The 72,089-nt window shown below is 37.6% G+C and overlaps 2 protein-coding genes and 1 pseudogene across 2 annotated transcripts; all 3 read left to right on the top strand.

Annotated features, from left to right (window-relative positions):
• The first annotated feature begins 43,502 nt into the window (after positions 1-43,502).
• On the top strand, positions 43,503-46,263 carry LOC145058065 (receptor-like protein EIX2; annotated as a pseudogene).
• Positions 46,264-48,474: 2,211 nt separating this feature from the next.
• Positions 48,475-49,971, top strand: LOC145059825 (uncharacterized). The gene is made up of 6 exons (XM_079007603.1): positions 48,475-48,478; positions 48,577-48,587; positions 48,865-48,981; positions 49,103-49,169; positions 49,253-49,316; positions 49,746-49,971. Exons 1-6 carry the CDS (start codon positions 48,475-48,477, stop codon positions 49,969-49,971), a joined length of 489 nt encoding a protein of 162 aa, XP_078863729.1.
• Positions 49,972-51,212: 1,241 nt separating this feature from the next.
• On the top strand, positions 51,213-53,117 carry LOC145059824 (receptor-like protein EIX2). Its single transcript, XM_079007602.1, has one exon. It carries the CDS (start codon positions 51,213-51,215, stop codon positions 53,115-53,117), a length of 1,905 nt encoding a protein of 634 aa, XP_078863728.1.
• The last annotated feature ends 18,972 nt before the right edge of the window (positions 53,118-72,089 follow it).

The following is a 72,089-nucleotide window of genomic DNA, read 5'->3' as shown; positions in this document are numbered from 1 at the left end:
TTAACCCAAGGATCTCATGGAAATGAAGAGACATGGGTATTAGGGTTTACATGGAAGTAACCCTAATACACCACACTATATAAATGAGGCTTTGGTTCTTGAAATTACACTAGTTGACATTTGTTGAGGTGAGGGCCGATTTCAAGATAGTAGTGACTATTCTCTCAAAGTTCCAAGTTTGTGGTGATTTGTGATTTCCATTTGAGGCATCCACATTATTGGTGCTAGGCTCTAAAACTCCAAGCAATCAACTACTACTACAAGGTAAGTATTTCTACTAGCTTTATTTGATTCATGTTCCCCATGCCATGCTAGTTAGGATATGAACCTTGGAAAAATAATTATTTGCATGTATCTTAGACAAACATAGATCCAAGGTTTATTAGGGTTGCATGTACACTTAGGAAGTGTTAGAATGCTCAAAACCCATCAGGAAGTAGATATGAAAGAAGACTGTCATGAATTTGTTTGTAGATTGTCTAAAAGGTTTTAGGCATGACAAAGGTTTGCTGCAAAGTTCATGAGTGCTTATGAAGTATGATTTGAGCATTGGAATAAACCCGCGCTTGCTGATATCACTTCATGGAATTTCTCACGAGTGATCGCAAGACGATAATATCATATAATCTTTAAACCTAGAGATATGGTTATTATTTGTTGGTTGGTTGTGCATTGATAATGGGTAAACGCATCAGTAACTTGATGTTATAGAACGTATTGTTGTGTATGAGTTAGCCAGTGAATAATAAAAGCATATGAGTCGAAGTTTATCTTTTCGTTTTATTCCAAGAGGATGAAAACGATATCTGGCCACTTGATGATTTGGTTTGAGTTATGTGCTGGGCTCGGTCAGGACAAAGTTGATGTGTTCAACTAGGTTCCATGTCAAACAAATTGGAGATCGAGGAACAATGTGCTGAATAATAAGTATGACTATGTTCCATGTGATTGTCAGCATGATATCTAGAACAGAGGATTATACAATCCGTTATCTAAAGGATAGGATTTTGATCAGAGTTGACAACAACGTATAAGAGATACGATTGCATATCGGATCCTAAAGTCTTATGTGAGATATAGTTATCAGACTTATCCAAGTGGGAGACTGTTGGATTAGTGTCTAAGCCCGAAACTATATTTGGTATGAACTTGACCAGGTTGTGCATGGTCCTTTTGGGTTGCCTACACCAAAGCAACTTTACCAAGTAATTTATGGAGAGAGAGAGGAAATTATGATTTATTAATATATTAAAAGGAAAAATCATATTATTTAATTAGTATTAGTCATAAATTAATTAGGAATTAATTTGGTGGCCAAAATAGATTAATTAAATATAGGGGCTTAAACTGTCAAATGGGTGATAGTTGGTTTTTGGGCTGGGAAACCTGATGGATTAAAGGGTGAACGAAATTATGACGAAAGTCCATATAAGACGAAGTGAATGAGTTTGAACGTCTTCATGTATGGACATTTGTCCCTGAGCCTTAACAAAAAACTAACATCAGTACTTGTTCAGTTTTCAAAAGCAAGATGGATAAAGATGAGATTGTTGTAAGAAACAAGGCTAGACTGGTGGCACGGAGATTTTGTTAGCTAGAAGGTTTGGACTATGATGAAACTTTTGCTCCCATTGCTCAACTTGAGGCAATTAGACTGTTTCGTGCTTTTTCTTCAATCAAGAACTTCAAGGTCTATTAGATGGATGTAAAAATTGCTTTCTTACATGGGTGTAACAACATGATTTTCAAAACAAATTTTCATTTTTCAACAACCAAATTTATATAAAAATCTTCTCAAAAGTATTCAACCATAGTTATCAAAACATAACATATCCCAAGATCACAAAAACAAATCCCTCCTTTAGTGTGTACGAGTCACACCGGCACCTTCCCACGGTCCTCGCTAGTACCTGAAACACATAACACAACGACTATAAGCATAATTGCTTAGTGAGTTCCTCAAAATACCATATACAACAGATACGCCACTCGAGGGTACAGTACGACCCTCCGGTCGATGTGTCTCAGCGGGACCCTCCAGTCCCATAGCTCGTTGGGCCCTCCAGCCCGGTCTGAATCGTTGGACCCTCTGGTTCGGTCTGTATCATTGGAGCTTACAGTCCGGTCTATACAATCATATAACATGCAAATATCACATAGCACATAGATTCACATAATCTCATACATAACACATAAGACCCTCCGGTCCACATAAATACCCCTCTAGGTAACGTATAGTGAGAAGACTCACCACGTGTAGCTCGCTAACTCGTAAATCTCAGAAATCTCGGACTCCGTGGGATAAGATCTAGCCTCTGCCTAATCAAATGTAATAACACTCAACATCAGCACATTTCCCTAGGCTAGACCATTCCCTCTAATCACTCCCAGGAAGGTAAAAGACCATTTTACCCCTTACTTGGCTCAGTTACACTAAAATTGACCAACCCTAAAAGTCAACAAAAGTCACCCCCGGGTTACGCTGTGCGTACCAAACGTGTACGTTAGGCATACCCAGAGTCTTCACAGAAACGGGGTGCACAGCTGCATACGCTGCGCATACTGGGATTACGCCCAGCGTAATGCCCAATTTCATTATCCATCTCATTCAGGTCTTAATCAGTTAAGACTTGCATCCAAACTTCATATTTGACTCCTTTAATGTGACTTAATCCATAAAGTTGAAACCTTTAAGCCTTTGCATGGGTGTAAAGGTCACTTTGTGCTCAAAACACCTTTCCTCTTTCCATAATGAGACTATAACTCATGCATGACACAAGATCCATGTCCAAGACTACATTTTTATGACTCCTCAACACATTATACACTAGAAAAGGTCAGATCTAAGCTTATGGAGACTCTTTGCACACAAAGTCTCCAACTTTGAACCAAAAACCCTAAAATTGTCCAAAAAGCAAAACTTATGAAGAACAAGGAAAGATTTGAGCTTTTTACCTCAGAAAGGATCTCCAAACACTGTAGAACTCGGATCTACACTTGTTTTTCAACTTCTAGCTCCAACAATGGCTCCTTCTTCTCCTTCTTCACCTTGAAATGATAACTTCAAGCTCAAAAACACACACACAAGCTAAAGCACGAATCTCAGCTCTCAAAGGACTCACTCAAGGGGATATGGTGGCTAGGGCAAGGGACTACATGTTCCTTTTATAGTGCAAAAGCCAGGAATTAGGGTTTGCATCTGGGCTCGCTACGCCTAACGTAACCCTAGGTACGCCCAGCGTACCCGGGCGAGTCCGCGTCCAATTTAAGTGCGTGAGTACGCGCAGCGTACACTTCAGTACGCCCAGCATACTCACTAATCCAGCATACAACTTTGAGGGACTAATATGCCAACTCTCCAAAATAAAAGGGGTCATAAGCTTACCTGGATTTTGGGCTGTTACAATTCTCCCCCACTAAAACCAGACTTCGCCCTTGAAGTCTCATGCTGCAAACAACTTCGAATGCTGCTCCCGCATCTCTGACTCTGGGTCCCAGGTCAGCTCAGACCCTCTCTGATGTTACCACTGGACCTGAACCAGGGGCACTTCCTTGTTCCATAGAACCTTGATCCTCCAATCCAAGCTTGCGATCCGCTTCTCAGCATAATTTAGACTTGCGCCCACCTGGATATCCTCTAAGGGTACCACTGCCGACTCATCGACAATACACTTCCTCAGCTGCGACACGTGGAAGGTATCATGAATCTGGTCCAACTCCGCAGGTAGCTCCAAGCGATATGCTACCTTCCCCACCCTCACGATCACTCTGAACGACCCAATATACTGGGGTCCCAGCTTGCCCCTCTTCCTGAATCGGATCACTCCTTTCCAAGGAGATACCTTCAGGAGCACAAAATCACCGACCTGGAACTCGAGTTCGGATCGTCGCCTATCTGCATAACTTTTCTGGCGACTCTGAGTGGTCGTCAACCTCTGTCTAACCTGTTGTATCTGCTCTGTCGTCTGAAGCACTATCTATATACTACCCATCACATGTTGTCCTACCTCGCCCCAGCAAATGGGGGTACGACACATCCTTCCATACAACAGCTCAAAAGGTGGCATACCAATGCGCGAGTGATCGCTGTTGTTATAGGAAAACTCAGCCAAGGGCAAATACGTGTCCCAACTCCTGTCATAGGAAAACAACATCCCACCCTTGTAGGAATTCAAGTCCTGGCATGGGAAGTGCTTCGCTATGAAGGACCTCGGAGAAGCTGCGTATATTCTGGGAATAAGGAATGTAAGAAACAGGAGTAAAAGACTGATAGGACTCAGTCAGGATACATACTTGGATAAGGTACTAAAACGTTTTAGGAAGGTAAATTCCAAGAAAGGGGAATTGCCAGTCCAAAGCAATACCAAGCTGAGTAAGTATCAGAGCCCAAGTACAAAGACATAGATAGCAGAGGTAAGTCGACTACCTTACGCTTCCGCAGTTGGCTCAATCATGTACGCTATGTCTTGTACTCGCCCTGATGTGGCCTTCACTTTAACCATGGTGAGCAGATATCAGGGAAACCCTGGTAGAGCTCATTGGACTGCAGTTAAGAATATTCATAAGTACCTTCGGAGGACCAAGGAATGGTTTCTAGTCCTCGGTGGGAGTGATGACTTAAGGGTACGAGGATACAGTGACACTAGTTTTCAGACTGATCGGGATAATTACCGATCGCAGCCTGGCTAGGTCTTTAGCCTTAACGGAGGAGCAATGAGTTGGAAAAGTTCCAAGCAAGAGACGATAGCTTATTCAACGTGTGAATCAGAATACATTACGGAAAGTGAAGCATCAAAGGAGGCAATATGGTTGAATAACTTTAGTGGAGACCTTGGAGTTTTTTCATCCATAAAGGAGCCTATGGAGATTTTCTGTGATAATGAAGGTGCGGTTGCCTTGACCAAGGAACCAAGGGATCACGGCAGATCCAGACATATCGACATAAAATATCACTTCATTAGACATCGGGTAGAAGCTGGACCCCTCGTGGTGTAGAGGGTATCGTCAGAAGATAACCCAGCAGATCCCCTTACAAAGGGACTTAGTAGGGTTAAGCACTTGCGGCATGCGAGGAGCATAGGGTGAAGGACGATATAAATTTAAATTAGATAAATAGGAAACGTGTAATAGATAATTTGTACTTGACATTTGATGAATAAATAAAGGTGTATTGTTTATGAGTAAAGCTACTATCTTGTGCTGATTATTTACCTATTGTTTCAATTTTGCATGTTTTGACTTCCTGAATAATAAGATTATTCAATCAGTCCACAGTCGCTCATATGTTGGAAGTGTTGGATATAGTGTCTAAGTCCATAACTATATTTGGTATGTACTTGACCCGACTCGGCATGGTCCATTTGGGTTGCACTTCACCCGAACAATTTATGGATAATATTTGAGAATAGTACAAGTTATGATTTATTAATATATTATAAGTTCTAATATATTAATATAAGATCATATTATTTAATTAGTATTGATCTATAATTAATCTAGGATTAATTTAGAGATTAAAGATATTACTAATTAAATAAGGGCTTCTATATTTATATAGTGTGGGCTAATGCTTATTTGGAATGGGCTAGGCTTGCATGGAAAAGTCCATGGATACTCCATGGAGCTTTAACCCATGGATCTCATGGAAATGAAGAGACATGGGTATTAGGGTTTACATGGAAGTAACCCTAATACACCACACTATATAAATGAGGCTTTGGTTCTTGAAATTACACTAGTTGACACTTGTTGAGGTGAGGGCCGATTTCAAGATAGTAGTGACTATTCTCTCAAAGTTCCAAGTTTGTGGTGATTTGTGATTTCCATTTGAGGCATCCACACTATTGGTGCTAGGCTCTAAAACTCCAAGCAATGAACTACTACTACAAGGTAAGTATTTCTACTCGCTTTATTTGATTCATGTTCCCCATGCCATGCTAGTTAGGATATGAACCTTGGAAAAATAATTATTTGCATGTATCTTAGACAAACATAGATCCAAGGTTTATTAGGGTTGCATGTACACTTAGGAAGTGTTAGAATGCTCAAAACCCATCAGTGGTATCAGAGCCTATGCTTGTTTGTTTGATACTTGATGCAATATATTGGAAAAAGTCGAAAAACTTGCTATCTGCCTGATGAACTCACCGAGTCCATGGGGGGACTCGCCGAGTTCATGTGTATCTTCAACCTACTCGCCGAGTAGGTTCATGCACTCGGCGAGTAGGAGCGACAGAGTGCAGATTTTCGACTTTAGTTGCTGGAAATGGACTAGAAACATCACCCTAAACTGTTTTGGTACTTGAAAACTCGTTTTAGATGGTGTAATGTCTTTGCTAATCCATTTACAACAACTTGTTATCAAAATTACAAAGTTTTATGTGTAATTTTTGATTCATGAAAGTGTTCATATTCATGTTCTTGATCTTATGATGTTTAGATGATCATAGGAATTATTTGTAACCTATGTGGTAGATTAATTCATGATCATTATGTGTTTTAATGGAGTCCATAACTTGTCCTCAAGTTATGGAAAACCAAGAGTCACACTTGAATTAAAACCATTAAAAGAACACAAGAGTTAGAAAAATGAAGAGTCTTCATTTTATTACCCTATTAAACTCATAAGTTACAAGAAATGAAAAGTTTTGAAAGTTTACAAAACTTGCCCTCAAGTTTTGGAACAAGTAAAGTCATATTAACAACTTTAGTTCCAACCCTTAGAATTTTAAAACTTAAAATTCAACCCTTATACTTATAGTATTATGATTTAATATATATATATATATATATATATATATATATAATATATATATATATATATATATATATATATATATGAAAAGTTTTGAAAGTTTACAAAACTTGCCCTCAAGTTTTGGAACAAGTAAAGTCATATTAACAACTTTAGTTCCAACCCTTAGAATTTTAAAACTTAAAATTCAACCCTTATACTTATAGTATTATGATTTAATAATTATATATATATATATATGTATAAGAACAAAGTCGTCTTACCACTAGTACGCCTCATTCACGAAGCCGGTCTATAAGGTGGGTATAAGGTTGTTGCCTATAAAATGGCAACTTAATGGGTGTCCACTCTCACCCACCGCTTGCTTGACTGGTGGAGGGTCGTTAGCCGAACGGGTAAGACAAGGACTTATAAATTCTCATTAAAAGTATGATGAATATTATAAAGTAACTAAATGTTTTATTAAATTCCCAATCTTAGTCACTTTAGGAAAAATGTGAATAAGGTGCTAATCCATGAAATTACACTTTACGCTTTGTCTAAGTCGTTAGTGGAGCGTGTGTGGTTAACTGGCACACTAACTTGGACTTAACAAGGTAGGTAAAGGGTGACTTAATATTTATCATAGTATCGATGGAGCGTGTGTGGTTAACCAACACATCGATTGAGGGGTAATTTGTTAAGGGTACCAAGTAATTTGCATGGTTACTTCACACCTCGTTTTGTGATCCTCGGCATCCCAGTCACAAAACTTGGAGGGCACACTCGAGATTGAAACATGCCTTTGAAAAGTTCATTGAATCTCAAAAGAATCTAGGAGTTTCTTAGAACCAAATTAAATATTTTAATATTTCAACTTTGGTGGAAATTTGTGAATCGTCATTCACCTACCTTTCAAATATGTTATTACTTAGATTACGACATACCTCTTCTAAGTATAATATATTGTGATTGGGTCCTAGCCTTAATACTACATTTGGGTGTTTTATTAAGGACTATCTCTATATCTAAACTAATTCTTTCTTTCTTCTCTTACAAGATGTCTGCAAACAACGCTGCTTCTGGCTCTAATCCTAATGGCTCCTTTTCTCTTATGAACTTGTGTGGGAAAGTCACTTTTGATGGATTCAACTTTAATGAATGGATCAGAAACATCCGAATGATTACCCGCTACGTGGACAAAGAATATGTCCTCGATAAGGAGCTTAAGGAGATTGATGAGACAGTTGCTACTCCTCAAGAGATCGCTGAATTTAGGGCACATGAAAGGGATGCCACGAAAGTGGCATGCATCATGATGGCCACTATGACTGCTGATCTCCAAAAGTCCTATGAAGATTTCTACCCCTTTGAGATGCACCAAGACTTGATGGAAAGATACCATCAAAGTGCTCGTCAAGAGAGGTATGAAATCATCTCCTCCATGATAACAACTCGCATGAAGGATGGTGAACCCATCACGGGCCACATGCAGAAAATGCAAAGATTTGTGGACCGTTTGCTGAAGCTAAATGTGAACTTCCCTGAGGAGCTTGCAATAGATATCATTTTGCACTCCTTACCTTCATGTTATGATCAATTCCGAACAAGGAAGAGGTCACACTCAGCAAACTTCAAGGACTCTTAAAGACCACGGAAAGTGGTCTTAAGGGTAAGGCGATTGTTACTCCTACTCCTACCAACTCCACCCCTGTCTTGGCAATCGGGAAAGGACGAGGGAAGAAGAGAAAGAGTTATTCGAAGGGTACCAAGGTTAGGACCCTTGATGGCTCTTCTTCAAGTGGAACGAAGAAAGGTTTCATCACTCCTTCTTCTGACCCAAAAGAGGTTGAATGCATCTATTGCCATGAAAAGGCACATTGGAAGAGGAACTGCCCAAAGTACCAACAAGATGTGAAGGATGGGAAAGTTAAACCCAACCATGCAGGTATTTACACTATCATTTCTAATAACTCACCCCATTCTAAATCTTGGGTCCTTGATACCGGTTGTGGTATTCATATCTGTTCTGATTTACAAGGAGTAAGAAGAAGTGAGAATGTGGAGCAAGGAAGGATAAACTTAATCATGGGGAATAGGAAAGTTACACCTGTCACCAAGATTGTAGTTTATACTTTGTCGCTAAGTAGTGTGTTAAATTTAGATTTGAATAAATGTTGTTATTCGCCAGAAATGGCAAGAAATATCATTTCCTTTCATGCATTGTATAAACAAGGGTTTACCTTTTCATTTAATAATGAAGTTGGTTCTATTGATGCTTTCTTTAATAATGTTTTTATTTTAAAGCATTACCTTGTGATGGCGTGTATGAAACAATATCTATGGTTGATTACTTAGGAAATAATGTATTGTGTATTGATTCTATTAATAATAATAACTTGGATAAAGAATCACTATGGCATTGTCGTCTTGGACATATAAGCAAGAAACGCATAGGCCAACTCCAAAAGGAGGGAGTCTTGGAGTCGTCTGACCTAAAGTCGGATGATAGTTGCGAATCATGCTTACTTGGAAAAATGACAAATTCACCCTTGACAGGGTCTTGTGAGAGGGGTGAAGGTTTGTTGGACCTTGTACACACAGATGTGTGTGGACCATTCAAACATGCCATATGTAACATCCAAAATTTCAAAACAATTAAAACTTTTCAAAATCACCCATTTTATTAACATTGTTACAAAAAGGTTTTCAATACATTATTAAACAGAGTAATTTCCCAGGTTCATATCATAAAACACCAACGCGAGGAACGGTACGATCACGCCTTTGCCTCGCCACAGACTCTTGAGAACCTGAAACATAAAACCACAACTGTAAGCCCGAAAGCTTAGTGAGATACCCCCAGAATACCAACCACATATACGCCTTTCCAGGCCCTGACCTTCCGGTCCATGTGTCTCAGGGGACTTCCGTCCCTGCTGGGTAAACCTTCCGGTCCTACCCACGCCGACCTTCCGGTCCATCACACAACATAATCGCCTTCCGGCCCATAACATATTGCCTTACGGCCCATAAGCATAAAATGCATATATAACATAACAAATAATCATATAGCAGTTCAAAGACAACAATCGATCAACAGATCACATATCATAGCATTACTCTAAACAAGATACCGATCTAGCCGGTCACTAGCATAACATTACCCTACGAATCAGTCAACATACTAAATGCATACATACGCCTTTGCAGGCCATGACCTTCCGGTCCACATAGCAATGCCTTCCGGCCCATAACATGCAATGACAACTACCCGGATTTCCATCCTATAAAAGGGTCGGCCTTGATGCCGTAAACCCTAGCGATATAGTGAGGATAACTCACCTCGAAACTGCCGACTGAACAGATAGCTCAAGCTGCTCCGATCACTGATACGATCTCCTCTCTGGACAGTCACCAATGCACTGAACTCAAACAATAAACAACAATTACCAAAATACCCCTGGAACCACTGGTCAATCCTTGGTCAAAGACAAGGTCAAAGTCAACCCCTGACTGACCCTACTCGCCGAGTCAACCCTATGACTCGCCGAGTCCCCATACTCAGAACTTCACTTAACCCGCGACCTAACTCGCCGAGTCACCCCAAGACTCGCCGAGTTCAACGACTCTGAGTCCACTCGCCCTTGACTCACCGATTCCTTAAGATTCCCTTTCTACACGTCAAGTATCCCCTTTTTACTCGACGAGTTCCTCCTGGAAGAATTGCGGGGCCACCCCGACTCAACTCGCCGAGTCTGAAGAACAACTCGACGAGTCCCAGTTAATCTTCAAGCTACTCGGCGAGTCTGTTCATCGACTAGGCGAGTCCATGCCATGCAACCGCTCAACTGCATCCTGGGATAGTTATGGTTCCGAAATACACAAGCATGGGACCTTCTGGACCTCTAAAGGTCCTAATACAAGGTTATATTCGTTCGGGTAACAAGGTAATAATCCATCTAATCACCAAATGGGTTCCATAAACCCTAGATCCATGCACACATCAATATAACAGAAATGATTCGAAATGTTACCTGAATAACGCACTCTCTGTGTCCCCAAACCTCAGAACTCGAATCCCTTGCAGTTCCTTTAGTCGAGACTCTTCTCCTCCTTGCACCACAATCTCTTCAAGTCACCAATGGCCTTCAATCTTGCCCTAGATGCCCACAGCCGCTTAGGGTTCTTCTCAATCGACTAAAAGACGAACAATGACGGCATATAATGCGTTATATACGACCCAAACCTGAACGGTTAGGGTTTTCGCTAAACAGCGTAGACTCGCCGAGTCCATATCTGGACTCGTCGAGTCCAGTCGCGAACCCGCGACCCGGTCTGCGATCCTACTCGGCGAGTCTAGGCTCCAACTCGCCGAGTCCCCTCTTAAAACACCCCAAAATCATAATTATATCAATATTTCGAATTCCGGGCTGTTACAACTCTCCCCCACTAGAACTAGACTTCGCCCTCGAAGTCTCACTCTGAAAATAGCCCCGGATGCTGCTCCCATCTCTCACTTTCCAGATCACAGTTCATTTCCGATCCCCTCCGGTACTGCCACTGGCTTCTCGGCATAATTCCGGTTCGCATCCTCCTGAATGTCTTCTAATGGAACCGCTGCCGACTCATCGGCTATACACTTTCTCAATTGCGACACATGAAGAATGTCGTGGATTTGTCTCAAATCCGTGGGCAACTCCAAACGGTAGGCCACCCGGCCTACCCCCGCAATCACATGAAAAGGCCCAATATACCGGGGCCCCAACTTGCCCTCTTCCTGAATCGAATCACTCCTCTCCAAGGAGAGGCCTTCAGGAGTACGAGGTCGCCGACCTGAAATTCAAGCTTGGACCGGCGTCTGTCCGCATAACTTTCCTGTCGGCTCTGGGCGGTCAATAACCTCTGTCTCATCCGCTGAATCTGCTCTGTCGACTGAAGCCCGGTCTCTGTACTGCACATCACTCTCTGTAACCGAAAATTACTCAAGATGCAACTCTGCTCTAAATCTCAACAATCACTCGACCCATAAGGGTTAGGAAACCAGAAGCCACCGAATCCCCGATCCAAGGCCCACCTTGTCCATACCGGACCGACTGAGAGATCCATTCTCACTCTCAGAGCAACTCTCACAAGTTCTCCTCTTGCCATCACATACACATGCTGAACTAGCCCCAACACCCGCAGGTTGGAAGGCCCGATACACTGATGATATCCTCGAACATCTTCCAAGATGAACCACTACATCCACCCTACACTCTGATCAGAATCACACTGAGAATTCAAGATTCTCTCTTCCCCTGCATCCCTTCTGAGTCTCGTCAGTCATCCCAACCCGGATAGGTTCCTACTTCACTGCCGCGAACACGATGCTCAAAACCATACTCGAAATACTCTAACCATAACTCTGCTCTGCAGCTTTCACTTTCGTGAACTTGCACCCCCTTCGGAGTTACACACCTTTCTCTTTTCCTTCCAAGGGACCCTCTTGGCCATAATGCCACTCCCACCGGTGCCACGGTGCTTGCCCCAAGCGACACCACCCTTTTTGCGTAACCGCTATTCACATACTCTGGTTCTCATTGCAGGGGCTCTCAATCCCATGCACTCTCTCCACTCATCAAAATCACTGCCTCAGCTAAACAAGATCACTATCCCGGGGCCAGACCTTCCAATGCAATCACACTGCAACATACACAATCCGCAATCTCAAACTGATCCAACAATACTAACAGAGTCTCCAGCATGACTGGCCCGACTCTCATAACACATACTAGCCACTCGAGGCTATATCTCTGTGGGTCCGTACACCCAAACTCTGCGAACCCTCAGGTTCTAACTCTGGGAACCTTCCGGTTCCAGCTCTAGAAGCATGCACAACATAATCCCGTGGGATTAATGCAGTACAACCCATCACGTACCTCAAACATACCAATACTCTGATCGCATAACCCCGGTTACTTACTCAAGCTTGATCCCGGCCTTCTCTCAGGCCTCCACAATCAAATGCCCTAGGTCTGTATCCCGCCCCGCGTACTCGACAATCGCTCTTGTCAGCCTATACTCTGAGCTGACAGAACACTGCTGAATCCCAACAGCTAAGCACCCTCACATACTCATCGATCTCCCGGAGAATTCTCCAATTCTCCCCCACTTAAAACACTGACTCACAGCCACCGATCGCCATTAACGACCTTCCAGAACAACCCCGCACAGAGAGAACACTTACACACTGACTGCTTCCCTCAAGCATAAGCAACCCTCAGCAAAACACATCTCCTCCCTGATCAATCCGCTCAAAAGAATCTGGTCTTTCAATTATCCGCTCCACGACTGCAGATGCTACCCGACATTCAACCCAGTGCCGCATCTCCACTATCAACCCTCACGAACGATAACCAATGGAATTCCCAAGCAATAACCCATAACCAAACCCACAACCTGCAAAAGGATGAATATCGCATCGAAAACCGCACAAGGATGCCGGCACCAAAACACCAACTGTAACCATACCAAACCATCAGGGAACAACGAATGCCAAAGCGAAAACCTGAAACACCAATCCATAACCATGCCAAACCCGCGAAACAACGAATACGGCATCGGACTCAACCCATGCTCACTGGAATCACTTCATGGAATTTTATCTCGAGTGATCATGAGACGGTAATATCATATAAGTCTTCAAACCTATAGATAAGATGTGTTACTTACAAGTTGATTATGCATTGATTGTACGAAAATGCATTGGTAACTCGATGTTATAAAACATGCCTTTGTGTATAATTCAATGAGTGGTAGAACAAGCATATGAGTCGAAGTTTATCTGTTCCTTCTAGGATTAGAAGCTGATATTTGGGCCCCTAGATGATTGTGTTTTGACCTATGTATCGGGCCCGATCAGAACTAAATTGATGTGTTCAGTTAAGTTCTATGACAAACAAATCAGAAATCGGGAAACAAATGTTGGACAATAAGTAAGACCATGTTCCATGTATTTGTCCGAATGATATCTTAAACAGAGGATTATATGATCACTTATCTAAATGGCGCATTCTAGTTCAACAGAGTTTAAAGAGCTACGATTGCTAATCGGTTCCTGAAGTCATACTTGCAACTATAGTTATTAGACTTATCCAAGTGGGAGACTGTTGGATATAGTGTCTAAGTCCATAACTATATTTGGTATGTACTTGACCCGACCCGGCATGGTCCATTTGGGTTGCACTTCACCCGAACAATTTATGGATAATATTTGAGAATAGTACAAATTATGATTTATTAATATATTATAAGTTCTAATATATTAATATAAGATCATATTATTTAATTAGTATTGATCTATAATTAATCTAGGATTAATTTAGAGATCAAAGATATTACTAATTAAATAAGGGCTTCTATATTTATATAGTGTGGGCTAATGCTTATTTGGAATGGGCTAGGCTTGCATGGAAAAGTCCATGGATACTCCATGGAGCTTTAACCCATGGATCTCATGGAAATGAAGAGACATGGGTATTAGGGTTTACATGGAAGTAACCCTAATACACCACACTATATAAATGAGGCTTTGGTTCTTGAAATTACACTAGTTGACACTTGTTGAGGTGAGGGCCGATTTCAAGATAGTAGTGACTATTCTCTCAAAGTTCCAAGTTTGTGGTGATTTGTGATTTCCATTTGAGGCATCCACATTATTGGTGCTAGGCTCTAAAACTCCAAGCAATCAACTACTACTACAAGGTAAGTATTTCTACTAGCTTTATTTGATTCATGTTCCCCATGCCATGCTAGTTAGGATATGAACCTTGGAAAAATAATTATTTGCATGTATCTTAGAAAAACATAGATCCAAGGTTTATTAGGGTTGCATGTACACTTAGGAAGTGTTAGAATGCTCAAAACCCATCAGGAAGTAGATATGAAAGAAGACTGTCATGAATTTGTTTGTAGATTGTCTAAAAGGTTTTAGGCATGTCAAAGGTTTGCTGCAAAGTTCATGAGTGCTTATGAAGTATGATTTGAGCATTGGAATAAACCCGCGCTTGCTGGTATCACTTCATGGAATTTCTCACGAGTGATCGCAAGACGATAATATCATATAATCTTTAAACCTAGAGATATGGTTATTATTTGTTGGTTGGTTGTGCATTGATAATGGGTAAACGCATCAGTAACTTGATGTTATAGAACGTATTGTTGTGTATGAGTTAGCCAATGAATAATAAAAGCATATGAGTCGAAGTTTATCTTTTCGTTTTATTCCAAGAGGATGAAAACGATATCTGGCCACTTGATGATTTGGTTTGAGTTATGTGCTGGGCTCGGTCAGGACAAAGTTGATGTGTTCAACTAGGTTCCATGTCAAACAAATTGGAGATCGAGGAACAATGTGCTGAATAATAAGTATGACTATGTTCCATGTGATTGTCAGCATGATATCTAGAACAGAGGATTATACGATCCGTTATCTAAAGGATAGGATTTTGATCAGAGTTGACAACAACGTATAAGAGATACGATTGCTAATCGGATCCTGAAGTCTTATGTGAGATATAGTTATCAGACTTATCCAAGTGGGAGACTGTTGGATTAGTGTCTAAGCCCGAACCTATATTTGGTATGAACTTGACAAGGTTGTGCATGGTCCTTTTGGGTTGCCTTCACCAAAGCAACTTTACCAGGTAATTTATGTAGAGAGAGAGGAAATTATGATTTATTAATATATTAAAAGGAAAATCATATTATTTAATTAGTATTAGTCATAAATTAATTAGGAATTAATTTGGTGGCCAAAATAGATTAATTAAATATAGGGGCTTAAACTGTCAAATGGGTGATAGTTGGTTTTTGGGCTGGGAAACCTGATGGATTAAAGGGTGAACGAAATTATGACGAAAGTCCATATAAGACGAAGTGAATGAGTTTGAACGTCATCACGTACGGACATTTGTCCCTGAGCCTTAACAAAAAACTAACATCAGTACTTGTTCAGTTTTCAAAAGCAAGATGGATAAAGATGAGATTGTTGTAAGAAACAAGGCTAGACTGGTGGCACGGAGATTTTGTTAGCTAGAAGGTTTGGACTATGATGAAACTTTTGCTCCCATTGCTCAACTTGAGGCAATTAGATTGTTTCGTGCTTTTTCTTCAATCAAGAACTTCAAGGTCTATTAGATGGATGTAAAAATTGCTTTCTTACATGGGTGTAACAACATGATTTTCAAAACAAATTTTCATTTTTCAACAACCAAATTTATATAAAAATATTCTCAAAAGTATTCAACCATAGTTATCAAAACATAACATATCCCAAGATCACAAAAACAAATCCCTCCTATAGTGTGTACGAGTCACACCGGCACCTTCCCACGGTCCTCGCTAGTACCTGAAACACATAACACAACGACTATAAGCATAATTTCTTAGTGAGTTCCTCAAAATACCATATACAACACATACGCCACTCGAGGGTACAGTACAACCCTCCGGTCAATGTGTCTCAGGTCCCATAGCTCATTGGGCCCTCCAGCCCGGTCTGAATCGTTGGACCCTCTGGTTCGGTCTGTATCATTGGAGCTTACAGTCCGGTCTATACAATCATATAACATGCAAATATCACATAGCACATAGATTCACATAATCTCATACATAACACATAAGACCCTCCGGTCCACATAAATACCACTCTAGGTAACGTATAGTGAGAAGACTCACCACGTGTAGCTCGCTAACTCGTAAATCTCAGAAATCTCGGACTCCGTGGGATAAGATCTAGCCTCTGCCTAATCATATGTAATAACACTCAACATCAGCACATTTCCCTAGGCTAGACCATTCCCTCTAATCACTCCCAGGAAGGTAAAAGACCATTTTACCCCTTACTTGGCTCAGTTACACTAAAATTGACCAACCCTAAAAGTCAACAAAAGTCACCCCCGGGTTACGCTGCGCGTACCAAACGTGTACGTTAGGCATACCCAGAGTCTTCACAGAAACGGGGTGCACAGCTGCATACGCTGCGCATACTAGGATTACGCCCAGCGTAATGCCCAATTTCATTATCCATATCATTCAGGTCTTAATCAGTTAAGACTTACATCCAAACTTCATATTTGACTCCTTTAATGTGACTTAATCCATAAAGTTGAAACCTTTAAGCCTTTGCATGGGTGTAAAGGTCACTTTGTGCTCAAAACACCTTTCCTCTTTCCATAATGAGACTATAACTCATGCATGACACAAGATCCATGTCCAAGACTAGATTTTTATGACTCCTCAACACATTATACACTAGAAAAGGTCAGATCTAAGCTTATGAAGACTCTTTGCACATAAAGTCTCCAACTTTGAACCAAAAACCCTTAAATTGTCCAAAAAGCAAAACTTATGAAGAACAAGGAAAGATTTGAGCTTTTTACCTCAGAAAGGATCTCCAACCACTGTAGAACTCGGATCTACACTTGTTTTTCAACTTCTAGCTCCAACAATGGCTCCTTCTTCTCCTTCTTCACCTTGAAATGATAACTTCAAGCTCAAAAACACACACACAAGCTAAAGCACGAATCTCAGCTCTCAAAGGACTCACTCAAGGGGATATGGTGGCTAGGGCAAGGGACTACATGTTCCTTTTATAGTGCAAAAGCCAGGAATTAGGGTTTGCATCTGGGCTCGCTACGCCTAACGTAACCCTAGGTACGCCCAGCGTACCCGGGCGAGTCCGCGTCCAATTTAAGTGCGTGAGTACGCGCAGCGTACACTTCAGTACGCCCAGCATACTCACTAATCCAGCATACAACTTTGAGGGACTAATATGCCAACTCTCCAAAATAAAAGGGGTCCTAAGCTTACCTGGATTTTGGGCTGTTACAATTCTCCCCCACTAAAACCAGACTTCGCCCTTGAAGTCTCATGCTGGGAACAACTTCGAATGCTGCTCCCGCATCTCTGACTCTGGCTCCCAGGTCACTCAGACCCTCTCTGATGTTACCACTGGACCTGAACCAGGGGCACTTCCTTGTTCCTCAGAACCTTGATCCTCCAATCCAAGCTTGCGATCGGCTTCTCAGCATAATTTAGACTTGCGCCCACCTGGATATCCTCTAAGGGAACCACTGCCGACTCATCGACAATACACTTCCTCAGCTGCGACACGTGGAAGGTATCATGAATCTGGTCCAACTCCGCAGGTAGCTCCAAGCGATATGCTACCTTGCCCACCCTCACGATCACTCTAAACGGCCCAATATACTGGGGTCCCAGCTTGCCCCTCTTCCTGAATCGGATCACTCCTTTCCAAGGAGATACCTTCAGGAGCACAAAATCACCGACCTGGAACTCGAGTTTGGATCGTCGCCTATCTGCATAACTTTTCTGGCGACTCTGAGTGGTCATCAACCTCTGTCTAACCTGTTGTATATGCTCTGTTGTCTGAAGCACTATCTCTATACTACCCATCACATGCTGTCCTACCTCGCCCCAGCAAATGGGGGTACGACACATCCTTCCATACAACAGCTCAAAAGGTGGCATACGAATACGCGAGTGATCGCTGTTGTTATAGGAAAACTCAGCCAAGGGCAAGTACGTGTCCCAACTCCTGTCAAAATCCAGTACACATGCCCGAAGCATGTCCTCGAGTGTCTGAATCATCCGCTCGCTCTGCCCGTCGATCTGTCGGTGGTATGCGGTACTAAAATACAGTCTCGTATCCAATTCCTCATGAAATTTCTTCCAAAATCTGGAAGTGAAACGCACATCTCGATCTGAGACAATTGAGATCGGTACTCCATGCTGCGATACCACCTCCTTCACGTACAATTCTGCCAGCCTCTCCGTAGAAGAGCTCTCACTGATGGCAAGGAATTGAGCGCTCTTCGTCAACCTGTCCACAATCACCCAAATTGCATCGACACCCGCAGCAGTCCTCGGCAATTTGGTGATAAAATCCATGGTAATTTGTTCCCACTTCCACTCGGGAATCTCTAACGGCTGTAACTTACCATGCGGGCGCTGGTGCTCGGCCTTAACCTTGCGATAGGTCAAGCACCTCTCTAGGAACCATGAAACATCCCTTTTCATACATGGCCACCAATACTCCTTCTTCAGGTCCAAATACATCTTAGTGGCCCCGGGGTGGATCGAGAACTTCGATCTATACGCCTCCTCCATCAAGACGGTACGCGTTTCGCCCACAAACGGTACCCAAACCCGACCCTGGAAGGTCATAAGTCCTCAACTATCGGTAACAAACTTTGATACCTGCCCGATCACTCGCTCTCTCTTGTGGTTCTCCGGTCTCAGGGCCTCTGCCTGGGCCCCTCGAATGGTGTCCCATACCGGAGTCATCACTGTCAATCTCATGCAAACATCTTGTATCGGGGCACCCTCTGCCCTTCGGCTCAGGGCATTGGCTACAACATTAGCCTTACCTGGGTGGTACAAGATCTCACAGTCGTAATCCTTCACCACATCCAGCCATCTCCTCTGGCACATGTTCAGATTGGGCTGATCCATCAAATACTTCAAGCTTTTGTGGTCCGTGAATATCGTACACCGAACCCCATACAAATAGTGCCGCCAGATTTTGAGGGCGAACACTACTACCCCCAATTCCCGATCGTGAGTGGGATACCTCGAATCATGACGCTTTAGTTGTCTCGATGCATATGCTATCACATGCCCCCTCTACATAAGCACTACTCCCAACCCTGATATTGATGCATCATAACACACCACGAAATCCTCCATTCCCTCCGGAAGGGACAACACTGGGGATTCGCATAATCTCTGGCGAAGTGTCTCGAACGAGGTCTACTGCTCTGGACCCCAAGAAAAAGTAACACCCTTCCGGGTCAACTTGGTGACTGGCACGACGATCTTGTAGAAATCCCTGATAAATCTCCGATAATACCCTGCTAGCCCTAAGAAACTCTTGATCTCTGTAGGTGACCTCAGCACCTCCCAGCTCATCACAGCCTCAATCTTGGCCGAATCGACCAATATCCCCTGCTGGTTAACGAGATGCCCTAGGAAGTGGACCTCCCGTAACCAAAAATCACACTTGGAGAATTTGGATAAAGCCTCTCCGATCCCAGAACTCCGAGGATTTCCCTCAAATGCTCCTCATCCTGCGCTCTGGATTTCGAATATACCAAGATATCATCGATGAAAACAATCACCGATCGATCCAACATCGGCCTGCACACCCGATTCATGAGATCCATGAACGCTACTGGTGCGTTGGTGAGCCCGAATGGCATCACCACGAACTCGTAATGCTCGTAACGAGTTCTGAACGCTGTCTTCTGGATGTCCTCATCCCAGACCCTCATCTGGTGATATCCCGACCTCAAGTCTATCTAGGAGAACCAAGACACCCCTGCAACTGATCAAACAGATCGTCAATCCTTGGTAACGGATAACGGTTCTTGACCGTCAACTTGTTCAACTCCCGGTAATTGATACACATCCAGTGTGAACCATCCTTCTTCCTGACAAAAAGGATTGGCGCTCCCCAAGGTGAGCTACTTGGTCTAATAAACCCCTTTCCCAACAGCTCCTTAAGCTGCGAGGATAACTCCTGCATCTCGGACGGCGCAAGGCAATAGGGTGCCTTGGCAATAGGTGTCACCCTTGGCACCAAGTCGATACGAAACTCCACCTGCCTCTCGGGAGGCACGCCCGACAACTCCTCAGGGAAAATGTATGGGAACTCCCGCACAATTGGGACCTCATCAATCGAACTTGGCCTCCCTGCGGCCACTCGCGTGTCCATCACATAGGCCACGAATCCTCTACAGCCCTGCTGTAAACTCTGTCTCGCCTTAGCAGCTGAACAAAATGTTGACTCAGGATGGGTACCCTCTCCGTACACCATAAGTACTCCCCCACTAGGGTCTTGTATTGTCACCAACTGACGCTCGCAGTCTATAATAGCTCCAAATTGGCTCAACCAATCCATGCCCACTATAACACACACATCCCCCATCGCAATCGTAACCAGATCTATCGGGAACTCCACACCAAAGATCTCAAGGATACATCCTCGAATCGCATCCGTGGCATACACTTCTCACTCATTAGCTATAGAAACTCGCAGAGGTCGACTCAAGGCCTCTCGACAAATACTAATATGGTGACTGAAGGCTAATGACACAAAAGATCGACTCGCTCCCGAGTCAAATAGCACTAAGGCAGGTACAAAATTCACAAGAAAAGTACCTACGCATAACATAATATAAGCATAATATCTCAGACTTAAATAAATAGAGAGAAGAATACATATCGGCCACAACGTCGGGTGCTGCGTGGACCTCCTCCGCTGTCAACTGAAAGGCCCTCCCACGAGCCTTTGGCGCCTCAGCCTTCACTGGACGAACCTCAGTAGTCCTGGTCGCCGGCACAGATCCCTGTTGAAGCTGAGGGCACTCGGCCTTCCGATGGTCGGTCTGGTTGCAATGGAAGCAAACCGAAAATCCCTTGGGACAATCCCTCGTGATATGCCCCTCCTTCCAGCACTTGTAGCATACTCCTACCCGGCACGACCCCTCGTGACTCTTGCCGCACTTCCCACAAGTCCGACCCTTCACGCCCTAGATCTCGAATCAGCGGGCTTAGCTTACTTGGTTGCCGGATGAGACTAAGCCTTCCGCCGATCCATCCTCTGGGACTCGGCCTCCACCCTGGCCGGAGTCTCCAACTCGATCTCCCTTTTCTGGGCATTTTCCTGGAACTCAGCAAATGTACGGTAAGTCAAGTTCACCACGAACTCTCGAATATCTCTCCTCAGAACACTCAGATATCGGCTCATGCGAGCCTGCTCAGTAGACACTTGCTCAAGGCAAAACATCGCCCTCTCCTAAAACTTCCTGGTAATGACTGTAACATAATCAGTACCCTGCTTGAGGGTCAAGAACTCCTGAATCAATCCTTCCCTCTCCACCGGGGGAACATACTCATCTCTGAACATGGCGGTGAACCTCTCCCAGGTCACCTCAGAAATCTCTGCCAGAGTGAAGCTCGCCGTCACGAACTTCCACAAATCCTTCGCTCCCAAGCAGAGCTGGTTCAGAGTGAACCGCACCCTCAAGTGTTCTGGACAAGAACACGTATAGAAACATCCCTCGATTTCAGAGATCCATCTCATCACAGCAATCGGGTCTTGCGTCCCATCGAACTCTGGTGGCTTCGTGTTGCTGAACTCCCGAAACAACAACGAGTCACCTCCCTGAGGTCTGGCAGCAGCCACATCAGCAGTAGCTGCAGCAACTGCAGCCTCAGTCACCGCTACATACCGCTCATCAAAGGTCTCAATCAGTGTGGTCTTGATGTCCTCAAACATCTCTGGAATCTCAGCCCGGATGGCACTAGCCACCTCCTCATGAATCAAACAACGGATCTCCTTGTCACTGACCCCACTACTCTCAGGTGTGTGTCGTGTCCCAACCATGATGCCTCTGAAATACAAAATAAATATATCAGAGACTCGATCGAGCATACTCGCACTCGATAACAGAACCCTACTCGTCCTCCAATACCCAAAGGATTCTTACTTGGGCTGCATACTGATCCGGTGTCTTTAGTAGTACGGGCCCTATACTACTGACCACACCGTATTAGCATTCACCTCAAGTCCTCCTCCTTGGATCCCGGATTGCTAGTACTCTACTCTCACTATGCATTGGCTACCCTCCGATAGACCACTCATGAGCTCCTAACTGCTACCTACTCGCTCTCAAGGCATCTCATAGTAGCAGAAATCTCCTAGGCGAAGGCATCACAAATCAGGCCACTCTAGTCCTAATATGAATACCTAGCCTACTCTAGCATGCATAACATAACATAGCATATCTCATAACACATAATGTAAGGGTATTTTGGGGATTCACCGTTCGGGCGCTGGTTGACCGTACACACTGCTCTAATCTGTTTGTTTCAAAACTCTTTGCTCTTTTAGAAAATTTAGTTTTTATTGTTGAAAATTTCTCAAATCCTCAGTTTGAGTTCAGATACGCCCAAAGGTGCATCCGAGTCCCTCAAACCAATGCTCTGATACCAACTTGTAACAACGTGATTTTCAAAACAAATTTTCATTTTTCATCAACCAAATTTATATAAAAATATTCTCAAAAGTATTCAACCATAGTTATCAAAACATAACATATCCCAGGATCACAAAAACAAATCCCTCCTTTAGTGTGTACGAGTCACACCGGCACCTTCTCACGGTCCTCGCAAGTACCTGAAACACATAACACAACGACTGTAAGCATAATTGCTTAGTGAGTTCCCCAAAATACCATATACAACACATACGCCACTAGAGGGTACAGTACGACCCTCCGGTCGATGTGTCTCAACGGGACCCTCCAGTCCCATAGCTCGTTGGGCCCTCCGGCCCGGTCTGAATCGTTCGACCCTCTAGTCCGGTCTATATCATTGGACCTTCCGGTCCGGTCTATACAATCATATAACATGCAAATATCACATAGCACATAGATTCATATAATCTCATAGATAACACATAAGACCCTCCGGTCCACATAAATACCACTCTAGGTAACGTATAGTGAGAAGACTCACCTCGTGTAGCTCGGTAACTCGTAAATCTCAGAAATCTCGGACTCCGTAGGATAAGATCTAGCCTCTGCCTAATCATATGAAATAACACTCAACATCAACACATTTCCCTATGCTAGACCATTCCCTTTAATCACACCCAGGAAGGTAAAAGACCATTTTACCCCTTACTTGGCTCAATTACACTAAAATTGACCAAACCCTAAAAGTCAACAAAAGTCAACCCCCTGGGTTACGCTGCGCGTACCAAACGTGTACGTTCGGCCTACCCGAAGCCTTCATAGAAACGGGGTGCGCAGCTGCTTACACCGCACATACTGGGATTACCCCCAACTTAATGCCCAGTTTGCTTATCCATCTTATGCAGGTCTTAATCAGTTAAGACTTGCATCCAAACTTCAGATCCGACTCCTCTAATGTGACTTAATCCATAAAGTTGAAACCTTTAAGCCTTTGCATGGCTGTAAAGGTCACTTTGTGCTTAAAACACCTTTCCTCTTTCCATAATGAGACTATAACTTATGCATAATACAAGATCCACGTCCAAGACTAGATTTTTATGACTCCTCAACACATTATACACTAGAAAAGGTCAGGTCTAAGCTGATGGAGACTCTTTGCACATAAAGTCTCCAACTTTGAACCAAAAACCTTAAAAATGGTCCAAAAAGAAAAACTTATGAAGAACACGGAAAGCTTTGAGCTTTTTACCTCAGAAAGGATCTCCAACCACTATAGAACTCGGATCTACACTTGTTCTTCAACTTCTAGCTCCAACAATGGCTCCTTCTTCTCCTTCTTTACCTTGAAAAGATAACTTCAAGCTCAAAAACACACACACAAGCTAAAGCACGTATCTCCGCTCTCAAAGGACTCACTCAAGGGGATATGGTGGGTAGGGCAAAGGACTACATGTTCGTTTTATAGCGAAAAAGCCAGGAATTAGGGTTTGCATCTGGGCTCGCTACGCCCAATGTAACCCCTGGGTACGCCCAGCGTACCCGGGCGAGTCCGCATCCAATTTAAGCTTGTGAGTACGCGCGGCGTACACTTCAGTGCGCCCAACGTACTCACTAATCCACCATACTGTTGGATAAGGTGTCTAAGTCCATAACTATTTCTGGTATGTAAATCATCCATAACTTATATAGTGGGCTTAGAGGCTCCATGGATAATTAAGTTGGGTTAAACCCATTGGATGCTCCATGGAGGCTCCATGGTAGTTACAAACCCATGGGTCATGGAAATGAAGACTCATCACACATTAGGGTTTACATGGTGTAACCCAAGATGTGTCAACACTATATAAAGCTCATGTGTTCTCCCAAAACCGGTTACACCAAGAAACAAGAGGGCTAGAGCTGATTTTAGTGTGTTATACTTTCTCTCCAAGTTTACTCCATAGCATTTGGTGTTGTGTGAAGCATTTGAGGCATCACACTTGGGGTGCTAGGCTCACAAGGTTTCAAGGAACATTTACAACAACAAGGTATGTAATTCTATCTATTATTTAAGTTAAAATTGTTCCCCATGTATGCTAGATAGGATCATAGACTTGGAAATCAACTTTGCATGATAATTAGACAAACATAGATCCAAGGCTATTAGGGTTTCATGTACACTTAGGAAGTGTTAGAATGCTCAAAACCCATCACATACAACTTTGAGGGACTAATATGCCAACTCTCCAAAATAAAAGGGGTCATAAGCTTACCTGGATTTCGGGCTGTTACAATGGGGATCTTCAAGACGAAGTTTTTCTAAAACAACCTCTAGGATTTGAAAGTGAAGAATTCCCTGATCAGGTGTATCTTCTAGATAAAGTCGTCTATGGCTTGAAACAAGCTCCCAAGACATGGTATAACACTTTAGCTAGTTATCATCTAGAGAATGGATACAAACATGGAGCACTCGACAACACTTTGTTCATCAAGCAACTAGATCTTACATTATTCTTGCTCAAGTGTATGTCGACAACATCATATTTGGATCCACTGATGAGAAACTGAGTTATGAGTTTGCTAATGTTATCGCCAAAATTTTTGAAATGAGCATGATGAGTGAACTAACATTCTTTTTAGGTTAAGCAACTCACTGATGGAAGCTTAAATTTTCCAAGAAAAATACATCTCAGATTTGCTGAAGAGATATGGTTTTTCTAACTCTAAACCAGCAAAAACTCCAATGTCTCCATCAACGTCTATTTTTGATGATCAAGTTGGCACTCATGTGAATGCAACATTGTATCGTGGAATGATAATTTCTTATGTTTATTACGATATTGTGTGCTCGATATCAAGCTACCCTAAATGAGTCCCATCTGTTGGCTATAAAAAGGATCTTTCACTACTTAAAACATACACCTAATCTTGGGTTATGGTATCCTCATGACTCTAAGTTCAAACTAGTGGGATTTATAGACTGTGATCATGGAGGAGCTCAAATGCTAGGAAATAGGATTGTGAGCTGATCCAGCAAGAAACATACATCAGTGGCATGCTCTACCGCTAAAGTTGAATACGTAGCCACTGGAAGATGTTATACTTAGATTCTTTAGATTCAGAATCAGCTCCTCATGTAACACCAAAATTTTCAAAACAAAATTTTCATTTAAAATTACTTATCTCTTTAATACTTTTCATAGAAATCCCATTTGGTTTAAATTACAATACACGAATCTTTTGTTCAATCAATTGATAAACCAGGATCCTCAAACAAGCGCTTCCTCTGGTGTGTACAATCAAGCCGATGCCGTACCGTGATCCTGAGGAAACTTGAAACACATAACACAAAACACTGTAAGCACGAAGCTTAGTGAGTTCCCCAAAATACCACTCTAACACATATTAGCCACTCGAGGCTATAATCTCTGTTGACACTCTGGTCAGTGTGTCTCAGTGGGACCCTCCATTCCCAGCTCTCTGTGGGCCCTCTGGCCCTAACTCTGCGGACCCTCTGGTCCTAACTCTGATGTACACACAGCATAAATCACATAGAAATAATGCAGTGCCACACATCACATAGATAGCATATAATATCTCTATCACATAACTCTGTTACCACTCAAGGTAAAGTATAGTGAGAAGACTCACCTGGCAAGCAGAAAGTAGATATCCTCACACTTGAATCTCGAACTCGCCACCGCCTAACACATAAGGAAAATACTCTCATGAATATAAGTCTCGAGACTAGAATCAACCCTCTCTTGACACCCTCTTAAGGGTAAAAGACCATTTTACCCCTCTCTTGGCCCAAAGGCCACATCGCTGACCAAACCCTAAAAGTCAACAAAAGTCAACGGTCACACCTTGACCCTACTCGCCGAGTGCACCCTGGTGACTCGATGAGTTCCCACATGTCCTCTAACTCTTGTCCCGCTTGACACGCCGAGTCCCTCCCTATGCTCGACGAGTCATAACAGACATGAATCGCAGGGCCACCCCGACTCAACTCGTCGAGTCTCAAGAACAACTCAGCGAGTACCCCCTTGAACTCCAGTCCTCTATCTCCCTCCTGACTCACTGATTCATCCCCCAATCCGGCGAGTCTACTCGCTGAACAATTTACATGGAACCCCAACCCTACTCGCCGAGTCTCAAGAACAACTCGGCGAGTTCATGCCATGCACAAACTCTATTGACCTCCTAAGGTCAGATCTGTTTCCCCAAACCATAGATCTAGCCTCCCCAAGCATGAATGTCACTTAAAGTTCGAAACTTGATGCTTGTATAACCACAACAAGGCATCAAAAGGAGATTTGGTCCCAAAAATGGCAACCTAAGTCCAATAACCCCAAACTAACCCATAAAGCTCCAACGGTTAAGGTCTCTGGACCTCTTTGAGTTCAGATCCAAGGCACAAACTCGAAGAGGGACCATTTGCTCCACATAATCACTCTCCAAAGGGGGTTAGAAAACCCTAACTGTAAAGATCAACACTAAAACTGAAGGAGGTCTGAACTATTACCTCAAAATGAAGTCTCTGAACTCTGGATCTTCTTGAATCGCACCTCCTCTTTGCTCTTGTCACCTTCTTCTTGCTAAACCAAGGATACAAGGATCAAAAAGTGACTTCTTCTCTCTCACAGTGTTTTAGCTCTCTTAGGGTTCTCTCAAGGGACTGGTAGCCGCAATGGGAGGCTATAAGTGCCATTAAATAGGCTCCAAACCCGAGGAATTAGGGTTTCATTAAACAGCATGGACTCGCCGAGTCCACTAATGGACTCGCCGAGTCCAGACGCGAACCCGGATGAATAACCGCGACTCTACTCGGCGAGTCATGGCTCCAACTCGTCGAGTTCCTCCACAAACTCCAAAATAATTAAATAAATAATATACCTGGGAAAATCAGAATGTTACCATTCTCCCCACTTAAATTAGGCTTCGCCCTCGAAGCCTGCGGCACACAACTCCAGAATTACTCTCACAATGCACCTCCTTACATTAACTAGACCAGGTTCCCTTAACATTGTTACCAAACCCCGATAAGGTCTGACTCCTTCTCACAGAGTCGCGACAATCGAATCAAGCCGACCATCGGCTTCTTTCTCTGATTACAACCCTTATTAGCCAAATGATCACCCGATGATACTTTCATCACTCCAAATCACAACAATCATTAAGCCCTTACTAAGCTGGATATCACCCTGAACCACGTGTTCCTGACCCGGTGCTGACTGCTAGGACTTATCCCGCTTCCTTTCGGAATCTAACTCTTTTCCTTCCGTGCTGACAGGATGACACACCCTGCAACCCTTGAGCAACTCCCATGAGCTTTCCATCGAAATCGCATACACATGCTGAGCCTGCTCTACATCCTCGGTTTGGAAAAACCCGACATACTGTTGATACCAACAGACATCCCCAGGATGCATTACCACTATAAACATAACCTCCAGATCACAACCATACTTAAATCCAAGGCTCTATAAATGCATCTCTTCCGAACTCCTCTGGTTCTAAACCACCAGAGATTCTTCTGCAACCTCAACAGACACCCAACCCGGATGTGCTTCCATACCACTGGCACAAACACAGTGTTCAACCACCATACTCTTAATCATCTGTTTTCACTACTGCTTTCACTTCCGTGAACCAACACTCCCTCCCGGAGTTACATACCTTTCTCTTTCCTTACCCAATGAAATCCACTTGTCAACCTTGCCACTACTCCATGTATCGCACATGTTCTGGATCTGCTCGCAAGGACTCTCGGGTCCATGCGCTACCTCTCCCTAGCAAATGCGGGGGGGGGGGGGGGGGGTCCGACACCTCCTCCTATACAACAGCCAAGAGTAAATACGTGTCCCAACTCCCCCGAATTTATTACACATGCCCGAAGCATGTCCTCGAGCGTCTGAATCGTCCGTTCGCTCTGAAGTGTCCTCAGATATCACCATGACAAACTCTAGCTCCTTTCTCATATCCCACTTCGATACTGAGCACCAGTTCAGCTTTTGACTCCACAGCTGAACCACCAAAGATCACCTATAACGTGATCCAAAATATCTCACTAGCTTCCTCCCCGTGACCACAATCCCGGCCCAGTGACTCACAAGTCACGAGATTCTCTTTTCCTCATACAAAAAATACATTCCAACCAAGGATCGACTCAACTCTGACCCCCAGTTCCACCCTTGGTTCAACCACCGGGCTCCAAAACTCTATACTAAGGCTGCTCAAGCCTAAAACTCTTCTGCATCAAACACTGATAGGGGAACACCCCAACATCACACTCTCTTGCCGTCTAGTGAGTATTACGGCTCCCCGCAATAACACGACGACCTCTGACTAGTGAGTACTACGGCTCCCCGTAGCACCACAACACCAACTATCACGTGGGTACTACGACTCCCCGTAGTACCACGACTCCCTCTCTCTGACTTGTGAATGCTACGGCTCCCCGTAGCATCACAACACCCTCTGTCAAGTGAATACTACGGCTCCCCGTAGCTTCACCCCACACTCTCAACTCATCCGAACGCCACACTATGTCCACTCACTCATGCCCGTAGACTATCATAGATAGCAACACACTTGTCCCACATATGCATTACAGACTCTAACGGCAACCACTATAACAAAATTACTTGCCTCTGGGGAGATCCATCTTCTAAAATAATCCCTTTTGCTTTCAATACTCGACGGGCTCCCATTGGAACCGTAGATACATGATATACCATTGGTCGTCTCAAACTCAAGGCTCTAAATAACTCCGAAATCGGGACATTATTCCCGGTCACCACGGATCACCATTACGGACATCACGATATCCTGCCTCAAACACTGCTCTCCTACTCTCAGCACCATACAAATACAACAATTCATTTCCTATGAACTCCATAAATAATTCTCTGTTACTCATTGAGAAACCTCAGTGTACCCAAACACTCAATTGGAAACAAAGAAAGCACTAACGCTTCAAACTACGTTGGTGATCCTCTGAAACCCTTTTCCCCTACTGCTCAAAATCCATGCCAGAAATACACACACCGGCCCGGAATTTGGCAGCTCGATAATCCTCTATCCATCTAAAAAGGGACATATGCAATCCATACTTCGAGCCAGAAGTTCTTAACTGCCTGAACCACCGTTACGAGTCTTCCCCTTGAAACGGCCCTGGTCACCACCAGATTCCTGTATCCAATCCCTAACCTCTCTTGCACAATCTCTGGTTCCCTCAATAAAATACCCGGTTCTCCCCCACTTAGGGTTTGAACCAACACCAATTGACGCACAACCACCCCACAGACTGTTTCCACTAGAAATATCGCACCTACCCTCGGAAGATGCCACATGTCGACCAATGATCTCCCCCACTTACAGATCAAGAAACTTCAAATACCCTAAATCTCCAAAGAAATCCTCAGGGACTTCTCATCGCGACTGTCTCTAGCCATTCGAAGCCTCATACCATCCCAATACCGAATACCTCAACTGTCCAGTAATATTACTGACTCTTAGACTGAAACAATAAATCAGCGTACTCCTCAACCTCAATTTCTCAACTCAAGTTCCATCACCTGAATCATCACAAGAACAGGGACTTCACTCCCATACTTAATATCCATCATAGACAGAAGAGTTGCCGCCCTGATATACTCATCTGGATTGCCCACTGATACCACTACAACACGCCCCACTATACTCAGATAGGGTGCAACATGGTCCTTTACCACCTCAGTTCCAACCGACTACATGCTCATGATATATCCTTACCTTGCAGCGAACATGCCGCTTGATACTCTGGTGGAACATCGACATAAATGTCATTCCGCAGGGTTTTACTCCTAAACCCCAAAACCGAAATCCCACACTTCTCCTACTTCCCAAAGGAAACGTAATTAGCACCCAACAAGTCAAAGAAGGTGACATCTCCTCCATCGGCTGATTGGTCACTCAAACCGCAATCCTCCATAAATGTCTTCTCTACTTATCCCGGAGTCTTGCGACTACCTCTGACATCTTACCAAGGTACTCTGAAAATGCTCTCGACCTCCCTCTCTAGGGATGCCTTTTTGAACTCAATCATGGCCCTCAGGCCTAAAACCCCACCGCGTCCATACTCCAACAATCAATCCTGATCGGTTAACCGGAGAATCACAAGCATCAATTGCTAAGAACCATGGTACTCAGCCCCTGACATCTCTCCTCAATCTGCTCCGACGTATGGTACCCGAACCAGAACATCACTCCTCAATCTGCTATGATGTATGGTACTCGTACCATAACATCACTCCTCAATCTGGTACTTAGAACCTTCAGAATACTCCCTATATCGAGTATGGGTCCTCTGCTTTCGGTAATACGGGCCCATACTACCTGCCACATCTACCCATACTTTCCACACAGACCATTCTAGAGTCCCTAAGTAGCTGCTCAACCTTCTCGTTCACTAATTCTGCCACGCGTGCTTACTCCTTAGTGAAATGCTCTACTCTGCCAGCGTACTCATCTAGCTAAGGTCACTCCCACTTCTCCGCCATCATCTGCTGAAGAGCTCCTAATGATTCTAGCCATCTACCTCCTGAATATCGTCATATTCACTTGGTAGATGACTCCCATCATCGAGAGTTCCACAAAGCACGAAGCAAGCAGCATTCGGGCATCGAAGAATACATAGAACTCACCCTAGGTGATAACTCCTCCTGCTCAGCTCATTCTCAAAAGCACCACTGAACTCTGCAACTCTACCCCTCGTGGGTTCTAACTATTCTTTCGATAAGCACCACAATACTCATCTAGGCGTCTCTCCTAGGTTACTCCTCTACTCAAATCCCCTAAGAGGATTCCAACTGAATACTCTCCCTCATACTCAAAAGCACAGCACATATAACAGCAACTCCTAGGCTAAGGAATCACAAATCAGGCCACTCTAATCATAAGATATGAAATACCTAGCCTGCCTCTAGCATGCATAATATCTCATAAAATGTATCATAATATCTCATAACACAAAAGTAAGGGTATTTTGGGAAAATCACCATTCGGGCTCTGGCTGATTGTACACACTGCTCTTTCTCGATTTCTCTTTGAACTCTTCTTCACTTTTAGAATTTCATTTCTTTGAAAACTTTTCTTACTTCCTCAGTTTGAGTTCAGATTTACTCGAAGGTGCATCCGAATCCCTCAAAACAAGGCTCTGATATTAACTTGTAACACCGAAATTTTCAAAACAAAATTTTCATCTAAAATTACTTATCTCTTTAATAATTTTCATAGAAATCCGATTTGGTTTAAATTACAATACATGACTCTTTTGTTCAATCAATTGATAAACCAGGATCCTCAAACAAACGCTTCCTCTGGTGTGTACAATCGAGCCAGTGTCGTCCCGTGATCTTGAGGAAACCGGAAACACGTAACACAAAACACTGTAAGCACGAAGCTTAGTGAGTTCCCCAAAATACCACTCTAACACATATTAGCCACTCGAGGCTATAATCTTTGTTGACCCTTCGGTCAGTATGTCTCAGTGGGACCCTCCAGTCCTAGCTCTCTGTGGGCCCTCTGGCCCTAACTCTGCGGACCCTCTGGTCCTAACTCTGATATACACACATCATAAATCACATAGAAATAATGCAATGCCACACATCACATAGATAGCATGTAATATCTCTATCACATAACTCTGTTACCACTCAAGGTAAAGTATAGTGAGAAGACTCACCTAGTAAGCAGAAAGTAAATATCCTCACACTTGAATCTCGAACTCGCCACCGCCTAACACATAATGAAAATACTCTCATGAATATAACTCTCGAGACTAGAATCAACCCTCTCTTGACACCCTCTTAAGGGTAAAATACCATTTTACCCCTCTCTTGGCCCAAAGGCCACATCGCTGACCAAACCCTAAAAGTCAACAAAAGTCAACGGTCACACCTTGACCCTACTCGCCGAGTGCACCCTGGTGACTCGATGAGTTCCCACATGTCCTCTAACTCTTGTCCCGCTTGACACGCCGAGTCCCTCCCTATGCTCGACGAGTCATACCAGACATGAATGGCAGGGCCACCCCGACTCAACTCGTCGAGTCTCAAGAACAACTCAGTGAGTACCGCCTTGAACTCCAGTCCTCTAACTCCCTCCTGACTCACTGAGTCATCCCCCAACCCGGTGAGTCTACTCGCTGAACAATTTATGTGGAACCCTAAACCTAATCGCCGAGTCTCAAGAACAACTCGGCGAGTTCATGCCATGCACAAACTCTATTGACCTCCTGAGGTCAGATCTGTTTCCCCAAACCATAGATCTGACCACCCCAAGCATGAATGTCACGTAAAGTTCGAAACTTGATGCTTGTATAACCACAACAAGGCATCAAAAGGAGATTTGGTCCCAAAAATGGCAACCTAATTCCAATAACCCCAAACTAACCCATAAAGCTCCAAGGGTTAAGGTCTCTGGACTTCTTTGAGTCCAGATCCAAGGCACAAACTCGAAGAGGGACCATTTGCTCCACATAATCACTCTCCAAAGGGGGTTAGAAAACCCTAACTCTAAAGATAAACACTAAAACTGAAGGAGGTCTGAACTATTACCTCAAAATGAAGTCTCTGAACTCTAGATCTGCTTGAATCGCACCTCCTCTTTGCTCTTGTCACCTTCTTCTTGGTAAACCAAGGATACAAGGATCAAAAAGTGAGTTCTTCTCTCTCACAACATTTTATCTCTCTTAGGGTTCTCTCAAGGGACTGGTAGCCGCAATGGGAGGCTATAAGTGCCCTTAAATAGGCTCCAAACCCGGGGAATTAGGTTTTCATTAAACAGCGTGGACTCGCCGAGTCCGGACGCGAACCCGGATGAATAACCGCGACTCTACTCGGCGAGTCTTGGCTCCAACTCGCCGAGTTCCTCCACAAACTCCAAAATAATTAAATAAATAATATACCTGGGAAAATCAGGATGTTACACCTAGACTATGTTTTTTCTTTCTCAAAGACTCTCGTATGCTGTGATAACACAAGTACCATCCAAATGATTCAAAATCCAGTACAACATTCAAAGACAAAGCACATTGATATCCACCATCATTTTATCAGGGAAATTGTTCAAAAAGGCAAAGTAGACTTGTTCCACATCCATACCGTTGATTAATTGGAGAATATTTTCACTAAGGCCCAAGATGAGAAGACTTTAAACAAATTGGTTGTTGATCTTGGCATGTTGTCTAGGGTTGAGCATTTGGCCCGGCCCGGACCGGACCGGCTCTTGGACCGGACCGGTTATGGAGAATTTTGTGGACCATGGACCGGACCGGATGAGTCGTGTCCGTGTCCGGGTCCAGATCCGGGCTTTCCGGTTTTTGGACCCGTTTGGACTGGTACAAGTTTAATTGCATAGAGTATAATAAGTAATCTACATTGATTTATAATATTAGAACTTGCAAAATTAATACGTTTCCGTTTCATGCCTAACTAATCTACATTGATGTATAATATTATAACTTGCAATTTGCAAAAATTAATTTTCCAAATAAAAGCAACTAACATATAAATCAAGTTCGCCAACAAAATTTAAACAATTTTAAGATAAACATACAAAAGTATTATCGTAACAACAAAAATCATAGTTTAAACTTTAAAATCAATCAAACTAATAAACTTCATAAACTCATAATCTAATCTTCTATTGGTCTCTTCCCCATATCATTGTCATCCATAAGTAACATATTTAAATCTTGTGCAATCTCTACATAAACACAAATGAAAATGTTGTTAGTATTTAATAAAAAATAATAATTGTATAAAAAAAGAATAAAGATTGTAATTTTTTTTACCCAAAGCTATATCATCATCATTCAAGATGTCATCAACGTTGTCAACTATCGGATTTGTAGACTTTATCACCCAATCTTGGGTGCATAACAAAGCTTCAACTATCAATATTGATAAACTAGTCTGATACTTACTTACAACTCTACCACATGTGCTAAACGCGGACTCGGAATTATAGTATAAAATAATACTAAAAAGCTTAAATATTTCAGCTTTGATAGCTCTACTTTGAAGGATTGTAACTCAGTGAATATAATACCAAAATAAACAAAATTATAGTCTAAATTCATCTACAAACTATAAACTAAATGTTGGAAAAAACCAGAGGTCAATCCGACTTAAAACGAATGAGTTATGGGTGTTTAAAAAACGTCACAGATTACAAAATCTTGCTGAAAAGCTGAACTTTTTCAGCTTTGATAGCTCTACTTTGAATGATTGTAACTCAGTGAATATAATACCAAGATAAACAAAATTATAGTCTAAACTCATCTACAAACTGTAAAATAAATGTTGGAAAAACTCGCCGGTCAATCCGACTTAAAACGAATGAGTTATGGGTGTTTAAAAAACGTCACAGATTACAAAATGTTGCTGAAAGGCTGAATTTTTTAAGCTTTGATAGCTCTACTTTGAAGGATTGTAACGCGGTGAATATAATACCAAAATAAACAAAATTATAGTCTAATTTTATCTACAAACTGTAAACTAAATATTGGAAAAAACCGCAGGTCAATCCGACTTAAAACGAATGAGTTATAGGTGTTTAAAAAACGTCACAAAAATCATAATCATGTCCAACCGGTTCTAAACCCGGTAAAAACCGGACCGAACCGGGAAAAAAACCGGAACGGACCGGACAGAAATCTTAGAACCGAGAACCGGCCCAGGGGTCCAAAAAAACGGTCCGGTCCGGTCTGGTCCGGTCCACCGGTCCAAATGCTCACCCCTAATGTTGTCAATGACTTAATTTCTCTTTACTTATTTTCTTAATGCTTTTATTAAAACACAAAAACATAAAGTCAAAATGCTTTTATTCTTTTTCTTTCTTTTTAGAAAAATTCTTGACATTGCTTGCTTCCTTTTCTATATATATCTAGTAATTACATTGTTTTCATCTCTTTGCCTCTCTAATTTATTTCTCATGTATCTTCATTCTTGTGCATCACTTATCTTTCTTACATCCCCGAAGTTGCAAGATTGAATCGTCTTCTTACTCTTGAAATGGTTGCAACTATCAATTCGTAAGTAATGAATGGTGACGTTTACACTCAGAATTGTCACTTGACTCCATATTAAAAGAGCTAGAGGCTTAGTGAATTTCCTGATTGCCCTTGATGTCAACTCAGCCACCTTCATCTTATGCAAATGAGGATATGAAGTGAAAGACTGAATCATGTCCTCTTCTTCTTGACGATGCTCTCCTACCCCTCCTTCCTATGTCATGGTTACAAGCAGTCACTGATATTACATTTACTCCTACGTGCATCTACTGGCTCATAATCCAATAAAACCTCAAGTACCTTCAATAAAACCTCAACTACCTCCCTGTTGATTTTGGCATCTCGAAGCTCCCACATATTAGAAACTTTTAACTCGATGGTTACAAAGACCGTATCATCAATTCTCTTATCCTATCAATGGATAAGAATTATGTCTATTCCCTTGTTTGTAGTATTTTTTTTATGGTTTGAGATGCTAATTTCTTATCTTTTAAAGTTAATTCCTAATAAGATATATCTTTTAAAAAGGAAACTCTTTTATGAGTATTCAACTCAAAATATTTTTCGTATAAACTTTTATGATGCTCTTGCAAAATGTTTCAATCATTTTTATGATTATTCTGCAAAAGCTTGAAATTTTCTCTTTAAAGTATTCTGGTTGTTTTTCATTTTCTTATCTTCTTTCATTCTTGTATTGTACCATATTAAACAAATTGATGGTGAATTGAATATTTTAAACTGACACTTAACTCTATGATATGGAAGATGAAAACACTTTTGTTGATGAGTTTAAACTATTTTATCATTCACGTTGATTTCACTTCAGTGTGACTGAAACATCCATTTCTCTCAACTTCTTCTTACCAGAACTTAACAACTCACTGTGAAAACCACATACTGATGAAGGTTTACAATTCTATGATGATGGTTAAACTATGTATTATTGTTTATCATACACATCAACCCACTATTGCCCTGATTTTCTTCTTTAAAGTTTCATAGTTCATCGTAAAATACAATACACTGATGAGAGCTTGAAAATTTTGTGTCGATGATTAGTCTATGTACTACTGTAGTGTAGGCTATCACACACACCAATCCATTATTGCCTTATTTTCTTCTTTAAAGTTTAATGATTCAGTGTAAAGTACCATACACTGATGAGATCTTGAAAATAGGTGCAAATGGTTAGTCTATCTACCGTAGACTATCACATGCATAAATCCATTCTTGGCCAATTTTCTTATTTAAAGTTTTATGATTCTACATTTAATAACAAATGTTGATGAGAGCTTGGAAACTCTATGTCGATGGGTACACCAAAACACTAGAGTGTATTAAATGTATCATACCATTCTTCTCCTGATTCTTCTAATAAAAGTAGTTATTGATTCAACATAAAAAACCATAAGCTGATGAGACTTCACAATGTTTTGTCAATGGATTATGGTGCAAACACATGCTATCAGGATATACCAATTCATTAATTTACTAGTTATTATGATCAAATACCTAGATGTACCAATTTATGAATTACCATGCAATGATCAAGCATAGGTTAAACACAAAATCGATATAAGCACAAATTGGACTATGAATGATAAATCTAATAGTTACTTTGCTATGATTAAGTTAAGCAAGGAAGCACAATTTAAGATATATTATGCTCTCTAACAAAATTAAAGTTACTAGCTTTAATTACCTAATCTAAGATGTGATTAATCCTAGCTATAGCAATTTAATGATCATAAATCACTAGGTAAACAAGTTCATGCAAATAGAATGATCATCTACTACACTAAACTCATAGCAAGGCATTCATATACTAGAACTAAAGCATATTAGGGTTTTTATTATCAAACACAAGTAAAATCAATGTAAAACATCCATACATTGAAATCAACACATAAGATTTGGGTTCATCTACACTAAACTCATAGCAAGGCATTCACATACTAGAACTAAAACATGTTAGGATTTTTATTATCAAACACAAGTAAAATCAATGTAAAACATCAATAAATTGAAATCAACACATAAGATTTGGGTTCATCTTCACCAAACCGAAGTATAAGGTTTTTAGCCTTTCATCACAACAGAAAAGCACACTAAATCAATGTAATTAAGACTAGACATGAGTAATGCTAGCAAACTTAATAGATCTATGTTGATTTCGTCTAGATCTCTTCAACTCTTGAGCTCCAATTGAGTCCTGATTTTCCCAAGGTTTTCTAGAGGGTTTTAGTCACAATCCCTCTCAGAAAATCAGCCAGAAGTTTCTACATTCGATCTAATGTTCGGATATATATATAGTTTCCATAAACTTGATCGCCAGCATAGTGAATAGGCACCACATTGTGGTCTTCTCTTAAATCTCGTATTCTCCAAGTCAGATGATTGATCGTGATTCTTCCGTTTACCGTGGCATGGAATATAGTGACCACGCTGTAGGCTTCAGACTTTATGCATTCTTTGTCTTCTTTTTAACTTAGCCCAAATTTTCCTGCTTCCAGCTCCTCGTTTTTTTTCCTTTTCATCCCGAGCATGTTTTTGCTACTAAAAACATATTTTAAACATAATAAGTACCTTATGTCCCAAAATAAGCATAATTGTAGCTAAAAGTATTATAAATATGCACGATATACATGATTAAATATGCACATATCAAAATGTATTGTAAGGAAAAAGTATTTTACAAGCTTTATGATTTATGTTTTGACCAAAGTCGGTCCATACATATTTGGGGCCTGGGAGAAAAACTAAATAAAGTGCCCCTGAATATATCAAAAACTCACTTTTAAATTTGAGCTAAGTTAAGTATAATATTGTTGTTAATGCGCAAGGTATTTAACTTTTTTGACTAACTGAACTACACATTATTTTTATTATAGAAAACAATTTTATTAATAAACAAATTAATAAATTAAACTCAAATATTGTAATTTGTTTTCCGAGTTATTCTTTTCTTTATAAAAATAGGTTTATGTATAAATCAGTTCCAACAAAATGTAACTTGTACACAATGTTTATTATTCTTTTAAATATGTTTGTATAAGTATAAATTAAGTTAGTTTAATATATATATATATATATATATATATATATATATATATATATATATATATATATAGTTGTGCATTGAACATGGATTTGTGTGCATATTTCATAGGTTCTTACCAAGGTGGCTACAAATTATGGGCGTGTTCGACATGCACCGTTTGGGAGCTTTTGGTTTCTAGCTTTTAGGAAAACGCTAGTAAAAAAAAGCCTTGTTTGGCGACAGGAGCGTTTAACTTTTATCCTAAACAAAACACTCCAAAATCAAAAGCTACATGGAGTAGCTTTCATCAAAACACTCCAAAAGCAAATGCTACCCGCTATCTGCTAGTATTGTCGGACAAGCTCTATGTGTTATCATTTTAAAATTCATTGTAATATTAGAAACATTAAATTTAGCAAAAAGTAATCAATTATGTTCCAGGCTAAAATTGAACCAAGGTTGATTATAAAGATATGAAGCGCCTTACCAACTAGCCTGTAACTTGTTTATTTAATGTTTTTGACAATGTAATTTATATACAAATACTAACAGATTGGAAGTTGGGCCCTAGGCGACGTCTTAGCTTGCCCCCAACCAGTATATGTTTTATATGAAAATGTTATTACTATCCAAATTGTTATGATTAAGTTTAAAGCGTAGCATCATGTGTGATCAAGTCTTGGCAAGAAAAGTGTGATCACGCATCATAATAGTAAATTGCATAGTAAATGAGTAAAATGAATACCAAGCGAGCCACAACAGAAGGGATTAGCAAGATACTACTCGGATAATACCTCTCGTACTTCAAATCATATATCATGGTAGATTGATTTCTTCATCTATCATGATAAGCCATATTCGACATATTCTCACAACTTTTGTCCTTTTCGACACCATATTCAACACATATCCATGAGTTAAAAAAAGATAAAAGATTTGTGAAGTCCCACAAGTTTGCATTGAGTGAGGACATGCATTGTATAGTCTCAATGTTTTTCAAGCTATAGAAGATTTTACAATTTATGAAAGTATTTTCAAGATATAAAAGAGTTTACAAGTTATAAAAGTATTTTCAAGCTCTAAAAGAGTTTAGAAGTTATAAAAGTATTTTCAGGCTATAAAAAAGTTTACAAGTTATCAAAGTGTTTTCAAGATATGAAAGAGTTCTCTAGTTTTGAAAGTGGTAATTTTTACCTATATTGTAAATATTTTGGGTCTAACCCCATATGCCTTACGAGACATTATTGTCTTACATATGTTTTGTTTAAATGCCATGTATTCCAAGTCCGATATGAAATGTAAAAGAGTTTTTTTGCACCGATAAAATGAGCTTTAAATGATAGAAATTGGACATAGTTTCTATGAGTATGTCTAATTATTTCTTTACTATGGCTTTGGTTGTATCAGTTGTAATACCCGGTTTAAAGTATTGCAATTTGTTTTGTAATGAAAACTTTCGGGACCATATTTTAATAAATATGGTTTAATGCCAGAAAGTGTTTTAAAACTATAATATTTTATTTTAGAACAAATTACTAAAATAGTCCATATGGTTTGGTAAAAACTATTGGTTTGGTCCCTAAGTATTATTTTTTTTGCACTCAGACCATTCCTAAGTTATGATTTTATTGCGTTTTTTGTCCCTTGTAGAGATAAAAAAAACTATATCGCCCTTTATATTTTCTATTTTTTTTTTATTATTTGTTTATTATTAATTGATTTATGAAAATCAATTAAGTGATTTATTGGGACCCACTCATACTCCTACTTACACCATAACCACCTTCATTCACCGTTCATTGACAACCACCACAGTTGCTGACAACTACCACTCAACGATTCTGACACGACCACCATACACCTATTCCGACACCACCATCGCCCACATCATCAATTTCATCATGTGACAACCCAATATCAAATCTAAGAAATCAAAAGCAGACCAACGTCTAATCCCGAAATCAAAATCTAACCAAAGTCAACTCCCGAAATTGTTAAATCAGAACATAAAATGAAATCAAAACCAAATATAGAAATCAAAACCCAAAACGTAAACCCCAACCTCAAGTCAATGATGAAAGAAAAAATTTGATGATATCCTATAAATGAAAGACGATTTTCAGAAGCGTTGATGGTTCTGGCTTGGTTTACGTAAGGCGATGGTGGTGGTGCCTCCTATTTCAGAAAATCACCCATTTCAGTAACACGGTGGTGGTGGTGGCTCCAATTTTAATAAGAAGATGATGGTGTTGGGAGATTTATGATACAAGTTCAATGAAGATCTTTGATTTGAGTTCCAGACCTTATATTGCAGATCTCCAATTTTGATTTGAGTTCAAGATCTTGTGTTGTAGATCTCTAATTTTTTATTTAAGATCTTTATTGGTAGTCCAATGGAGGAAAGATATGGAAAAAGCACAGTAAGGGTGAGTGTGGTGTTCGTCGTCGTTATGGACTCGCCGAAGAATTTAGGGGGTTAAATGGTGGAGGTGAGTGGTTTACCGATTTATTGATGAGGGTTTACCGATTTACGGGGAGAGATGGTGGAGGTGGGTGACATGTGGTGGGTGATGACGTGTGATGTTCGTCGACGTTCTGGTCTTGTCGGACTTCTAGTCTCATTGGAGATGGTGATAATGAGTCTTAGTGGGTGAGTAATGGCATAGTATTGGTAGTGAATGGTAGTAAAGTGAAAGATGGTTGAACATGTGAGAAGACAAAGAGTTGAGTGTGGGCCCATTCTATTTTTTTATTAAAAAAAATATAAAACTAATAATAGAAACAAGTAAAAAATAAATTAGAGAGGGAAGTATAGTCTTTTCAGGCCGGATAGCGACGAAAAACGCAATAAAATTATATTTTGAGAACAGTCCCAATGCAAAAAAAAAAAAAAAAGTTAAGAACCAAAAATGCAATTTTAATCAAACCATAAGGACGATTTTAGTAATTTGTTCTGTATTTTATAAAGAAAGCTAGGTGTTACAGGAGTACGAAACCTTTGCTTCGTGATCCCCGATCATGCACGAAACCTTTGCTTCATAATCCCCGATCATGCTTTTCATGCAGGGTAACAATATACGCTATACATCACTACTAAAACCAACTTCAAACTCATACTAATACATGATTAGTTTCCCAGTCTCTACTAATGACATGTTAATTACTCATAAACATGATTTGAAATTCTATATTACCAAACTATACAACTTATACTTTTCATGTTATGCATCAAATACTTGTATCTTTTTTAAATCTATGATAGTTCTTTAATTAACCACCAATCCCACTTAATGATAGGCTGATGCATGATCAAAGAATGATTATTTAAGAACAATGTCATCATTTGTCCAAACCTTAAACTTAAGGTTCTTGAGTTTGCTCATAATATTCAACTTTGATCTAATACCTTGTTTTCTTATGTTGGAGATTACAAACAAACTCTTTGTTTTATCTTCAATTCTTGCTTAACGTCACCTCACATACACGTTCACAAAGAACACACTCAAAGTCTTTAAAGACTAGAGAGGTTAGTGATTACAAATAGAAATTTATAAATATTTTATTTTTAGAAACTCTTTTGTAATTATGAATAGATTTTATATTTTCCAAGCATAATAAACTCAAGGTTCAAACTTGGATTAGGGTTCAAAACTGTCGTTTTTGCAAAACATTAATTATCACTGATCTGATGTCAAGTACTGCAATTAGGGAATAATAACTTAAATTATGAGGTTATTTTTTATTAATGTGGGAAAAAAATAATCACATAAATTTATGGATATTTTTTAGCAATATAAATGGTTATTGTATGATAAAAATATAAAAATATCTTTCAGGTTGATATATACATAACCAATAAATAAATATAATAATGTTTTCGCGAACAAGTCGATATAATATAATATATTGCTAAAAAATATCCATAAATTTTTTGCTTTTTTACCTCCCCACTGTCGTCGAAGACGCCGCCTAGCTACCGTTGTCATCTTCTTGGTTTTCCGTCACTAATACTCAACGCATTTCTCCTCTTCATCCCTGTTCTCTATTTTTTCTGTTGAATAACGTTTCTTTTGATTTTGTTTGAATTTTTTTCGTTTCTGTTGAATAGTGGGTTTATGTTTCTGTTCGAAAATTTTGAATTAATTGATATGATAAATTAGATATATGTTTCTGCTAAAACTTTTCTAATTGATTTAATAAAAATACTCTTAGGATAGCATAAACATAAATTGTTTAACAAAGGAATGGGAATACGAGATTTATTAAATAGTTGTTGTTAAATTGGTGGTCAGTTTAATGTTTGCGTTTACATTCTTATATGTTTGTATTTAATAAAGGTTATGGTCAACATCACTTTAAAGTCTTTGAAAATATCACAAAGATCGGATAAGATATAGATAATATATGCAAATTGTCAAGACTTGCAAGTCTTTGAACGACTAATTTGAGACATTTATTTCAAATCTTCATCTTTGATTTTTTCTTATAGTTTGTTTCTAATTTCATGGGAATTAAATATTGTATCCCCGACACAATTAATTCAAGGCCACCCGTTTAGAATCACTTATGCTCACAGTCGAGACTATATATATAAACACTCACGGGTGCAGTTCATATAGGCAGGCATCATTACAAACCAAATCACCAAGATTTTCATTTTTAATTAAATTATGAATCCTTGTGCTTCTATAGTTTTCTCACTTTTCTTGGTACTCCTTGTGACTGCAACTACCAGCCAATTGGTAGCAGTGGGAGAAGGAGGAGATGATAGAAATGGTGTTAATATGAAAAAGTGTTTGGATAATGAGAGACTTGCGCTCCTTCTCTTCAAACCTCCCCTTCACGACACTTATGATACTCTCTCTACATGGAGATCTGACCAACATGACTGCTGTAAATGGAGTGGAGTTGAGTGCAGCAACCAAACTGGTCATCTCACAAAGCCTGAACTCAACAACTTCTTTTCACAGGATGGTCTTGGAGGTGAGATTAGCCATTCCTTGCTTAACTTAACCTACTTGAATCTTCTTGATCTTTCCTACAATTCCTTTCATGGAGCTATTCCCAGGTCCATTGGTTACTTGACCCAGTTAAGGTACCTTTCCCTTTCCAGTAACTCTCTTTATGGAACCATTCCTTCACAGTTTGGAAACCTCACCAACTTGCAATACCTTCATCTTGATTCTGCTGGAAGTTGTAGAGTTGAAAACATGGAGTGGTTGTCTCATCTCTCTCTTTTGGAGGATCTGAGAATGGATGGGATTTCCCTTGCGAATGCAAATAATTGGGTAGGTGTAATTTCGAGTCTCCCAAAACTGTTGAGTTTAAGTTTAGATGGATGTGAGCTGTCACAGGTCATGTATCCATATTCTTCTTTTCACAACTCTTCTTCATCTATTGAATACCTTTTTCTTACAAACAACAATCTGAACTCATCCATGTATCGCTGGTTGCTTCCATTAACCAGCAATAAGCTTAGTTCTCTTCTTCTCTCTGGCAATATGTTAGATGGGATACCCAAATACCTTGGGAACCTCTGTAGTTTGGAACGTTTGTACATCGTTAACAACTCTGCTGTTGTCAAATTTCCTGATTTTCTCAACAACTTGTCTGGATGCACGTCCTTGACCTTACAAATGTTGATTACTCGAGGTAGCCAATTTACAGGGTCACTGTCCGATGAGATCCAGAAGTTTGCATCCCTAGAATCTCTGTACCTATCTGATAATCAGTTAAATGGAAGTATAAGTGAGAAACTGTGGGAACTACCCAGGCTCCAAATTCTTGACCTTTCTTCTAATAATCTTACAGTTCCTTCCACATATCACTTGTCAAGCCTTTCTTATGTAAAGGTTATTGGTCTGATGTCTTGTAAGATAGGGCCTCACTTCCCAAAATGGATTCATACACTCAAAAATCTTACCAGTCTTGATCTTTCCAATACTGAAATTTCAGACACAACTCCTCTCGAGTTTTGGGCCACATGGCCTTCTCAATTAGAATATCTGAATCTCTCTTCCAACAACATTAGTGGGAAAGTACCAGATTTATTATCAAATTTTGCCAACCTTTCTGTGATAGATTTGAGTTCCAACAACTTTCATGGTCCAATACCAAATGTTGCTTCCACTTTGGCATCATTAGATCTTTCCAGAAACAAGTTTTCTGGGGGAATCTCGTTTATATGCCAGATTGTTGGTGGGTTCTTGTCATTTCTTGACCTCTCTCATAACTCATTAACTGGACAACTCCCCGACTGTTTGTGGCATTTCAAACAACTAAAAATTGTTAATCTGGGGCACAACAATCTCTTTGGAAGGCTTCCTCCCTCTGTTGAATATCTGATCAATCTCAAGGTATTGCATTTATACAAGAATGAATTATCTGGCGAATTGCCTTTGTCATTAAAGAATTGCACGAGTTTAAACTCGTTGAATTTGGGAGCCAACAAGTTCTCTGGTAATGTGCCTGTCTGGATTGGGGAAAACTTAACAGGATTGTGTGTTCTTATCCTAAGATCAAACAACTTCATTGGAACCATCCCTTCAAAATTATGTCAATTAGCAAATCTTCAAATTCTAGACTTGTCAATGAACAATCTCTATGGAACCATACCCTCGTGTTTGAGTAATCTTACGTGCATGGTTCTACAAGGATTCTCATAAGATATAAAGGTATATAGAACTGAAGGAGGTCAAACATATGTTTGGACGACATATGTTGACAATGCGATGATTAGGTGGCAAGGAGATGAACGGGAATTCTTTAACACTCTAAAATTGGTGAAGAGCATTGACCTTTCAAGCAACAATTTAGCAGGACAAATCCCATACGAAATTACCAATCTTCATGACTTGATTTCTCTAAACTTGTCAAACAACGATCTATTTGGAGATATTCCACAGAAAATTGGTGATATGAAAAATCTTTTGACTTTGGATTTATCTAGAAACAATTTTTCAGGGCAGATACCATCAAGCATGTCTCAGATGAGCTTACTGAATTACCTAGACATGTCATTTAATAACTTGAAAGGGAGAATCCCATCTAGCACACAGCTCCAGTCCTTTGAACCTTCAAGATACGATGGAAATGTAGGACTATGTGGACCTCCTCTTAACAAAAAATGTCCTGATGATGAAGATTTAAAAGTGCCACCTGTCGTTGGTGAAAGTGTGGGTGATGGGGAAGGTGGAGATGAAATTTGGGGATGGTTTTATATTGGTGGGGGGACCGGTTTTGCTACTGGATTTTGGATAGCATGTGGCGCTTTACTTGTCAACCGTCGTGGAAGACATGCTTTTTTTCACTGTTATGATAACTTCAAAGATAGGGTTTATGTGAAGGTAGTGGCATTCATTTCAAATTTACAAAAGGCTAGACAGATGTAGTTTTCATCTAATTTTTAGTTTTGGCTTTTAATATCGGTATATAATGTAATTTGAGGGGGTTTTAAGTTCAACATATCAATAAATTTGACACGGGTTTTAATACCGTTTTTTTTCCTTAAAAAAATGTTGTTTCCATCTATCAGTTCTTCAATTTATGGTCGCTACAAGGTTTTGGAGGATTTCTAAGAAAAATTTATGCCCGATAAATACTTTTTTTAAGTAAACTAGAAAAATGTTATTTTTAACTCCTAAAGGATAGCAAATGTTTCGACATATTGTTATCTAACTACTTTGGATGTACGGTGACATAGTCTTTAGAGAAGGTGATGCGTTTGGAATGTATTTGATTATGTTACGGAAATTAGTTATTCGTGGTTTTCGTCTCTTTGTAATAAAAGAGCCAATCTTAATCTTTTGTATTACTCTCTACAGTTCTCTCCTTGCTAGTTTTCTTATTAAAAACTTTTGGTTTTTCGAACAAAAGAAAACATAAATAAAAAGGTGAAAGATATACCTCATTTTATTTTTGATATTTTTTAAAGTTAATGTTGTTGAGATAAATACAATAAATAGCAACGTACTTTAATTTATTTGTATATGGGGGGTTTAACTTATGCTGAAAGATGCCTGAAATGGGTTTAAGGAGGGGGACGATTTCTGAAACAGTAAACAACTTTAGGGACATTTTTAGGAAGCTTTCACTCTATACGATCAATATTACAACCTTTGGGAAAGATTAGGGACCGTTCTTGTAATTTAATATTTTATTAATTATATAATAAATTTTTTTTTGAACCGACAAATATATCTAATCCTAAGCTAACACCTAATTTCACCTATGTCTACGACGAGACTTTAACCTCAACCTGAAAGAGGAAGGGCACCACCTGATACCAGGGCCAGAAGCCCTTTTGTTATTAATTATATATATTTAATCCTTTTTATGAGGGTGTGGCAAAGTATGATTTTCTTGCTCCTTTGCAGCATTTGTGGCATAAACTATTGGTTGCTTCTATTGATCTGACTAATGGTACTGACTGTTGATAGATTTCGAGACAATGAGGCTGTTAGTGATTATAACTGGGTTTGTATCTTGTAAAACGGGCTCAATTCGCCAAAACAGGGGTATTGCTCTTGATTTCTATTATATATATGTATTGTTTAAGCAGGCATATGTCGAATGGAAGTTATTAGAATCTTGTTGGGACTAAAATGCTAATGCCTTTCAGGTAATAGTGAAGTGCAAAGTATGGACCAAGTGGAAAATGATGTAAATGGAAGTGATTTAGGTGGAGAGGAAGACAGCAATTGAGAAGATGTTAGCATTCAAATACCTGGAGAACCTCATTTTGTGTGTGCCCTTAACAAGATGGGATTAGAATGTCTTTGGTAAGTGAGGTAATGTTCTTCTAGAATGACGTTTTATATATCTTCAAATGCACACACACACTGACATGCACAGGCAGTTGCAAAATGAAAAATCAAACAAAATTAGCATTTACGTTGTTTTAAAATTTGCTTTCACACATGGACACTGTTAATATTCTTATGGTATCTTATGAATCTTTAGTAGTACACGTGACAAAGATAGATTTGTTTTGGTAAATAGATGTGAGGTCAAACACTGAAAAACAACTTATCAGCTAATTACGTTTTGGTACTGGTTTTTAAATCAATATGGTTTAGTTTTTCACTATGATTGGATTTTGCACATGGTTTGGTTCGATTTGTTTTGGTTTAGGTTTTAAAACCAAAATAATTATTGGTCTGTTTTTGTAGGGATCAGTTTTAAAAACCAAAAACCAATGTTGTAATATTCTTTTCTTCTATACAACTTAGATAACCCACATTGCATACAAACATTTGTTCATTAAACTAATATGCATTATTCTGATTTATGCATATTACAAACAACATATGAACTTAATTATAAAAACGATCTATAGCAATTAGTGATGAAAACATCAATTTGAGAATTACACAAACTGTGGTATGTCAGATGTGAACCCTTGTCAGTTGTCATCCAAATTAAAACATTGCTGTTGTTCTGACCCAGATCTTGTTGAGTGATAGAAACATCATTTTGAAGCTTATCACAGACAAAAAAATTAATTCTCCGTAATTCTTTGTATTTTGTATGTACTAATTTTACACTTATTAAACCATTGTAAAAACATTAGGATTTGAAAGATCTGTGGTTGATGATTTATTTTTGTGATTACATAATGGGTTAAATGCAAGAAGTAACAATGTATTTGTCATATATTTTTGTATTATAGCATCTTACTTAACATTGTACTTCCGTATCTGTACCTGATTTAATTTAGCTAAACAGAAGGTAAGTTTTGTTGCAAAATGAAAATTTCTGTATCTGTATCTTACATATATTTCAGAGTAAAATAAAATGTTTTTGGTCCCTGACTATAGCTGATTTTTGCAATTTTGGTCATTATTTGAGGTTCTTGTAACATTTTGGTCCATAGCTGACTATAGTTATAGTCATTTTATTTGGAACCTATTACAAGGAAGAAAGCTTTTTCAGACTAAAATTGAATAAATCAGCCGTAGTAGGGAACAAAAATGTAACTTACTGCATACTTTTTTGGTCATCACAGTTAAAAACACTGCAACATCAACTCACCTGCACAGATGCATTGCTTAAAACCATGAATTTGGAGCTTCAAGCAGTGGCTGCAGTACGTGAGATGAATGACCAAAAGGATATATCAGTGGTGATTTATTTATTTATTTTTAAATATTTATTACAAATACTCTTCATATTTGCATCATTAACTAATACCTTCTTTTTTTTTTTTTTTTTTTTTTTGTTTTTTCTGGTTTTGGTGAATGAAGAATGGTGACAACACTTCTACCAAACAACAAACTGCAAATAGATGTATGCATCCAATAAGAAGTCAATGTAAATACTATAAAAACTGTAAGACGAATTTTGAATAATTTTCATTTTGTTTTCTGTTATTTATTTGTCTGTTTTATTTGCAGCACATGGCCCCTGGATGACTACAGATGAACAAGTTTCTGAGAAAGAAACGGCTGAGAATAAAAGGTAATAATTATAAAATACCATTATTTTCGAATTCTCCTAATAGATGAGAAAAATTACTTGATTATTGTTTCAAATTTAAATGTGAAATCTTTATCCAATACTTCTTGGGAGCGTAGAAAGTTTAAAAAAAGTGTAAAATTACAGTTTTGGTCCTTGAGTAAAGCTGATTTCGCAATTTTGGTTGTTATTTGAAGTAGTTAATAACAATTTTTGGTCCCTAAGTGTAAATGATGTTTGCAATTTTGGTCCCAAAAATAGTTATTTTACTCAGTATAGGAACTAAAAACGCTATAACAACCTCAAATAAAGATCAAAATTGCAATAGAAAACTCTTGAATGATTAAAATCGTGTGATGCAAAGTCAAAAAATGAAAGGAGGGATTGATATATAGTGAGTAAAAAGTTGAAAATTATATTTTTTTGTTTCAGGCATTGTGTCAGAAGGCAGACAGCTAGATTCAGATCAGAAGAAGATGAAAAGTTGTTTGAGATTGAAGATGTTAAGATGGATGAAGATGGTCAAACTTCAGTTGACCAAAAAGAAGGCATAGAATCACAAAGAATGTTGTTTGGTAGACCATCGCGTAAGGCTGCTGAAAAGGTCCGGTCTTATAAGGAAACTCCTCTCAATATCAAAATGAGGAGACCAGAGTAACTCTAAGATTTAACTTGTGTGGTTTTGTTAGTTATATAAGGTTTAATTGTCACTATTTGGCCATGAACTCTTTTTGTTGTTTAATTTTCAAATTATGTAATTGTATTAAATATAATCTAATCTGTTTTTAGTCAAGTTATTATTAGTGTAGCGTCATCTTAACATCATCCAAAATGGATAAACATGGTTCCCTTCATATAAGTTCTTGATTTAGTTAATCTAAGTGAGAAAAGTTCATTTCAAATTTGATTTTTCATGGGTAGTTTTGTATTTGATTGAATGATTTCATTAGTTTTACATTTTGGTATTTATATCACATACCAAAAAATATCTCAGGATGGGAAAAAAATATTGATAATAGATACAAATTGCAAAATATCACAAGATGAGAAAAGATATTTATATTAACTACAAGTTGCCAAAACTTTTAAGTCTAAGAACGTGTAATTAAATAATTAATTCCAATCCTCATCTTTGATTTTTCTTATAGCATGGTTCTAATTTCAAAGCAATTAGGTAATGTGTGCCCCACACAAGTATCAACCAATTGAGGCCACCCATGTACAATCTTCCATCTTCATAGTGGAGACTATATAAACTCTCATGGGGGCAGTGCATATATGCATCAATACAATCCAAAAATCACAAAGATTTTGATTTACATTATGAATCCTTGTTTTTTTATAATTTCTCACTTGTTTTGCTAAACCTTGATACTACAACTGCCAGCCAATTGGTAGATGTGGTAGGAGGAGGAGGAGGAGGAGATCATGATCATAATGTTATTATGAACAAGTGTTTGGATAAGGAGAGACTTGCCCTCCTTAATTAAAGCTCCCCTTCAAGACCCTGATGGTCGTCTCTCTTCATGGACAGTAGAAGATGATGAATGTTGTAAATGGAGTGGAGTCACGTGCAACAACCAAACAGGTTGTGTCATAGGGCTTGATTTTAGGTATGGTCAACTTGGAGGTGAGTTAAGCCATTCATTGCTAAACTTAACCTACTCGAATCATCTTGATCTTCACTACAATTTTTTGAATGGAACCATTCCCAGGTCCATTAGTTCCTTAAGAGAATTAAGGTATCTTGACCTTTCATCTAACTCTCTTTATGGAACCATTCCTCCAGATTTTGGAAACCTCACCAACTTGCAAGTGCTTTCCGTTAGATATGTTGGAGGATGTAGAGTTGAAAACATAGAGTGGTGATCTCGTCTCTCTCATTTGGAGAAACTTCAAATGGATGGAATTTCCCTAGCCAAAGCAAATGAATGGGTAGATGTAATTCTGAGTCTCCCAAAACTATCATGGTTAAGTTTAGGGAGATGTGAGCTGTCACAAGTCATGTATCCATATTCTTCTTCATTTCTCAACTCTTCTTCTTCTTCATCTATTGAAGACCTTGATCTTAGTGGTAACAATCTCACATCATCCATGTATCATTGGTTGTTCCCATTAACTAGCAATAAGCTCCAGTGCCTTTATCTGTCTGACAATATTTTAGATGGGATGCCCAAATATCTTGGTAACCTCTGTAGTTTGGAGCAGTTGGAATTCAATAACAACTCTGGTGTTGTCAAATTTCCTGATTTTCTCCACAACTTGTCTGGACGTGCAACACTTACATTACAAGGGTTGTTTGCTCGAGACAACAAATTTACAGGGTCGTTGTCCGATGAGATTCAAAAGTTTTCATCCCTACAATACTTGTACCTGTCTCGTAGTCAATTAAATGGAAGTATAAGTGAGAAATTATGGGAACTACCAAGGCTTGAATACCTTGACCTTTCTTATAATAATCTTACAGTTCCTTCCAAGTACCACTTGTCACGCCTTTCTTATCTACAATCTATTTATCTGAGGTCTTGCAAGCTGCTAGGGCCTCGCTTCCCCAAATGGATTCAGACATTCAAAAATCTTACCGTTCTTGACATTTCTAATACTGGAATTTCAGACACAGCTCCTCTCGAGTTTTGGGACATGTGGCCTTCTCAATTACAATATCTGAATCTCTCATCCAACAACATTAGCGGGACAGTACTGGATTTATCATCAAATTTTGCCAACGATTCAGAGATAGATTTGAGTTCCAACAGGTTTTCTGGTCCGATACCAAATGTTTCTTCCACTTTGTCAACATTAAATCTTTCCAGAAACAATTGTTTCACTGGAGGAATCTCCTTTATATGCCAAATTGTTGGTGGGTTCTTATCATTTCTTGACCTCTCTCATAACTCATTAATCGGACAACTCCCAGACTGTTTGTGGCGTTTCAAAGGACTACAAGTTCTTAATATTGGACACAACAATCTCTTTGGACGGATTCCTCCCTCCATTGGATCTTTGATACAACTCAAGGTGTTATATTTATACGAGAACGACTTCTCTGGAGGATTGCCTTTGTCATTAAAAACTTGCACGAGTCTAAAGTCGTTGAATTTGGGGGCCAACAAGTTTTCTCGTAATGTTCCTGTCTGGATTGGGGAAAATTTATCGGGGTTGTATGTTCTTATCCTGAGATCAAACAACTTCTTCGGAACCATCCCTTTAGAATTATGTCAATTAGCAAATGTTCAAATTCTAGACTTGTCAATGAACAATCTCCATGGAAGCATCCCCTCATGTTTCAGTAATCTTACGAGCATGGTTCAACAAGGATTCTCACAAGGTTTAGATCATTATAAAATTGAAAGTAGGTATTCATATGAACCTGAGATATACGTTGACCATGCTATGATTGAGTGGCAAGGAGATGAACGTGAATTCTTTAGCACTGTGAAATTGGTGAAGAGCATTGACCTGTCAAGCAACAAACTAACAGGACAACTCCCATATGAAATTACCAATATTTATGACTTAATTGTCATGAACTTGTCAAAGAATGCTTTATTTGGAGAGATTCCAGAAAAAATTGGTGAGATAAAAAAGCGTTTGACTTTAGATTTATCCAGAAACAGTTTTTCAGGGCATATACCACCAAGCATGTCTCAAATGACTTTATTGAATTATCTAGACGTTTCATTTAATAACTTGTCAAGGAGAATCCCAACGAGCACTCAACTCCAGTCCTTTCAACCTTCAAGATATGATGGAAACACAAGACTATGTGGACCTCCTCTTACCAAAAAAATGTCCAGGAGATAAAGAAGGAGATAGAGAATCAGAATCATCATCGGTACTTAGTAAAAGCGAGGGTGATGAACCTCGGGGATGGCTTTATATTGGTGGGGGCATGGGTTTTGCCACTGGATTTTGGATAGCTTGTGGCACTTTACTTCTCAACCGTCGAGGGAGATGCTTTCTTTAATTTTTATGATAGCTTCAAAGACTGGATTTATGTTAAAGTGGTGGTGTTCTTTGCAAATTTGAGAAAAAGCTAGCTAGAAAGGTGCAGTCTCTTATCTACATATTATTTTTGACTTCTTAGCAGTATGGAGTGACCATCTCATATGAGAGGTCAGAGGTTCAAGTCTCGGTGGAGACATATGTGGTTATTTAGGAGTAGATTAGTTAGTCTGTCATTTCAAAAAAAATTTCCAAAGTATAATGTAATTTGGCAGAGGTTTTTAAGTCCCCGATATCATAAATTTTGCCATTCACACCAAAGGTGGGTTAGGTGTGTGAAGGCTTTCAACAATGGCATGTAATACATATATATATATATATATATATATATATATATATATATATATATATATATATATATATATATATATATACTAGGCGTAACCTCGCGTTGCGCAACAATGCATTTAAGTGGTTGAAATAATTATGGGAAAAAATAGAAATATGTTGAAATTTACGTTTTTAGTCATGTTTTGCGCATTAACCGAATTATCAAATAATATAAAAATCCATCAACTTATATTTTGATAGTATCTAATATAGTTCATACCTTATAAACGTTTATTTTACTTTTATACTATCTAATATATGTTATAAATTTTTGTATAACATTAATATAATCTACCTTTCTTATATCCGATAATATTTTTTTGGAAAAAATACGAAATAAGTTGTTTTGAATGAGCTATTAATAAACAATATTGAACTAATAAACTTTGTATTATACTATTTATATTACACCAAAACATCCAAAGTTTCATATATGAACTTTCAAATATTCAACATTGAAATTAAGAATGAAGTCATACAAAATATATCATTATACATAAATGTCATCAAGAGTTTTAAAATAAGTCGATTAGTAACTATGAAAACTTTTTTTTCAACTCTTTCATTTTGAATCACAAATCTTTTCAAACATATGATACTTTAATCAAAACTTACTTATATACTACTAATATAGCTATAATGTGTATATTAAATAAGTGGAAAATAAAAAAGCATTGCACATTAATAACCATAAGTGTAAAAAACTTTTGAATGTAGTGTAAAATATAAAGGTAAATTACTCCATCGATGTTATTTACAAAATAAGAAATAGAAACTAACATAGTATATACATACCATAAAATGCATGTTGAATAATGTTCTCTTGTACATAAAATATTTTTTTTAACATAAAAAGAGAGAGACAAAATAAATATACATACATGTTAACAAAGTTAATTGATCTAACTTATAAATAACTTTATGGTTGATTTACCAAAAGCTCATGAGAAGTAATAATCCAAAAACGAAGAAAATATAAAAACGAATTAGTATAACAAACTTACAAATTAAAAGCTCTAATATAATAACATATCTCCAAAAGTGGTCATAAGACCTCAATCCAACACAAAAACCTTTAAGTTTGTTTTTTTTCTTTCTGAAATTTGTATATGATTTGTATGCATGTTTTCCCAAAAGATTGGCCTTTTTATAGTCAACTTTTCACTAAATGCTAATTAAACATAATATAAGCTATAAAACTTTTGAGTGTTAAATCATAATTAAGAAAACTTTTGAGTTGCATTAGTTAAAAAAGGGGGTTTCAAATGAATGTGGTTTGAGGAAGTTAAAAAAGAGGGTTTCAAATGCATGAGATTTAAGAAAAAATGCTAGCTTTATAAGTATGTATGATATATATATATATATATATATATATATATAGAGAGAGAGAGAGAGAGAGCTAGGTCAATATGTTCTAACTAGTTATTGTGTGGATATAAGAATAAATATGGATCAATCATTTCAAAACTTAAAATAAGGGTAAAAAAGTAATATTACACATTAATTATTTATGTTAATTAATCAAATTAAAGGGATATCCCCTTGATTCACGTTGCCATCTCTATAACCTACCCCCTTAAATCTCACATTGGTTTATTCATTCCTTCGTTGGTTCCTCCTCTCTGTCGATCTTTTACATCTTGTGTTCTTAACTCGGATGACTCCATCACCGTCGCAATCCTCCTTCTTCCCTGCTGCTACAGGTTTCACGATCTTCTTTCCCCAAAAAAAATAATCAAACCCTCTAATTTGTTGCATCCCTCCTTTCTTAGTTTGCTCATCCTTCATACTTCTCATCCTAACAAAAATAGAACCCATTATGAATGGCAAATCCATTGTCCCCAATGCTACCATATCCTCAGTCACCATCGAATCCCTCCTATATCAGTCCGCTTGTTTCCAGATTGCATTTCTTCGATTGGTGCTTCAAGTTCGTTTTCGTTATTGTCCTACCCTAGAAATCGGTTTTCTACCCAGAACAATTATTCTGATCGTGGTAACTTTCTTAACATTCTAAACTTTATTTTGTTTAGTTTTGTAACATATGTCATTGTGTATTTAACGTTTTTCATCTAAGAATTCCCAAGAATGTTGGATTTGATAAAGTTAAGATTCAATTGTTTGTTGATTTTGTTGAATAGCCAATAATGTGAATCAGATTGGTTTAAAGACTTTAAGTTTATTTTTCGAACATGAAATTTGTCACACCCCGAAACAGGAACGGCGAAACCGTTCGCGGGCGAAGGACGTCATGTACAATGTCACAACAAATGTATAATAGTAATCAAAGCAACAACCATTGTATTCATAACATAGTATTTACATCGTATTCAAAACATTACTTGTTTAACATTAATACTATAGCAAAAGATAATACAAAATGCTACTATGCTCCCTCTTCGAAATGCCCGAGAGAGTACCTGTCAACTATCTTTCCTAAGAATACAAATGGTTTGAAAAAGTGTCAGCATTAAAGTTGGTGAGTTCTTAAGTATTTAGCTTAAGAGAATATGTTCATTGTTTCTTGTAAACCTTCGAGTGTTTATCCAAAACATCCTATATTTTCTTAATAAAATGGAATGTAGTCTTATGCCTTGAAACCAAAATATATTTGTTTAGAAAGTTGAATTATAAACTATATGCTTATAAAACAATGATAGTTTTCCCGGAAAATCCTATATTTTCCATAAGTTGAGTTGCAGTCTAATATTATCCAAGACTGAAAAGTGTAAATATATTACCATACTTAGTTTTACTATGATTACTTAGTACATATGAGATACATATAGAGTAATCATATAAATACTACCCCTTAAGTTTGTTTGAGAAGCATATTACTATGTGATTAAGTCATTGTTTCCGCCATGTAAGTTCTTATAAGCATACTTTTATGAGGGATATGCCTGATGTGATATTATCCAGGCATCGAATGTTATGACATTTGTTACCTTAGAGACTGTAGCTAACAGTTAGGGCATGAGATCGTCAGTCCTGTATAGATCTATACACAAATTCATGCTCTCCCTCAGGAGACTCTGGTTCATAAGTGGGGACTTTCGTGGGTACAACGAAAAGCCATTGTCTCACAAATCTACCACTAACAACGAGTTCACGAGTAATACGGTGAAAAACCTTTTTGTAAATAAAAATGTAACTTTTTATTTATATCCGATTACGATAAAAATTGTGGAACTACTCATAAATTATACTTATTATAACTTATATGCTTGTTTTCATATCATTTTTCCTTCATAGAAAAATAACCTGTAATCTCTATAAACTATACCTATTATAGTTTGTATGCATGTTATTTATGTAAATAAAACCTTGGTATTATTACAACTTAAAAAGTTTAAAAGTTTGATAATAACGTTTATTTAGATTTTTGTATAAATTTTTTATAAAGTATAAGAGAATGTAATAAACAATTTATTTTTTTAATCACAATATTTCTTGTGTTATACTTGTATTCCTCCCCTTAACATATAAAAAAGTAAGCTGAAATTGTTACTCTTTTTGTAATATATAAAAATAATCATATTCTTATATAATCATTTTCTTTTCCCTGAAATAGTAAAATAATGTGAATGTTTCCCAAAACTATACCTATTATAGTTTAAGATGTATCTTTCATTTAAACTTATGACTGTTGGTGTCATAAGATGTTTCGCATGCTAATGTTTTCATATAATAGTTATAACAACTGTAAGAAAACCATAGCAAAAGTTTGTAGTTTAACATGAGTTTCCGTGCGTTTACTTGTATTCCCCCCTAAAACGTGGAAAAAGACATGTAAAAGTAGGGGTATGAACTCACTTGATAAGATGAAGATTTGGGCAGCACTTCGTTGCTATTAATGGTTTTTCTTGGTGATACCGGGAAATCTTGCTGAAAACCGGGCTCTACACAGGCATAGTTTCGGCCGAAAAAGATTATTTTCTCGTGGACTTCGGGGCTACGGGCTCTTCGGGTGTTAGGGGGTTTCCCTAGGCTTCGGGGGGTTAAAAGTAGCTTGAAAGGGTGTTTAAAGTGAAAGGAGAAGTGGAATTTGTAAACCAAATCCGGAGACCTCGCATTCCTTTTATAGTTGGCTGAACCTCGCATTACTCGGGGCGTAATTACAAAACATTGAGCATACTCGGTACGCAAGGTGTACCCTCGTACGTTGCGCGTACATGATATGTGGCGTGTGTTCGGATACCGGGCTTCGGACATGTCAAACGTTCGAGATACGTGTCAACGGTGCGAGGGAAGGGTGATGTGGCCGGCTCCTAGCCTTGTTTCCGAGTACGCTGGGCGTACTTCTTGTACGCGGGGTGTACACCTCTGGTCCAGCCTCGAAAATTATGCCTCAAACTTCAAAAATTCATATATTTCGCATACGAACTCAACTTTTGACGTTCTTTATATCCACACGTAGGTGAGATTATACTCTAAAACTTTTGTTTAGACTTCGTCGGCTAACTTTGAATTTATTTTTAATATTATATTTTTAACAGGCCGGGACATGAAAAGACTGTTAAAATTCATATCTTCTTTATGAAACGTCCGTTTTCGTCTTTCTTTTTACCGTTGAACTACTATTGACAAGACCTTCGATTCTCATCTATATTGTGTTGGCTAAAAATATCTCAATCTTTAATTCGAGTTTCAGGTTGTACACTGCTATGTTGAATCTTAGAAAATTCATAACTTCATCATACGAAGTCAGATTCAGATGTTCTTTTTATGTAAACTCTCGTTTTAACGTATTCTACAACTTTCATTTAGATTGCTAAGGCTAAAAAAAGTGTTTTATTGTAAACTCGCTTTTTATGACATATGGTGTCGTGCCGGTTTTGTCACGAAACTTTGATGGGTCATAACTTCTTCTTTATAACTCAGATTTCAGTGTTCTTTATATTTTCGGAACCCTTGTTACGACTACGATCACTTTGTTCATTGATATTGGATTTATCTAACATTTTATTTTTGGACGCTTTTTAATTTGAATTTTATTGGACGTGAATGACCTTGGGTTGACTTTTGTTGACTTCAAAGGCTAGAAAATAACGGGTTGTCACAAAATTGTTTTTAGTTGAACTGATTCTGCTAATTTTGAACCGGAAATTGGGTATGGTTAAGCTAAACATATTGATAAGTTTACTTTGGCACTTTGCCTTCATTGACTTTGCCATTTTCTTCTTTTGTTCATCACTTCATCTAGTCCTAAGCACATTTTATGTGATCGTTGTGTGCATTGTCATATGCTAATGATTATAACTTTGAGTAATCAAATGAACAAACCATAGAAACCAAGTACCATTGTTCCTATATAGTAGCCTCTAAAGACAAGAAGATCATTGCACTACCCAATTTTAGCAATTTGATAGCTTTTGCATTTAAAAGTGTGCACCTATGGGGGATTATTATTATGATATATGTTTTTCACATAATGCTCTTATTATTTTTGCAGGTAATGAAATGAAGATAAAAGCGTTTTATTCTCACGACAGTCACATCTGATAGGAATACATTGTGTCAATATGTGAGAAGTAGCAACAATATTCGTTTAGAAGGGATTAGTAATATATTATGTCAGAAGGAATTTGCCACAACATTCTTTTACAAATTATTAGTGCTTTACTTAGATTTTAATGTTTTATTTTATTTTTATCCATTCTCAATATTTAAGAATATATGTAATTGTTAACCGTATTAGTCGTATTCTTTCAGAATGAATGTAATTTATGTTCATAGTTGTATTCTTTAAGAATGAATGTAATTACAGATTCTTAACTATTAAAATTCGTCTCATATAAATTTTTTATTCATTAAAAATTATTAATTTTGATAATATATGTTTATAGTATTCTGTCAGAATATAATGTTTTTTCAAGATAATCGTCAACACATTCTTTTAGAATGTCTGAATTAATATAATTATTATAAAAAAAAGTTGGATTTTTAAAGTTAAGAGAATTAATTATTTCCTAAATTTCGCAATTTTCCTTTTTTAAATTTCTGTTAAGTGACTAAAATACTCTTACAATGAAATTAGATGATACTTTTCAATTATTTTTAATTCAATAATATTTATTAATCAGTTTCTTAAAATAAGTAAAATGATTGGCCTACAATCATTCCTACATACACACAATAATTAGTTAGAACATAATAACCTAAGCGTGTATATATATATATATATATATATATATATATATATATATATATATAGAGAGAGAGAGAGAGAGAGAGAGAGAGAGTTAGGTTCAAATGTTTCAACAACTATTGTGTGCTTTTAAGAACCAATGAGAATTTAGGAAATAATAAATAATTAAATAAATTATTTAAGGGTATAATAGTAATTTTTGCTATATTTAATTATGGTAAATATTTAAAATACTTATTATCCCTTTAAACAAAAGATATCAAAGTCAGAGCCTATAATAATCAAGAAACCCTACACTTGGTTATCATGATTGCCTCCATCAGCGTTGCCGTTGCCGACCTTCAGCTTCGTCGCACCCGTCCACATCAGGCATTAGATAAGGTGTTGGTAAGGCTTTTGCACGTGATATGGTCGATGCGCACTGCAAGGTTTGTATTTATGCAGGAACCAAAATCAATAATAACTGAGTAGTGTCTTTTTTCAATTAGTAGGAGGAAAAGCAATGGGAAGAAAAAAAGGTGCAAACGTAAATTGACAATTTGGGCTTGTTTCTTTGTTTGTTTATATGGGAGACTACACTTGATTTTCAAAAACTTCCTATGCTAGAGTATTGGATTTGTTTGATGCGATGATTATTGTAAGCATAAGAACTTTTTTCATGATTTGTAAATTTTATTCAATTATAATTTGTTTTTGGTTTACGTATGTTTTAGATTGGTGTTGGATTAATGGCGTGCCAACACTTGTGTGGAATAAATGGAATTAGATTTTATGCAAGTGAAATCCCTATTAAGTCTTAGTTTTTTTTTCTTGGTTTCATTTCTTTCATATCGTGTTAATACATAACCAATTGGTAAATACATATTCATATCACTATTGTTGGCATGATCTTGTTGGACAAATCAAGAAAAGGAAGAAGCATTCTCCTTCTGGTAAGTACAAAGTAGTTTTCACTATACCATTTCCATTACAAATTACCTTTTAACTAATTAAAATTTGTATTCATTTGACTCTCAAAGTCAACTTAATTTTTAGTCATGTTTGTGATCTATTTGGTTATAAATAATGATTTTTTTTGTTGCCCTATTAAGTTTCTTCATACGGGACATGTCTAGGTGATTTTCTTATAGTAAACTCATGGAAAGTTTGGTATTCCACCAATATAATTTATAATGAACGTTATTTTAAATCTGCAAATTCTTTCAGAATGAGAGAACATAATATTCTTTTAGAATGATGTTAGTAACACTCATCGACTTGATGCCTATTATTCTGATAGAATTCAATTTCAATCTCCTTATTTGTTAAGATAGGAAAAGTGAAAAAAAAATGTTGCAAGATAGAAATAAGTAAAAAACATTATGCTATGATTTAAAGTTTGTTTTATTTTTTGTCATACAGAAGAAAAAACTATGATTTAAGTGCATTTTGTGGTGTATTCTGTCAAAATTTATTTATATAAATGCATTCTATAAGAATGTCTTTAAGAATGTTTGTTAACAACAAGTCTATTTGCTTATATGGTAATACTAACAAGTAGTGCATGTTATTCTTTCAGAATGGTTGAAGAAGGAATTCAATATTGATCATACAAGAGAAATATTTAGAATAGAGTTCAACAACAAGTATATATGCAAAGATCAAGTGGATTATATGGACCACTGAAGAAGATCAAGTGTATTTGTCCAATAATTGTATATTCAAGAATGCTATTTTTTAAGAATTTTATTCATTCTTTTGATGCTATTCTGTTAGAATGTGTATAAATATATTAAAATGTATAAGGATATTATGTATGAATTTGTATTTTATTTCGGATGTGTATTAAGAATAAAATCATAGACCCAACTTGGATGTATATGAATAATAATATAGAATTCTTAAATCAGGTTAATTATCAAAAATATATGCATTGGAAAATATATTCTGCAAGAATAAAATCGAAAATATATTTACTAATTTATGGTTGGCATTTTGTCATTCTGACAGAATAAAATCGAATTTTCAAATTTGAATTAATTTAAAATATTCAGATTTTTAAAAATAAATGAATTAATTATCCTTAAAAATCCGAAAATTTCCTATTTTAATGAGAGTTAATTGACTAAAATGCCCTTATGCTGAAATTTGGGTGATTATATGGTACATGTTACCCTATTATAAGATCATAGACCCTCAGATCATGACATTTGATTTTATTCTATTCGGTGGTCCAGATCTGTGCATTCTGGCACACAATAGTTAGTAAAAACAAAATAACGTAAGACTATATATATATATATATATATATATATATATATATATATATATATATATATATATATATATAGGTAGGTAGGTTCATTTGTGGATGAATAAATATTATGCGGACGTAAGGACACAATAAGAATTTAAAAATAATTAAGTAATTAATAATTCTTAAAAGGGTATAATAGTAATCTTATCTGTAAATTAATTATGGTAAAAATCTAATTCAAATAATAACCCTTTAAATTAGGGATATTAGTTTTTAGAAACCCTATAACATCACCACCGTCATCATCTTCATCCCACTTTTCTAACACGAAAAAAATGTACAAAGCCAGAACTTCCCATCTCTTTTAGTCACACCACCTACCAACCTCCAATTTATAGTCGCCAACCGTCGTCGACGACCACTCAAACCGATCACCATCACTTTATAACTTTTATTTAAATTCCTTCATTAAATGATCAAGAAAGGTGACATACTACAAAGCCAAATCATTGGCGCAACTCAATTTTGGGTTCCCATCGTCTCTCTTTTATTGATCGAAACTTCAAAAATTGAACTTTCATATCGTTCAAAAAGGAACCCTAAAACCAACAAAAAGTGAAATACGATGAGAGCCTAACAAATAGAGGACAACACGCCCACCATCATCTTCACTTCCTTTTAGAAGAAGGTAATGTTTTTTTTGTCCACTTGTGATTTTATAAATAATATATGTGGGAGGTTTTGATAAAGACTTGATTTTATAAAACAAAAAAATTTCAACCTTTGTATATCGTTTTGATAGGTTTTCTACATCTAAACACACAATTATGTGCAACAAAAAGAAACAATAATTCCTATGTGTTTATGCATCTGAGAGGATCTAGATTTCATGCTATTACTGCTATTACTAAAAGAATTAAGAAAAAATATGTACCTATTTAGAAGCCAATGATCTCGATCCTTGCTTGAAACCTTGTTCTTGACACCTTTCTTGGATGGGAGTACCCAAATTGAAATCCTTATAATGGTTCACGCCCAAGAACACCAAAGAGAAAAAATAAAAATAAAATAAAATAAAAGAAAAAGAAAAAAAAACTAGGAGAGAGGCTAGATTGAAATTTCTACTACCCTTGACGGGTTAAGAAATTCGATGACCTCAAGGAGAAGGGGCAGAGAATGAACAAAATAAGGTTTGATCCTCAACATCCTATTTATTGGCTTCAATTGTTTAGTCCTAAAGCAACTCCAAAATTATGGATAAACCCTATCCAATTTCGTCCTTTACCATATCCCTTACTGATTATGGATTATTCCAATCATTAACCTTTAATTAATTAATATTCAACCTCTTGAGTTAATTAATTCTCAATTAATTCCAAATAGTTTCTAATTAATTTATCAAGCCGTGAAAAATTAATAAACTAATTTCTCCTAAATTCTTTTTACTTAGATCGGTTATGAGGGAAACCCAAAAGGACCCTACTATTATTAAAAATATTACCAATGGTTAGTGATCTTAGACACTCTTTCCAATAGTCTCCCACTTAGACAAGTCGTCAACAGTACAAGGTCTAACACTTCTCAAATAGTCAATAAAGAGCATGGTATCTAAAGCAACAACTGACTTTGATCAAATCAAGATTCAACGCTTAGATAAATGATCAACAATTGATTTGTTCTTAAATGTATCTATATGAACCAGAGACATGGATAATGGTCAATCTTAATATTTAATATTATGTTTTCCAATAAATATTTGTGATAACTACATCTGGATACTAAATTGAACACATCAATTTCATTCAAGGATCGACTAAGCACTTTAGATGTCAACACCAAATCATCAAGGAGCCATATATCTCTTTTCCTTTCTAGATAGAAGGAACAAATACAATTTGATTACATAGATTTTGTCTACTCACCATGTCACACATGGACATACCCTTTATTAGTACCAACTACAAATATCCTCGGAGAAGGCCAACGCATAATAGATTTCTAAAGCAAAAGCCTTATCTATCTTTGTTTGAAGAAGAATAGATATTATCATCTTAGAATTACTTGTGACTTTATCCATAAAGTAATCTATAAGTGCGAGTTATTCCAATACTTAAATCTTCATTAAGTACTCATGACCGTTAGTCACAGTCTCTATGCTATGCCTAATCAGTATAATATAGACAATATACTAAAACTCCATGACAGTATTAAACCACTACTTACTTCTAAAAGTATGACCAAATGTGGAGGTTTGAGTAAACTAATACTCGGGAAGTGGGTTTCAAACATGCAAAAGGAGAATACCGTGATAAGCTAATTGTAACATCCTGACTCCCAGGTATAATAATTAATTAATTAATATTCATGTTGTTAAGGCAACTTGATGAGTTGGAGGCACGACCTCTCCGAGTAGAGAGTTTAAATGGCCACGTGATTTTAGAGTCTACTCGATGAATTGGAGGACCCTAACTCAACGAGTATGAGGACCCCAACTCGACGAGTAGGAGCTGAGTGTGAAAACCCTAATTTTAGGGTTTGTACCTTATTTAAAGGACCTTAAGCCTTCATTTCCGCTTCCCTTATCACCTTGACACATTGAGAGAAACCCTAATCGAGCTATATCCATCTGTGAGAGAAAGAGAGGCTAATATTGTATGTTCTTGTGCATTTTTGGAAGAAGATTGAGGAGCAAAAGGCTTAGAACGAGAAGGAACCATTGGATCCAGTGTTCTTTCGGTGTTAGCTGCTAATTGGAGGTAAAAATATATCACCTTGATCATTTTTTGGTTAGATCTCTTCACTAGGGAGTTTATGGCCCTTTTTCCATCTTTCTTTGGGTCCTTAAGTTGTTGATCTTGCCATGGAGTTGAGACTTCAGATATGGACAGTATGAAGTCCCGTGGATCCATTTTTCTTTTAGTGTTAGATGCTAATTGGAGGTAAAAAAGCTATCACCTTGATCATTGTTTGGTTAGATCTCTTCACTTGGGAGTTTATGGCCCTTTTTACATCTTTCTTTAGGTCCTTAAATTGTTGATCTTGACATGGAGTTGAGACTTCAGATCTGGACAGTATGAGGTGTTGGATTATGAGCATTCTAACACTCTTATGGTGTACATGCAACCCTAAATACCTTCGATCTATGTTTTCTCTATTATACATGCAAATATCAATTTTCCAAGGTATTATCCTGACTGGCATATTATGAAGTACAAGTAATATAAAAATAGAAGAATTACATACCAATTTGTTGGTAATTGATTCCATGGAGCTCAAAAGCCTAGTGCCCCAAATGTGACACCTCAAATGGTTCACACAACACCATGAACATTTGGAATAACCATGAGAGAAGATATGAGTTCATAGAAATTGGCTTGCCCTCTATATTATGCACTAGTGCCAATTTCTCCAACCAATGGGGTCTTTATATAGTGTGGCTATTAGGGTTACACCATGTAACCTATAACTTTACATATTCCTTATGCTCCATGGGTTTTAACCTCCATGGAGGATCCATGGGCCACCACAAGGGTTAAACCCAACATAAGGAATCATGGATCATAAGCCCACATATATAAGAATCAATGATTTACACAATCAATCCCCATATATTTAATTAGTCTCTTTTTGATCACTAAATTAATTCCAAATTAATTCTTGATCAATACTAATATGATCTCATATTAATATAGTAGAACCTATAGTATATTAATATGTCACAAATATCTTCTTCTCATTAAAAGGTCTACCCAAATGTTCCGATGCCATGCAACCCAAATGGACCATGCCGGGTCGGGTCAAGTATATACCAATTATAGTTATGGACTTAGACACTAATCCAATAGTCTCCCACTTGGATAAGTCTAATAACTATTATTGCAAGTATAACTTCACAACATGACCGACAATCGTAGTTCTTAAAAGCTACTGGCAAAATCTGAACAAATCAATGACATGTCCATTAGATAAGTGATCATATATTCCTGCATTTTAGATATCATATGGACTGAGACATGGATTATAATCATTCTCTCTGTCCATTTGTTGTTTCCCGATGTCTGATTTATGACGACCGACTAATTGAACAAATTAAATCAGTCCAGGCTTGGCCAAGCACTTATGGGTGCCATCACTAAATCATCGAGGGGCCCACATATATCGCTTTTATCCCATTAAGGGTAAAAGGAATGGATAAACTTTGACTCATATGCTTGTACTAACTACTTGTTGAATTATACACAAAGGCACATTTTATAACATTGAGTTACCAATGCGTTTTCGTGCAATCAATGTATAACCAACTCATAGTCAACAACTCATATCTCTAGGTTTGAAGAGTATAAGATATTATCATCTCATGATTCACTCATGATAAAATCCATGAATTGATTCAAATGAGCGTGGGTTTAATCCAATACTCAGAACTTATAAGCAGTCATGAATGTTGTAGCAACCATTTCTATGTCTAATTCACATTAGACAAATCTTACAAGCTAGATTCATGACAGTCTTGATTCATATCTACTTCCAACATATGACCGACTGTGGATGGTTTGAATAACTTAGTCATTCGGGAAGAATAAACTAGTTATTCTGGAAGTCAAAACATGCAAAGTGAAACACAAAAATAATAATAATCATGTATGGCCTCAACACTTTGAGTGTAAATAAAACATATTTTATCTAAGAACCATATAGATTACTCATTATTCATGTTTCTATTAATCAACTTAATGCTTGAATTAAAAAAATAGTGATGCCATTCTCCAAGCATGCACACTATGTTTGTCTAAACAACAACTATGCCATACTCCAAGTATGCATACTATGTTTACATATGGTCCTCTCTTTCTAGAACATATCGATTGACATCATTTCAATGATGCTTATTTCATAATTCCAATCCTTATTGTAAATGTAAGAATACCAAACTCTTCCCATTCACTATAATCTATTAGATTCTAAACTTATATGCAATGATCCCCTTGTAATGATTATGCACAAAGTCACAAAGACTTGGCAACATATATTACAGAGTACTCCAATGGAAAGCAATCCCATGGAAATGAAATCTCAAATTCAAAGTACATTCCTTTGAACATCCTTCTTTGCATTAAGTTTTCTAATCTTTCACAGATTCAAAGAATAACTTCCACCTATGGAAACAATTCCACATTACCATTTTGACTATCACTTCTGAACAAGAGTTGTCTCTTTTCAAAATATGTCAATATGGTCCTTACTATATACTTCCAATTGTCTATAAGTAACCAATCTTTGGTAAGCCTCAAGTTGTCCTCGACAATTGCTTAATCATTTTAGTCATATCCAGTTCTAATCCCTTTTTCCTTCTTAATGCCCTAAGCATTAGGAAAATTTAGAATGGATGAATACTATAGCACATGTAATCGATCCTATGCCTGAAGCATATGGGACACAATTCATGATGTCTTACATAAAGACATGATACTTTACCATTCTTTTGCTATAAAAAAATTTATTTGCCATGTTCAGATAATTCGAACTTTGAAGAGGTAGGCCGTAATCATAATCGAATTTTGGAAAAGCAACATATATAGAATTTCCTTATGTTGAACCATTCCAACATAACATTCATATATATCCTTGACTAAAGTTCATTAAAATCTCAATCTCATCTTGTAGAATTGGAATGAAGTATAAAATCATCTCCCTTAATTATAGAAAACAACTTTTCAAAGAGAATTGAAAATTTTGTTGTCAATAATTAACATTGCTAACTATAATCATCATGCTCCCCTTAGCATAATGATTATTATCTTACTAGCATAACACTTATGCTCCCACTAGCTTTGACATGTACTCAGAAATCAGCTGGACTTCTAGAAAAACGTACAATACTTTATTGACTTCCTTACCAAAGTTCAGATTTCTGATACAAGATGCTTTGATAAAACTTTATCAAAATCATACACCTTTCCTTAGATAGCACACATGTGTGTCTAAAAATATTCAGAACTATGAAAATGGATGTCATAATCATAGTCTCAATTGTTTAGACCTTTGCCATTTCTCACAAGTCCATGTTAGTGTGCCAGTTAACCACACACGCTCCACTAACGACTTTGAGAATGCAAATATCACAATTGCTATCTACTTAAAATCTACTTAGTGAAAGCGTTTCATCACCATCATTTTCATGAATCAGAGAGAAACCTTATGACACTTAGATTTTATGTGGTGTAAGTGTTCCCATCCATGTGAATTTGTCATAATCATAATCACAAGACAAGGTTAGTGGCAAATCCAAACACATATGGACTGAAGGTCGTGGGCTAGTGATTAACAATACTATTGATTAGTTCTTCAAACTATTTCAGGATCTTTTAGACCCCCATTGTCCTCTTGACATATAAGACTCTCTTGCCAAATATTTAAGAGATAGTGTGGATTCTAATCAAGACAAACAATTCACACAATTGGCCTTAGTTGGTCTTTATTTTATCCAAAACATCACAACTTACCAATTTCAAATGTACAAGAGTAAGAAAACACTTTACTCTACATTTGACAAGTTTTTTAAACATTTCTTAAGATTATGTCACGCAAGGGTCAGTCTTGGAGTATGACTCTAAGATTTGATTTTGGAACGAAGTATGATTTGTCTTTTGATTTAACCATTTCAACAATTCATGATTCCTCTCCTTAGCCAAACAAATGAACTAAGGTGTCCTTAGAGGATCAATTGTGATATGGTTTCATAATCACTAAGATAATCATAAAACAAGATGCTCAAGTACTCTCCCATCTCTTCATATTGGAGAAACTTTTATCTTCCTGCCTGATTTGATTCTTCTTATCCGTTCTGTCATACATTGAAACCTTTCCAATGTTTCATAATTACTCTTAAACTTGTAAGCATAACCATATTTACTAAACTTTCGTAAATCATGAGGAATAGTCTTTGTGGTGGACCTGATCAGCGCACACCCAAGTGTACCCAATCCTTGAGTCCTTTTACTGACTCACATGTACATGTGAACAAGGAATTAGTCTTAATTTCCCAATGATGAAAATTTCTCATTCATCATACAATACAAGTTGCATGATTCCAAGTTTCTATCCAACTGAACCCTGGGTGATGAGAATCTTTCCTTATTTGGTAAATTATGATACTACCACAAATGAAAGAATCAAATCCATTTACCAATAATTCTTATCAATGGAAACATATAAACAACATTTTTTTCACAAATGTCATTGTAAGGATACTTAAAATAAATAAAACAAAAATTTTCTTTTATTTTAAAACTTGCGGAAAAAACTTATCCTTACAATGCAAATACATATGAAAAACATTTTTTGTCTATTCCTAAGCAATATATATCATAACTCTTATGCAGCAGCTCAAAATTCTGATCATTGGACCATGCGATTGAAATCCATCTTCGCGATCAGAATCAACATAATCATACTTTAAGCTTCATTTGATTCTTCCAAAACATCAAAATGTAATTACATTACATCATGTATTAAGAATATCAAAAAGAGACTTAATAGAGTTTACCCGAAGCAAAGTCAAACTTTTTTTACTTTACCTTCGTTATGATATTCCAAATAAATTGGGCAGCTTCGGAACCAGTGTCCCTTTTATTGGCAAAAGAAATATATGGACTCTTTGGAAATGGTGTATGGGAATATCACAGACTTCAAATTTCTCCTTACTATTAGGTCAAACGACTTGACCATGGCCGATCCCTTTGAATTGGGAAGAGAAAGTTTTTCTAGACTTCCAGTGTCACCATTGTCATTGTCCAAATAGGTTTGGTAAGTGGATCTTCCAGTCTAATTTGCTTTACCAATGCTCCAAATCATTTCTGATTTAGCATCATCAAGCAAATAGGTAAGATCATTAAGGGTCATGTCGTGATTTGTCATCAGTGAGTGACTGAAGAACCAAGTCAACAGCCAGCTACCTCGAGACTTCGACACCCGACTACACCGGCTTGTCAATATGTGACTTAACCTCTAAGATGTAAGGACATATAGACTTTTCTTGCCAATAAGGATTGAGTGACTTAGAACTTATCAAGTCTTGAAACTTGTGGGATAGGGAGATTTATTGGAGGAGGTGGAGGAAGTGAAGTATGATTTTCAGTCCCACTAATGCACAACAAAGGGATTGATCTTTCACCATGGTTGCCATTTGGGATATCATCTTCATTAGGAAGCTTGTTCCTAAAAATTTAGGAAGACCATAGTTGTCTGAAAGAGACATCTATAAGGGAGAAATTCAAGTTAGTTGATTTAAAGTCCTTAATATAATACCCAATATGAAATATTAAGGCTAGGACCCAACAACCTACTTATATTTGGAAGAGGGATGTTGTAATCCGAGTTATAAAATAGTTGAAGGTAGCTAAATGACGATTTACCAATTCCACCATGAAAAACAAAATATAATTAAGTTTTAATTGGATTTGAAACTCCTAGATCTTTTGAGATACATTGAACTTTCAATGGCATGTTTGAATCTCGATTGTGCCCTCTCAAGTTTGTGACTAGGATGCCGAAATCACAAACAAAGGTGTGAATAACCATGAAAATATACTTGGTACCCTTAATATTTATCACCTAATCGATGTGCCGGTTAACCACACACACTCCACCGATCTATGATAAATTTAAGTTACCCTTTACCACACTTGGTCAGTCCCAGGTTAGTGTGCCGGTTAACCACACATGATCCACTAACAACTTTACAAGGTGCAAAGTGCAATTTCATGGGTTAGCACCTTTTCACATTTTCCTAAGTTACTAAGATTGGGAATTTATAAGTGTTTAGTTACTTAGTATTTATCATTATACTTTTAATGAAGGGAGAATTATAGTCATATTCTACCCGTTCGGCTAACGACCCTCCACCAGTCAATGAAGCGGTGAGTGAGAGTGGACACTCATTAAACCGTCATTTTATAGGTAGTAACCTTATACCCCCCTAGAGACTAGCTTTGTGATTGAGGCCTACTAACGCTAAGATTGACTTCACTCTTATACATACATACATACATACATATATATATATATATATACATATACATATATATATATACATATACATACATATATATATATATATATATATATATATATATATATATATATATGTATATATAGGGAAATGATCAAATGAGAACACCTAAAAGGTTGAGAACGTGAGAACAAGCATATTCAATTGTGATTCCATGTATTCATTTGTCCAGAAATGATAAATTTTGACACACAATCAACATAAATATGTTTTTTCTCTTCAATTGAAATTAAAGGCGTAAAATTTTATCATTCCTCCACAAATGAATACATAGAATCACAAATGAATATACTTTGTTCTCGTGTTCTCAACCTTTTTGGTGTTCTCATTTGATCCTACTCCTATATATATATATATATATATATATATATATATATATATATATAAGTATTAACTTTTAATATTATAATAGTATAAGAGTGTATTTTATACAATTAAAACACTTGGTGGTTTAATCTTATTAATTAAACTATACTCTTAATTTAATTAAACTTGAAACATGTCATTATGGAACTATTAACTCCTTTAATTAAACACTTTAATTGATTTAATGAAATCCATAAAGTTTGAATTTTAACTTTTAAAATTTTAGAGTTTGGAATTAAAGCATTAATGTGTGTGAGACTTTACAAACTCCAAAACTTGAGGGCAAGTTTTGAAACTATTCAAAACCTTTCATATTCATAACTTATGAGTTTAATGTACATTAAAATGAAGACTCTTCATTTTATGTAACTCCTTATTCTTTAATAACACTTTTAAAGAAGTGACTCTTAAATATCCATAACTTGAGGACAAGTTATGGACTCATAAAACAATTTAATGAATAAGACTCTTCATTTTGTGTAACCTTTGGCAATAATTATGAGTTTTAAGATTCATAAATATGAATTTTCATATAACTTGAAGACAAGTTACAAAAACATAGTTTATGAACTTCTTTTAGATCAATATGGATTGAAAACAACTAACACATAATTTTTT

This window comes from Lactuca serriola, chromosome 6 (assembly GCF_051521515.1).
Source record: "Lactuca serriola cultivar US96UC23 chromosome 6, Lser_US96UC23_V15, whole genome shotgun sequence".
NCBI lineage: Eukaryota > Viridiplantae > Streptophyta > Magnoliopsida > Asterales > Asteraceae > Lactuca > Lactuca serriola.
This window is presented reverse-complemented; position numbering and strand designations above follow the sequence as displayed.

Coding starts and splice junctions, on each gene's coding strand:
- LOC145059825 (XM_079007603.1), top strand. Junction 49,170..49,252: donor GCATCCAATAAGAAGTCAAT/GTAAATACTATA, acceptor TTTTATTTGCAG/CACATGGCCCCTGGATGACT. Junction 49,317..49,745: donor GAAACGGCTGAGAATAAAAG/GTAATAATTATA, acceptor TTTTTGTTTCAG/GCATTGTGTCAGAAGGCAGA.
- LOC145059824 (XM_079007602.1), top strand. CDS start 51,213: ATGGATGGAATTTCCCTAGCCAAAGCAAATGAATGGGTAGATGTAATT.